Consider the following 72,089-nt stretch of genomic DNA (forward strand, 5'->3'; position numbering starts at 1 on the left):
GTGATTTCTTCAACAATTCTATTGATTTCTTCCCAATACCATCCATAACTTGTTGTAAATCATTAACCCAAAAAATCAACCAAGAAAATTGTGAAATTACAGAAGATTTATTTGGAATCTGAGAAGCAATATCGCCTGAAAAAAAGTATAGTTTAATGCCTAAAGGATGTGCGAGTATCCTCCAGAACAAAATAAATGAAATATTTATTTTAATATTTTTTTGTAATTTAAATTACGGAATGCTTATATTTCCAATACAAAATATTTTTGTGAGTTTAAAAAAATGTTTTTATTTTTGAACTCTTTGTGTTTGTATTTTTCAATAATAAAGCTTAAAATAAATACTAAAATAGAATTAGTTAAAAAAGCGTTAAGTTCGGTCGAGCCGACCTTTGGATACCGTCCACCATGGGATTCTGACAGGTACTTTAATAAAAATATATGGAACAAACCAAAAAGTGGACCTATACAGATAATATTACAAACCGATTTATGTAATCCATTATGTACGCCAAGTACAGGGGGATTTTCTTAAAATCTGAAAACCCCAAAACGTGGACTGATACTGATAACGCATTGTAGAATATAAAATCTTCAAACTACTGCAATTTAGATAGCAACGTTATATGAAGCTATGCCTAAAAGGGACCAATAGTGATCACATAATGTAGGAATTAGCGAATATTTGGGGTTGTCATTATATTAGGACTATGGCTAATTATTTTAGTTATGAACTAAATTAAAGACCCCATATACATACTAATTTGAAATTTATGAAAAAATTATGTCAAATATGTATAAGATTTATATATAAATTGACGTCTTTAATCAACTGTGGCATCCACCATTTGGTATGCTGCAACACAGTGCGCTATCCAAAATGAATCTCGACACAAAATCAAATACAGGTTATTCTAATTCATCCTAAGGGGATAAACTTTATTTATGTACCAAATGAATAAAGTTTTTATTTTAATGAAATCGGATGAAAATATATATGGGAGCTATATCTAAACCTGAAACGTCTTTAATCCAATACGCTATGCAATATTTCATGTAAAGCGAACGGATATAGGCTACTCCATTTGCACAAATTGCGTAAAATTGGACAAAAATATACGAGGGAGCTACAGTATACCACGGATATAAGAACATCTTATATAAGAAAAACACGGATATAAGACAATGTTTCACTCATAAATGAAAACAGTTTGTTATATAAAATAAATCCGTATAAGAAAAGTCCGCTTATAAGAACAAATTTCTCAATTTTTTTAGACGTTCCTTTATCCGTGGTCTACTGTATATCTACATCTGAGCCGATTTCAATATATATATATATATATATATATGGGAGGTATATCGAAATCTGAACCTGTAGTAATTTCATGACGGTATGCCAAATTATGTCTCAATCGGAAAATATTGACAGTATGGTTCTCCATTTACATAAAATCGGACGAAGCTATTTCTAAATCTGAACCGATTTCAACAAAACTTGACAAACGGACCAATATTGGCCAAAATTGGACGAAACTATATACAGTGGCTCCATCGCATAATCGGACAAAAGGAGTATTTACTAAAACCAGAAGATTTTTGGAAGCAGGTAATTTGATGATAGATCATCTTAAAATACATTTCTATTGATAGTTTTCATTATATTAAGGTTCTGTTTACTGACGAATGCAAATTTAACTTACACGGGTCAGAGGGAAAGATGTATATGTGGCGTAAGCCAAATATTGAATTTAATCATAAGAATACAAAAGCCACTGTTAAGCACGGAGGAGATTCTGTTATGGTTTGGGGCTGCATGTCGAGTGCGGGAGTAGGCAATTTGCATTTTATTGATGGTAAAATGGACGATTTTGTCTACCTCAACATTTTAAAACAAAATGTAAAGCAAAGTGCAGACAAATTGGGTATCGCGAACAACTTTGCCTTTTATAAAGACAACGATCCCAAGCACACATCAGGTGTTGCAAATCTTTGGTTGATCCATAACTGCCCAAAACTTATACAAACACCAGCACAGAGCCCAGACCTTAACGTAATTGAGCATCTTTGGGAAGAATTAGCTAGGAGAATGTATGGAAAAAAATTTAACTCCTTAGTACAGCTTAAGGTGGCTTTACTGGAATCGTGGAACTCCATAGAGCCGGAGGTATGCCAGAATTTGGTCAAATTAATACCGAAGCGTTTACAGGCCGTTCTGGACAACAAAGGATATGCAACTAAATATTAATTTCTCGATTTTTTCATTTTTTAACATTGACACTTTGCTTTGTCCGATTTTGCGTTGAACACAATAAATTGAGTTAATTTTATTTTTCTGACGAAATTTACTGTTATCACTCGAAAAGTTGTTGTTTTTTGTATTGTTCAGAAATCTAAGTAAGTAATGTGTAAATAAAAGCGAAAAAAACTACACATTTAGACAATTTTTCTGAAATGTATAGCACTATTATATCTGACAACCACTTGTCCGATTATTCGATGGAGCCACTGTATGAGAGTTATTTCTAAATCTTAACCGAGTTCAACAATACTTTGCACACATCAATCTAGACATAATTGAGTACACTGTACATAATTTTGTCTCAATCGGACCAATATTGGAAGTTTGTTGCTCCATTTACATAACATCGGAGGAAACTATATATGGGAGCTATATGGAAATCTGAACCAATTATCTCCAATTTCAATAGGGTTCGTCCTTGGGTCAAATAAGTGGCATGTGCCAAATTTCATCCAAAATGGATCACAAATGCTACCTGTACTTTGTTCACAAAAATACATGGACGGACAGACCGATATGCATAAATCGACTCAGAAAGTGATTCTATGCATATTCTCAAAAGGAACCGTGGCTCTATCTCGCGTCCTTTTGCCTGTTACAAACATATGCACAAAAACATAATACCCTGTACCACAGTGTGGTGAAGGGTATAAAAAGGCGATTATATGAGAGGGAGATTTATTACCATATACGACTTCAAAATACCAAATAACAGCGAACTCGGTTGATAAACGCGCCCAAGAACCCCAAAGTACCGAAAATTGGGGGTACCCTTATATGGAGCTATATTTATAATTTTTAGTGGCGAGCTTTGCTATCCAATAAGAACTCAAAGTACTAAATTTATGCCGATTCGGTCGAAAAATTCGATCAAAACTCTATATTTATAATTTTTCAGTTGAAATTTGGTACCGAATAAGACCCCAATGTACCAAATTTCGGTTGTCAAACGCGCCCAAAAACCCCAAAATATTGGAGGGGGAACCCTTATATGGGAGCTATGCTTTTCTTTAAATATTCTTTTCTTTCAGTCCGTCTACAAGGATTCCCTGTTCTATAAAACTTCCCTTCCTTATCTCGTCTAAAAAATCGTTACCTAATCTCGTCCTAGTAAAGACACACTCCACTCACATACTTAGTTTGAGTATCTCGTACTTCATGTCGTCCATAAAGACTCCATCGTTCAGCTTCTACTTTTTCATCCTTTCATATCTTAAATATTTTCAGCTTATCTTTACTTGAGCTTGTTTTTAAATGATTCCTCCTTTCACATCATCAAAAAATATTGAAACTCAATTTGTGTATGTCATTTCATCAATTAACTATTTATTTGTAATAATCATCATAATATTTATATGTTATGTTATTTTTGTTGTTGTATTTTAATTTATTTTTTTATTAGTTTCATTATTTCAGTTAATATTATATCGTATGTAATATGTATAGTTGTTTGTATATTTTTTTGCTTTGGTTTTTTAAATATATATGCTGTAATTTGTTCATAAATACTATGTATAACATATGCTTCTTCATCTTCATCTCTTCTTTGTTTCTTTTTTAAATAATCCTTTTGAAATAAATATTTTTTTATCAATTTTTTAATTATTTTCATCTTAAGATAATTTGCCAATAAACTTAGAACAGACATGTTGAATTTAATACAATTTATTTTAGAGTTTTAAGTTTTAAGGTTATGGGAGATTGAGAATTTTGAGTTAGTTTTATTTAAATTATTTTTTATTTATTTTAATATATTGTTGTTAGTGTTGCTTAACAATTTAGATATTTTACATTGAGTTATATTGATTCTAGAGCTGTTCGGTTATATTTTGTTTTAATGGAGTGGAGAAATAGTTCCTATGGGTTTTGAATCTATGGTTGTGGTAATGGCTAATGGATATATGTAATTTTTTAGTTTTTATAATGGAAACATGAATTATTAAGTTTTTTTTTTTTTGATTCTTTTTGTGTTTTAGGAAATAATTTTTAACGTTATACTTAAATTCGTTTTACAATATATAACATTTAAAATAAGACATAATTTCATAATATCATTGTTCTAATTTGCTTTTTGTTCATATTAATGTTTTCAACAAAGTTTGTTTTTGTTCTTAATTGAATTATTTTTATATTGTTCTTTGCTTTGTTTTTTTTTACTTATTTATTTTTGTTGTTGTTATGTTTTTGTATTCTAAATTCAATCAAAAATACATTCACATCAAATATTTGTAATTTGTTTTTATTTCATATTAAATACTGTTATTCCAATATTCTAGAGATTTTGTTTGAAAAAGGGTACAGACAGAGAGAAAGTTACAATGGAATGATAACGATTTGAAAGTATTTATGTTTGAATTTTTTTGAGAGTGAAAATAATATTTTCGTTTTGGATTGGTGTTGTTGGGACGTTGTGAAATATTGAGTAAAAGAAGGAACTTATTTGTGAATATATATGGACATTTTTAAAAAATTGGAAATACTCATAATACATTTGTTAGAGGATTTGGGGAATCTTTTTCAATATGAAAGGGAAAGGCTTTTTTCTTTGATAATTATTTGAGATTAATTTTTATTTGTAGTACATACAATTATTTATTTTATGTTTACATTTTTTGGTTTAGAATATTATTTTAATTGCTTCCATTACTCTTTTTATTTCATTACTATGAGTTTCATAATGACATCAAATAGACTACATATTTGATTATGGTGTTTGTATAATGCATGAAAATAAGTAGAATTTGATTTTACCAATCATATGTGTAGCGCCTAAAAGTATGCATTACTCACTGCATAAAGTTATACAAGTATTTAAAATAACTCTATTGATGAACACACCAGCTTTCTATAATAAATCCACAGCAAGTCGTCCTCAATTGGTACATTTTGTTGTAAGTAGTAAATTTTCCTGTTCTATGGATAATTTTATGTCTAATAATAATAATAATATAGAACTTAGTCAAATTGAAGTTTACGAAAGTAGATATCGGCATATTTTTATATGCCGCCATTTTTAATTATATTTTCATTAGTTTCATAATGACATCAAATAATCTACATATATGTTTGTGATTGTAGATGTAGTTTTAATGCATGAAAATAAGTAGAATACGTCTATAATAAGGTTGCGCAAAATAGTACTAAAATCGTTATTTAAAAGATAATCAAGTCCTTTCTTTATTTATGACCGCTACAAATTGCGAAGCAAGGAATTGCAGTCCAACATAGCCAACGCTCCACTGTCACCTGGCGAGATTTCTGTTTCAGTAACGCACAACGAGGACTCTTCTACATTGACGCCCAACGAGAGGCCTGTTTCAGTGACGCCCTACGACAGCTGTGTTACATTGGCACAAAATGTGGGCCTGCTTCATTGACATTCAAAGAGGACTCTTATTTAATGGCGCCCAACGTGGGGCCTGCTTCATTGGCATTCAAAGAGGACTCTTCTTTATTTGCGCCCAACGTGGGGCCAGTTTCAGTGACGCCCTACGAGAGATGTGTTCCATTGGCGCAAAACGTCAAGGAGGACTCTTCTTTAATTCATAATATTCAAAACATCTGTTTCCCATTTGGGAAACCTTTAACCCATTCTCCCCACCCATTGCCGGGGTCAAAATTTTTGTTGATATAATTCGAATCTACACTGATCAAAGAATGTCTCTACAAAATTTCAAGTGAAAATCTCAAGAACTGTTGAAGATATATCCGATTTATTGTGTCAGCATCAAGTGACGGCTGAAGGGCTTCTCAAAATTTAAACGCGTTTTTTTCTAAACATTTTTTGCGAATGGCGGGCACGATAACTCAAAAACTAATAACCCAAATTTTGCAACGTTTCTCTGGGAGTGTATAGCTCTCGTATGAACTAGGATAAAGCCAATCGGTGAAGATCTTCCTTATTTTTTTAACTAGGTTTTTGGTAAAAAAATCGGCGATTTTTCAAAAATATTTTTTGAAAGGTCCACCATTTTTACAAAAAACAACAACAAAACAATAACAAAATTTTTTTGTAAATTATTTTTCTTCTCTTCTAAATCGTCAATTATATATGTGCAAAGTTACAAACCTTAACAAACATTGGTATTGATTTACCAGCCCATTGAAAATCTTGAAAAATTGAGAATGGGGGGGTTCCCTTAAAATCGAGAATTGGTGGGGGAGGGGTTCCCTTAAAAGAACCTTAACATTTTACTGTTGTATATTTTCCTATTCTCAGACATTTTCCTTTCCATGAAATTGTAAAATATTTCTGAATACTTTGGACTCATCGCCTGTTTATCGTATACTAAAAGAACTTGCCAATTTCCTCCACTAAATATTAAGTAAATTGTCCAATATGTATGGACAACGCATCGGAGTTCCAAGTTCGCTTTTCCACACCGAACTTTTACTTTATAAAACTAGAAGTTGACATATTTTGAATTAGGTGTATAAATAATTTATTTTTTTTTTTAATTCCAAGATTTGAAACGACTTAGAAACTATTATAGTTTGGAATATGTGTTTATTTAATAGATATTTATCGGGATACATATGACTGTTTACTTACATCTAATGACTAGATTTGACTCATTATGTTTTTTATGTACACCATTTAATTATGTTTGTTTCTATAACAGTTATATGCGATATTTCTATAAAAATCGACAAATTATCCAGTAGAATGAAAATAATTGAAATATAAAGCCTAAAAGTATGCTTCAAGCATGCAATCATTTTGTATAACAGATGATATACAATTAAAGAAAAGACCGATTTTCATTTAAATATTAAAATGTTATTTTTTGATGGCAATATGACATTTTCACACCGAAATAGTTAAGCTTATGCAAAAGAACAAAACATTTGGTTGCCTAAAAGTATGCACCGCCCATCGGTGGTTTTGACATTACAATATACCATTATCAATTAAGCAGAAGCTACGCTGAAATATCTAAGTCTACACTTTTAGGGCGCAATAATCACAGTGATTACTGCATATCGACATGACACATGTCGGATAAATGTAGTGCTTCCCCGTTAACTTAAACGTACAACAGTAACTTGAAGACTGAGAATTAATTCTATGCTATCATACGAATCTTATTGGAACAAACTTTTCACAACCTAATACTTCAAAACAATCCTGTATAATTTTTAAAAATAGGACTTATTGGTCCACTCCTTCTAGTTTTTCTCCCAAATCATATGCATCGAATGGAAAACCAATGTCATCCAAAAATAGTTTATCGTAATATTTTATTAAACATGCAGTAGGTCAAATTATGGAACCCTTCGATCTACTCCTTCCCCCGTAAAATGTGTCAACATGTTTAAAATATGCAAATCCAATATCAAGCAGAATGCGAGACCAATACGATCCACTCATATCGTATTATTATTAGCAAACCTAGATCAAGTGCGAAGAAAGGACACATCGATCCACTCCTTCTCCCATTATCTCCGCAAAGGGTCATCATTTTACTTGAAACGAGTGGGATATCCGATTTAATCCAGTGGATGCTCATCAAAATATTTTTACCAAAACTATATTAAATCGAAAAGTGGGGTCTAAAGACCCCACTTTTCGTTTGATACCATGGTAAAAAAGATATACACATATACAGAGCCTGGTAGACAAACCTGTAGGCCTATCCTGTAACTTTTAACAACGTTCGATATTGTTTAATTTTCCTTTGTTATTGTAAAAACAACAAAACAAAGAAATTATATTGTTGTAAAATGAACAATGTCGAATATTGTTAAACAGTTACAGAATAGACCTACTGGCACTTCCCCACAATCCGTCATAATTTTTAAAAAATTTAAATTTAAAAAAATGATATTGTAAATCTCCACGTACAAAAATCAGAATAAATGCACAATGTAATGTTAATGGCACAAGGTATATCTTTCGTTGACCGACACCTCAACTTAGCCTAAATTCTAACACAGAAGTTCAATGTCCATAAATCCTGACATATTCTATATTTTTCAAATTTCTCGGGAAGTACCTCATGGTCTCGGATCCAACTGAGGTTATTTAATTTTGTAAATTCCAGTTGATCACAACTGATGACGATTGAAGACTTTGGGGTTTTGGACGTGGATGTTTCAATCAACCCAATGGAAGTATGATCGAGAAGAAATTCTGGATTAGACCAAAAGTGATTACAAGGCCGTCAGGCCGTCATAAGTTGTTGACAAAGAATTGTAGGGTCTATATGAGTTCCAATCCACCTGAAAAGCCCACATTTTTGGAAGGACAAATATGAGCAATTCCTTCCTCAATTTCTAGGCTGATAGTTTTCCCAATTCTCGTCAAGATCCTCGTGGATTATAATCCAACTGAGAAGTATAATTTTCAAATAATCTAAATTTACAAATTCCAGTTGGTCGTAACTGGTGAAGAATGAAGGCTTTAGGGTTATAACTTGGATAGTTTAATCACACGAATGCAAATACGCTCGAGAAGGAAGACTGAACTTGGCCAAAAGTGTTTACAATGGCGTCAGGTTTCATAAGTTCCTGCCAAAGAATTGTACATAGACCGTACAATTCTTTATTTCAATTGTTTCAATCGACCAGAAAAACTCACATTTCCTTCCTCAGACCATACTTCTAGTGACTTTTTATGGTGGTCATATTTAAACTGTAAATTTTGAATACCCTGAAATGCTCGTCGGGGACACCACAATAATATATAAATAATTTCTATCGATAGTTTACGATCGTAAACTATTTGCTACCAGAAGGTTTGGTTTTGAAACATGGTAGTTCACAACTATTCTGTGACTATTCTGTGGCCTCCATATTTATCTTGATTAGCCGGATCGATTTTGTTTTGTGTCAAAAGTTTTGTATCAAAGTACAGATCGCTGTTATGGTCTAATGTTCCGTACTGGCCAAAGTCGATAACTAAACTTTTTGAAAATGATCGGTTATTCATTGGATGAAATTGACCCATAACTTTATTTTTTTGTCTCTGTAGTGGTCACATTTATAACCTGAACTTCACGAAGAGTGAGATTTGGGCAACGAATAAACATGGCTCTTCGGACATATAAATTATATAATTTGTACTTCTTCAAGGAATAACCCTCAGGCGACCGAATACAACTCCCAGAAGTCAAAGGAAAATAAGACAATATAAAGTCTTTAAACGCTTTGAAAACGTGTCAGAAGGCAGACCATTAAAAGGTGTGGATTTTTTAAAGAATATGTTTCAATGAACATTACAAGGCGTGGACTTTAAAGATTATTTTTCAAGGACCATTACAAGGACCAACAAAAGGAAAGTCATTCATAGACAGTATTTTGAAGACTTTTCGCAAAGCAGTGGACAATACACAGAATAAATTTCAAAATGACTTCTATATACCAAATACAATTTCCAAATACTTTGTAGAAGTCAAAAGAAAAACATGCGATTTAAACCTTTTTGATAACATTAATATAAGTATATATTTTCTCTCTCTCTCAATAATTTCCAATATATGTGATGTGTGTTTGAATATGTATGTACGTTATGTGTAATTTATTTTGTAACAATTATTTATGAATGTATGTATTTCAACCTTTACTAAATGTATGTCATAAATATTCACTATTGCGTATTGTGACATACATAGGTATGTAAAATTTCTAAATAATGTTATTGTCCAACTAAGTAAGTATGTGTATGTTTTAGCTTATGTTTATGTATGTATATATGTATAGTATGTTTATAAATTGTTGTTTTTTTTTTATAAATATTATCTATAAGGATTGTGAACAGGGTTTTTTGTAATGAAACATAAAAATAAAATAGATGTATATATATATGATTTCCTATATGAGTGTATATGTGAACATATTTATTTTTATATATATAGATTTGTTTTTCTTTAGTAATAATAATTTATTCAGGAGAAAGTTTGTGGTTTATGGGTTATTATATATATTTTCATTTCTTTATTTATTTAGTTTTTAATTTTTGTTTAAACATTTAACAATTATTTTTTCTTTAATTATTTGTTTTTGTTTTTCTTCTTGGAACTTTAGTTTGTTTACTGTGGTTGTTGTTCTTGTTGTTTTTATTTGTTTAAACAATATTTAAGCTTAATTTATAAAGATCGTTATAGCAGTTGTATATTCCTTTTTTCCTTCCTTCCTAACTTCCTTCGATTTCTTATTTAGTATTTGTTTTTTTTAATAATGATTTATATTTATTTTTTGAATATGAGTATATATTTATGTATGTATGTTCTTTTGGTATGTATATAAATATCAGTGTTTTATTTTTTTGAGAATAGAGGAATTATTTTTTGTGGATCAAATTCACATAAAACACAATGCTGGGAATTGAATCGAATTTCAATTAGATTCAATACACAGAGTTGTGTTTTAAATTTATAAGACCCTTTTAATTTTATTTCTTAATTTTTCTTCCTAATAAATAACTTTTATTTGATAAGCAACAAAATACTGTGTATGTAGGTATTGTTTTATGTTTGTTTGTCATTGTGTTCCATTAAACTTGTCTACGTTTTCATGTTCAAATTCAACATTTCTAAATCTAATTTGAATCCGAATCTGAGTCACTTGGTGGCGGTACTGGTGATGCTGCTGGTTTTTCTGCCGGCTCCTCACGTATTGGCCTGGTGGCGGCCAAATAGGCATTTGTCGATTCACCATGGGTTGTTTCAATGCCAACTCTGTATTGAAAAAATATTTATTTGAAAAGTTTGTTTTAAAAATTGTTGAATTTAAACTTACTTGTATTCATGTCTGGCCAAATATCTCACATACTTCTCGGGTGGTTCATCCGATTCCGATTCTTGTACGCTTACCGAACGTATTGTTGTATGTGAGACTTGAGTTGCTGGCATTGTAAACTCCACAAAGGCATATGGAGCCAATTCACTGGGTATTTGATCATATGAGGTAAGGGCCATGCGGCACACCAATTGATGGGTGGTATAGGCACCTGAAAATAATAAAAACAAAAATAACAACAATAGTGGATTTTAAGAATAATATTTTTTCAAGGACCATTTCAAAGTGCGGAATTTTTAAGGAATATTATTCCAACGATCGTTAGCAGGCGTGGATTTTTTAAATAATATTTTTTCAAGGGAATATAATTGAATATTTTTTCAAAGACCACCAGAAGGAAAGAATATTTTTTCAAAGACCAACAGAAGATAATAACAGAAGGAAACAGAAGGACAGAAGAAAAGATTTTTTTCAATGACCAACAGAAGGAAAGAAAAATATTTTTTCGAGGGAATATAAGGGAATATTTTTTCAAGGACCAACAAAAGAGAAGAATATTTTTTCAAGGACCAACGGAAGAAGAGAATATTTTTTCAAGGACCAACAGAAGAAATGAACATTTCTTCAAGGACCAATATAAGGAAAGTATTTTTTTCAAAGACCAAAAGAAGGAAAGAACATTTTCCAAGGACCAACAGAAAAAAGAATTTTTCTTCAAGGACAGAAGGAAACAGAAGGACAGAAGGAAAGATTTTTTTCAATGACCAACAGAAGGAAAGAAAAATATTTTTTCGAGGGAATATAAGGGAATATTTTTTCAAGTACCAACAAAAGCGAAGAATATTTTTTTAAGGACCAACGGAAGAAGATAATAATTCTTCAAGGACCAACCGAAGAAATGAACATTTCATCAAGGACCAATATAAGGAAAGCATTTTTTTTTTTCAAAGACCAAAAGAAGGTAAGAATATTTTCCAAGGTCCAACAGAATGAAAGAATATTTTTGAGGACCATACAAATGTATTACATAGGCTGTAATACATATTCTATAAGCAAGAGGCATTTTCTATAACAAAAGGCATAAAAAGGCATTAATGAAGGTCTATAGCCCTGTGACCTCAAAGAAGGCCTTCTATAGCCAAAATTCCTTACAGAAGAACTTCTGTAGACGGAAGAACTTTCAGAAGGTATTTTATTGGCAGACGGCCTTTTAGACTGTCTGCTGTCTGAATTCTATAGACTGACTACTTTTTCAAACGGTTGTCTGTAGTCAGATGACCTTCAAGAAGTTATTATTTGGACAGGAAACTTTATAGAATAACTTCTGTAGACAGAAGGCTTTCAAAACATCCAACGGGAAATCTTTTAGACAAAAGGCCTTACGGAAAATTTCCTCAGGCAAAAAACCTTACAAAATCCTTCTACAGGAAGTATTTCAAAAGGCATTTTATAGACAGAAGACCTTTCGGAAGCTCTTTTTATTGGCAGAAATATTCCAGAGGACATTTTTTATAAGAACTAGAATTAAGACTTTAATAATTTGGAGGTCTTCTGAAATATTGTCAAACAAATTCTGACCACAAAAAGCATTCAATAGACAGGAAACCTTTAAGAAGATCTTCTAATGACAGAAGAAATTTTAATATGTCATTAATAATTTTCTGACATTATCATATACATGTTCCACGGATTTGCATTTATAAACATTATTGAAATTTAATAAAATTGTTTTCAACTCACCTTGTCCCTCCTTTGGCAAACGTGGGCAACGCCATACAATGGCTCTATGATGATGTTCATATTTTGCCTGGCCCGATGTCACCTCGATTAATGATTCCTGCAGTGTATCGACAGCACCCAATATTCGCTCAATACCTTTAATTTTACCCGTACGTCTGTGGGCAGATTTCACTGAACCATATCTACAATGGAGTAAATTTTATAAATGTACAAAACTATACAAAATAACTATAGAATATTTATAAAAAATACGAATTAATTAAAATGCAGGCAAATGTATTTTTTAATAATTTAAATATTTTGGGTTTCAATTTAAAATAAATTTTAGTGTTTTTTTTTAATATTAAGAAATTTTTGTTAAAAATAAACTACATTTAATAACTAATTTTAATACAATTTTATATATTATATACTTTCATTTACAAAATAAGTTAATTTATTTTCATATATTTGTTAGTATGAATTCATTTTCCATTTCGAACAAAAAAAAAAAAACATTTTATTTACATGTTAATGTCAATATTACTTGTTTTACAGATTGATAGGATAGAGATAGTGGAATAGAGAGTAGATTTCTTGTAATTTTATTAGTTCTTTGTTAAGTCTACCGTATTTAAGTGTTTCTATGTTTATGTTAGACAAAATTCAAAATTAGTATTTTATTTCATTAAGTTGTTATAAAAACCGTATGTAGTCAACTTAGGTTAAAAACACGTTTAATTCAACTTTTCTCGACCCTCGCTTGTTTTATTGAAAGGTTTATTTGCTGACATTAAATATGTACACACATTAAATATCTTCACGCATGGAAAATTATTAATTATTTGCTATGTGGAATCCCTAGAGATAATATAATATTCACTTTGTAGTTGACTCGCTGAAAGTTAGCTAAATATAAAACCCAGGGCAATAGAGTCGAAGTCAGACAGGTGAGATGTTTTTATAACCTATACAACTATACCCAAAAGTTTCTAACGCCGCGAAATTTTGATCCTAGATCCACCTTTTTCTATGTAGAATCGTCATATCTCGACTATCAGAGTTGATCTAAATATGTATGTTTGTCCACCAGACCGTCTATCTGTCAATCATAATTTGTAAACACAATACAGGCCACAGTTATGGACCAATCGTCCACTCATGCATGTTCTCTGGGTTCTGGCCTATTGTTTTTTGTCATGACCGGTTAATTAGACGTGGTAAAATGAAAGCCATCTTCAAACATGACCTATCTACAAACAGCAACCTGTATAAAATTATAGCATTCTATATCGATCCCACCGAAAATGTGGGTAATTACAAAAAAAATATGCCGGCGGGCATAGTTTAAATGCATTGGAAATTTCTTTTGATTAAGAATACGAAGGCTGCTATGTATATTTCTGACCTAATAATGAAAAAGGAAATATTCATCACCATGGTACAATTATAAAAGGTAACAGCAAATCCCAGCTGATTTGATTCCAACGTAATACTAGTGTCAATATGAATTTGACAAATTATGTTTTTAAAAATCACCCAACAGGAAAATTGGGAACGCATACAATTTGAAATTGTTCTTTATTAATGTGCTCCCGTATTCAATTTACTCAATCTGCCTGCTGGGAAAGTTTGAGGAAGCAAATCTTTCTTGAAGGAATTACTCGCTATTCCCAGCATTGTCATATGTGTTACACATATATATGGCAATGGCTCAATTAAAGGAAAGATGTGGAAGCGATAGAAATATAAATTTGATAGATTTTCATTCATGTTTTTCAATTTTTATTTTGAGGATTCGAAAATATTCAATTTTCAAAATAAAAATAATTTGATGATAATTTGTTTGTTAGTTTACATTCTTCTGTCAAATGAGTTGACACTAGTATAACTTACAACAACAAATTTCCATGTGGTTGTTGTATCGTTTTTTGTACAAGAACACTTGCTGTTACCTTCTATTATTATACCATGATTCATCACCTAAAATTCAAGAATGTTATCCAGTTCGACGTATTACATTTTTCATGCGCTCAAACCAATTGTCGGAACTATTTATATTTTTTGAACACAACGAAAATAAAGCTTTTTTGATATTCGGGAATAAAGATAAGTCTTGTGATGCCACCTCAGGGATGTACGGTGGATGAATTACACGGATTGCAAAGCAGCTCTTTCGAGTAAGATCAACAAATTTGTAAGCTGCAAAATGATTCGACTTCTGTTGTTCAATTTACAGATTTATGGTATTGAAAATGTAATATATCGGTCAAATTTTTGATAAAGCCTCCCCCCGGTACCCCACAACATTCGATATGTACACATTTTTCAATCGAATTGATTTTAATTTTGTATTTTGGTTTCTCGGTGGATATCAAATATTAGGTTAAGTTGAAAATAGGGGTGGTTTATGCCACCACATATCCAATAATATGATATGCACTTAAGCCACTGAAAGGCCTGTTGTACGCTTTAGAATTTGTAGAATTTAGATTTAAAGAGCGTTTCTAGATTGGACTTCTTATAGGTCTAGTATTTTCCACTCATACGTCTTAGGTGGGTTAGTTGGCGGATAGTGTCATTTTTGTCTAATTTACCTTGTAGACCTTATACAACCCTTTATGGCCCAAATTTTTTCCGTGGCTATGGAAATATTTTCTGTGCAAGGGTTTAATGAATCTATCCTAAATAGGATATGAACAAAATTTGACGTGGCTACATCCTTGCATTCGGGAGATATACTACCTTCTTTCTGAAAAATAAAAGTCCAATATCAAGAAAAGCAAATGCAATATCGACGAAACATCTTCTTTAATTATACATTAGGTTATTTTTTACAAGAATAAAAAATAATTTGGAGGGTACAACTCGTACATTTCGAATACGAAGCTATTTAAATAATTTGGTATGTATACACATGTTGTTACTGTACATATTTTTGCACTCAAATACATATTGAAAAGCACATAAATTCACCAAAAAATTGATTTTTATACCCTACACAACTATGCTGTCAGGGTATTATAGCTTTGTGCAGCCCCAAGAGTTTGTAACGCCGTGGGATCCTAGACCCACCTTTAGGTATACCGATCGTCATATCTCGACTAGCTGAGTCGATCTAGACATGTGTGTCCGTCCGTCTGTCCATTATTATTTGTAAGCACGACACAGGTCACAGTTATGGACCAATCTTCACGAAATTTTGCATGTAGGGTAGGTTCTGGCCTATTGTTTTTGGTAAAAATCGGTTAATATTTAGGGGATGAAATGGACCAAAAACTTTATTTTTGTCTGATTTTCCGTTGGCTCCAGAGGCCGCAATTATGGCTCAAACATCGTGAATTTTTACATAGAGAAGGAGATCGGGCCAAAGGATAAGCACGCCTGTTTTGATAAAGATCGGTCAATATTTAGCGGGTCAAATAGACCCTGACTTTTGTGTGAAAAATGATACCAATTATATTGTCGCATGTACTCGGATGTGGGAGTTACACGTAAATATTTATAGGTGTTTACGTGTTCACATATTATTTAGTAATTCATTACCACCCCCAAAAGGCGAAAATATAGCGCTGATCGCTTTGAAAATTTCCATGAGTATCCATGAGTATGGTCAAGGACAACGCCTATAATTTTCGGTGATGATCAGATAATAATATTGGGATGAAGTGGCCACAATTAAAAGCCGAACATCACAATAAAACCCACGGTGAAGGGAATCTGGAATATTTTTTGACCTCTAGTCGGTGAAGAGGAAAGTTAGATTTTCGTGGTATCAAATGGTCGGCCCCATCATTATTATTATTTTTTTATATATGTGTCCTCCATAATCAGATCATAACATGTGTAATGCAAAAAATATATTTATTCGCTGAGTTTCAAATTTAAGCTTTAAAACATTTTGTTTGCCAGTGGGCAAAATTGGGCCATACCTCTAGGTACCCCTAAATTTCGGTATTTTGGGCATATTGTTAAAGTTATCCACCATTAATAGACACCACAATTGTAGACATATAGGCCGAATATTTTCGATTATTATAGATCAATAGATCTGGGAATTATTCGATATATATTTCCAAATATTTCAAAAAATCTGAATTTAGTCCTGGCATTTCAATAACAGATTTATTGAACTTCGGCAAAATGAAGCATATATCAATTACCCGGACTTCGCATTATTGAGAACCCGAATAATTGAAACTAACTCGATGAATTCGGCCTCTTTCAATTAAGCGGATTTGACGAAAATGGATATTGTCAACATTTTCGCCGATTTCAATGGAATTAGGTTCGAGCATAATATAATATCTTATTTTCTGAAATTTTATTGAATTATTTCCTTAAGTAGCTTTCCAAAATTTGAAGCTACTTCGCGACACGTTGGGTATAGACAAAAAGTTTTTATACTCACACAGTTATGTTGTAACATCACCAATGATTGGTCCCAGATGCAAATTGTAATAAAAGCTCAGGCCATAATTAAGAATTGTGATTATGATATGAGAATTATGACACTACAAAATCTTACACCAGGAAAGACAATTAAGCGTGACTATTCTGAGGGTGATCAGTCGATATTTAGCAATACTCTAAAACTTTTGTGTGTAATTTATAACAATGCTATGGACTCGAGTGATCGTATATATTAATATTTTTACAGGTGGCTATCCACAAATAGCCACGGTATCTCCCCCTATTTGCCTGTAATTCAAAATCATCACAGTTTACAAACTTTGGGCTCATTATAATATTCTATGAGCCCACAGCAGTGAGTAGTACATTTGGTTCCTAATAGCTAGTCATTCAGAACTTCAGAACAATTTGTCGATTTCACGATTTAATTAAAGACATAATACCAAAAAAAACTTGAACAAATACATTTTGCCTTTATGGATGCCTGATACAATTCTGTGGATATCACTGTTGAGATCATATTATTTAAAATGGAGCTTTAAATCTTTGTATAGAGATTGCTATTACTCTTAGGGAATTTGGTAAGTGGCGTTTGGAGACTGGCATATATCGAAAATGAATATTAGCAATTTATGTTTCGGTCTAACCCCCATAAAAAGGCCTCGGCACATATAATTTAGTCACAATTTAATTTAGAATACCAGAATTTTTGTTGGCGATAAACATCTTTGAATATTTTAGTTCTGTTCACCTAACGAAGTGACTGCAATTTACCATTTCATGATATTCGATAAAAAGAATCATATTTGCAAAAAATGTTCGAAATAAAACCATGTTTTAACGAAGCCCCCATTTAATTTTTTAAGAGGTGACTGCAATTTTGTTCTCTGGTTCTTGGGGAGTGGAAGTGTTCGATATAGGATCATATTTTGGATTACCTCCACTAAAAAGTCACGCCTTAATTTCGGTATATTGAAATTCCTAGCCTAGTTTTACACCTGAGTGTCTGTAATTTGGAACATAACATTTTCATAGCTTGAACGACCTGCTAGCACACAATGTAATATCCCCCAAAAAAATTTCCAACCGATTTAAGGCATTTTAAATGCAGAGCACATGGTTGATGCTATAACAAGTTCGGCCTGGCCGAACATAAATACTGTTTGAACTTGTACCATATTACGTATATCTCTATTATACACATATATATGTATATATAAATCCAATTGTCTATTTCTTACGGTGCTTTTCTCTAACCACTTTAGGTAAGTGCAGACGAAAACAGGGTTGGGATAATTTTTTTGTAAATCTCTATAGATTAACAATGTTTTGGGGAGGGTTTAGGAAAAGGGTTTTATATAATATTCATATTATTACTCCATTAAATTATTCGCCGATATTTTTTTCAAATTAAATTTCATTATACAACAAAAACAAATTAATATCGGCCCCAATTAGTTAATACAAATTCTCAAAACCTAATTTTTATAAAAAATTAAATTAATTAGTACTTCCAATATTTGTTAGAATAGTGATTAACAATTAATTAAAAAAATTAGAACAGTCCTACTTTCTTTTCGTTTTCAGACTGCACGAGACAAAAAAACGAAACGTAGAAAAAAATTACCTTGGATTCATATTTGGCCATGATGATGTTGAAATACTAAGCAAAGGACGAGAAAAATTGAAGATATTTAAATTGATGGCATTTTCCCAGGTAAGGTTGTTATTGATATTGAATGGTGGTGTTGTTGTTTTCATTATTATTGTAAATTGTGGTTAACAAAATTGTTGTGTTAATGAGGAAAATGTGTTGTAAAAATTTGAAAATTGTGTTTCAAGTTTGTAAAGGGGAAAGGAAAATTAAAAAAAATAAATTAAGGAAAAAGAGTTTGTTTTTTGAGAGAGTGAAAAAAATGTGAAAATTTGAAAAGTTTGTTTAACACTGAACACCTAACACTTTTGCTTTCTTTACAAAAAATGTGCTGAAATATTTGAAAAAAACTGCACACAATTGTGCTTTGAATATTAGTAATGACCCCGCGGAACCCTTGAAAACTTACAAAAACCCCAAACTTCGAAAAAACTCTTGTGGAAGAACACCTCCACCAACTTACCTAAAATGTTTTTCTACACGGAATAAATATATCCAACATTCGGGTATGGGAAACCGAACCGATACATCTTCACAGGGGATTTGACCCAGTTTACGTGATGTAAAACCGGGCACCAGAATATCGGCTCGCAATTCCACCTTGTTGCCGGTAACAATCCATTGGGCCTTAAGTTGTAGAGGAAGTTCACGATTTTTAGGCGGTCTTACACGGAAGCGCAGCAATTCAATGTAATTTGCATCAGGGGGTTGGAATCTGTGGGAAGAGATTTTTTATAAATTAAAAAAATATTGAAGTCCAAACCAAATCGCAACATACCTTATAAGTCTAGATTTTTCATATTCTTCCTGATCGACGACACTATGGAACTCCACTGCCTCCAGTCGAATCCATTCCTCAGTGGCCACGGGTATGATGTCATGGCGACCCACCACTTCTTTGCCTTGACGCCACATATCATTGACACCCAACTCAATCATGGGCATGCCTTTAAAATAAGCGATATATAAATCTCTCGCCCTCTTCTAAATAAAACCAGTAAGGAAAGTAGTAAAGTCGGACGGGGCCGACTATATTATACCCTTCACCACTATGGGTTTATTAAACAGAACAATTAACATGAAATTGGATGAACTAAATTATGTGATATTTATCGAAATGTGAAAATCGGACGAAACTATATATGGGAGCTATATCTAAATCTGGACCGATTTTCACGGACCAAATTTCGTGCAAATCGAAAGATATTTAGGGACTTTGGTGGACCATTTACATAAAATCGGACGAAAATATATATGGGAGCTATATCTAAATCTGGACCGATTTTCACGAAACTTGGCAGACATCACTCTAAGCTCAATTCAGTACGTTGTGCCAAATTTCGTGCAAATCGAACGATATATAGGGACTTTGGTGCACCATTTACCTTAAATCGGACGAAAATATATATGGGAGTTATATCTAAATCTGAACCGATTTTTCACAATTTCAATAGGGTTCGTCCTTGGGCCAAATAAGTGACCTATGTCAAATTTCATCCAAATCGGATCATAAATGCGCCCTGTACTTTGTTCACAAAAATACATGGACGGACAGACAGACATGCGTAAATCAAAAATACATGGACGGACAGACGGACGGACAGACAGACGGACATACGTAAATCGACTCAGAAAGTAATTCTATGCATATTCTCAAAAGGAACTATGGGTCTATCTCGATTCCTTTTGCCTGTTACAAACATATGCACAAAGACATAATACCCTGTACCACAGTGTGGTGAAGGGTATTATAAAATTGTCCACCCTCCCCCTTACCTGTTAGGAAAGCCAAAAAGAACACACGAACTCGGGCAATTTGCTTGACAATTTTTCCATCAATGTCCTGTTCCACCACGATTTCATCGACCGCCGTCACCTGAACCTCCTCCATTTTATAAGTCAGGGCCCTTTCTCTTAGGGCTGGCAAACGAAATAAGGCCTCCTCAATGCATATGGAAAACTGCTTCATATCTTCATAGTTCATGGAACCGACCTTGAAGAGCTGTGATGATTGTGGTGCATGTTCAACGGGCAGACCCAATTTCTTGAGATCACTACCAAACTCCTTGACACCCTCGTAATCTCCCGCAATAGCATATTGTGCAAATTTCGTTAGCTTATTCGTAATCCTCTCCGCCTTGGTCACCTGACCCGGCCTTACACCAGGTCTCTCCTTATAGAATATATATTGCAATTTCATGGTGAAAATCTTACCAAACTGATCATACTGTTGGGCGCCAATTTCCGACACGGAATATGAGGGCTGTAACGGCAGCTCTTGGAATGGTTGCTTATCATTGGCGGTATTGAGCAGCTGAACAACGGGTACATCGTTTTGTATAACCAAACGCACAAAGATTTTCTTCCAAAATCGCTGACCCGTTATCTTTTTCTTATTTGGCTGACGCAATTGCATTTCCCAACCGGGTCCCACATAGTGTAGACGTGGGAAATCTTCTAGGGGTTGGGAAACGTCTTCATCGAAGAGTGGTGTCTGTGGTGTATCTTGGGAATCTGTGCGTTTGAGCGATGGATCTACTTCACCTGGAGCCGGGAAGCCGGAATCTTCGAAGGGATTAACAGCCGCTGAGGTGTCATCATATTGTCCTGCTGGGGCGGCACGTGTTGGCGGAGGTGGTGCCAATTGGGGAGCCACAGCACTGGCACCTTCGGTTTTGGGTCTTATAACCACATTGAAATCTTTTTCAACAGATTCCACCGAGTCGGAGCGTACTGGTGCTTTCATCGCATAGAATTCATCATCTTCAGCGCCGAAACCATCCGCAGAGTCACCAAAAGCATCGACACCAGATTTGGGTGTACCAAAAGCACTATCTCCCCATGCTGAAAATATTCAGATAAGATTTTGGTTTTTCTATTCTACTTTTTATGAGGATGATCGATAAAAAATTGAAAAAAAAATCTTGAAAAAAATGATACCGAATTTGGGATCTAAGGGGGGCTAGATCCCGGAATACAAAAGTGGACCACGATTAGTAATTTTTGATAGGAAGATTTGAAACCCAACAAGAAACCAATATCAAATTAGTACCAATTCAATTGAAAAACGTACTCACAATCCCCAAAATATGGATTTCGATTTTATGGGATTACCCCGAATATTGATAATTTTTTGGTAACCGCATGCAGCCACTTTTGTTGAACAGCGTGACCAAAGTTGCTGTAATGTAGCCGGTATACGACCTAACAATTCAGTGGAGATGAGTTCTTGTGTTTGGGGTGGCACTGGTCTGGGTGGAGGACCCTTGGACTTTGAGTCCTCCTCTTCGCCAAAAAAGCTCATTGCCGGGTCGAAGTCAGCCACTTGGGCGTCTGCTTCGACATAAAATATCCTAGGAATTATGGTAATGTGAATGACAAATGTCAAAGCTCTATATTAAATATTTCGAGATCTATCAAGATTTCAACAGACAGACATGCCTAAATTGTTACAGAATTTTATTCTGATGCAGAATATATGTAAATGCATTATGGGGTCTCAGGTGAGTAGTTCGAGGTGTTGCAAACGGAATTATAAATTTAATATGCTTCACTTCACAATTAAAAAGTTAAATTAATAAAAAAAATCGGAAAATACAAACAATCTTCATAAACATACTCACCATCAACGGTCGGTGTAACAGCTCCCGAACCTCCACTGACGCCACTACCACCACCGAAACCATCCAGAATACTAATGTTATCCTTTTTCACCGACTCAAATTTCGCAGCGAAGGCATCAAATTCATCGGGTTCAGCAAATATGTTCGTACCATATGCCGATTGAGCTGTGTCGACCTCTGGTTCTGGATCAGCAGAGAATATATTTATGGCAGCTGCGGGTACTGGCGCTGTATCAGCCATTGAAGTGAAAATATTCTCAGCAGCCGTAGTGGTCACGGTGTCCGCCATTGAGGTAAATATATTTGCAGCTGTGCTGTAGGCAATCGTTTCATCAGCCATTGAAGTGAAAATATTCTCAGCCGCTGTGGTATCTGCCATTGAGGTGAAAATATTCTCAGCCACCGCTGCTGTATCAGTCATTGAGGTGAATATATTCTCCGCTACACTAACGGTAGCTGTATCAGCCATTGAGGTGAAGATATTCTCAGCAGCCGATGTCGCAATCGTATCCGCCATAGTGGTGAAAATATTCTCAGCAACACCTGTATCATCGGCAGCAAATATATTTGTAACCATACCGGCTGACGGGAATGTTTCTTCTTCAGCATCGGGACTGGCAAAGGGATTGGCTGATGCTGTACCACTGGGTGGTGCAAAATCTAGTCCGGTATCCATATCTTCGATCATATTTTCATGACCGGTAATGTCACTGGCAGCAATGTCGGACATTGCACCCTCTACCGGAGAATCGCCACCAACATGGGATGCGGATTCCGTGGGAGGGCTTTGATCGGAATCACCACTCTTAGGTACTATGGATTTATCCTCATCTTCATCATCGGCAGGTGGAGTTGGTTCTGTTTCAATAACCAAAGCTGGTACTTCACGCAGTGGTTCTACTTTGGGTTGTGGCTCAGGCTCTGGTTCTGGTTCTTCGGTTGTTTGTTTTTCTTGAGCTGGAGGTTCCGGTTCTTCTTCATCATCGGATCGCGGTAAATCTTCAACAGTAGTTATTTCTATGTCGGGCGTGGGAGCCCTCTGTTTATTGCTTAGTTCTTGCGGAGCAATGCGATTATTTGCTCCATGTGGTGGATGAGCCGATTGAGGCTCTGATGTTATGTTGTGAGTACTTTCATCGGGCCGAGTCAGCACGGAATTGAAGATGGGATCATCTACGGTTTCATCACTTGGTTCTTGGGAGGCTGTTGGTTCTGGTTCAGCTGCCGTGGGATCTAAAACTAAATCATCACTCATAAGATCTGGTTTGGCTGCTGGCTGAGCTGCTGGTTTATCGAACAGACTCAAAATGTCTTCTTTAGTCTTGGGAGCTGGCGGTTTGGCAGGTGGCCCTGCATCAAACATAAAGAGATCATCTGGTTCCGATGTTGGTGCGGCATTATCATTTGTTTGAGCTAATACTGCTGGAGGTGTAGGTCGGGGTGGTGGACCTGGTTGGCCATGTTGACCCGGTACACTTGGTGGTGCTGGTCGTGGCGGAGCAGGTCTGGGTGGTGGAGGTCTGGGAGGTTGTTGTTTGGCAGGTGGGGCTTGTGGGGCTGCGCCTTGCAGGTTTCCAATGCCTGTGGGTATGCCAAAGGGATTGTCGACAAGGCCTGGATTTGTTCCCGCACCGATGAGATCAACATCAAAACCTTGTGTGTTGGCCGACGAACCACTGTCCGAACAATCAAGGAGGTCGGCTAAACCACTGTCTGGTGTGGGGCTAGGTGAGTGTAAGTCCCGCATTGAGACAGGACTGGGTGAACGTGTAGCCGGTATACGACCCAACAGTTCAGAGCTGGCCTCCTCCATTTGATGAGATACAGTGGTGATGAGTTCTTGTGTTTGGGGTGGCACTGGTCTGGGTGGAGGACCCTTGGGCTTTGAGTCCTCCTCATCGTCGGCTGTGGATTTAATGCTTAGAACATCATCTTCAGCTTCAATGGTGGTGCCAAAAAAGCTCATTGCCGGATCGATGTCGGCCACTTGGGCGTCTGCTTCGGCATCACCATCGTCGCCAAAGGCAAATGGATTGACGGCCGATTCGGAGCCAAAGGGGTTGTCATCGTTGGCGGTATCGGCACCGCCCGATTGTATGAGAAATGGATTGACGGTGGGGTCATCCATACCCCCCAAATCATCGTCCATTAAAAAGGGATTCGCCATGTTTGTTGGTTAAGTTTTACGCACGTGTATGTGTGTGTTGCTGACTATTTGTTTTTGTCTGTATGTGTTTCTTAATGCTCAATGAGCTCGTTTTCTAATAGTTTAATTTCAGTTTCTCCTGGTTGTAGATTTTCAGCAATTGAGGTATCGAAAGGATCAATATCCTCAGCTACCACGATATTTTTGTGCGGCAGTTGAGGTGTTAAAACCTTATCGCCCAAACCCAATTCTTGGGCGTCCGTTTGTGTATCGAGAACTCCTGTGGTTATTTCCGCCTCTCTCTGGGGTAGTAATTCACTTTCCAATAGTTTAAGTTCGGTTTGACCGGGTCTAATATCAGCTGCAATGGATGTATCGAATGGATCCACAAATTCCGCAGCCGAATCGTCTGGTAAATCTTTACTTTCCTGGGCCGGAGTCAAGACCTTTATGGCAATATCTTCCTTGACAGCCAACAAATCTTCAGCAGGTACTGGTGTGGGTGGTGCACGTGGATCAAAATCTGGATCGGAAATGCTATGCTTTAGTGTGGGATTCGATAACAAATCGTGTTCCAAATGTTTCAATTCAACCTCAGTTGGTTTGGCTTCGGGTACGTATGAGGTATCGAAAGGATCCTCTAACTGGCTGTCACTGAATCCTGCCTCACTGGGTGCGTAGTAAGGTGTTAGCGGTTTCTTGTTATTGCTAGCACCCTCTGCGGCACCCAATAGATCGGGATTTGGTACCAAGAAACCAACTGCTTTGTTCTTGAGGGTAAGACTCAGCGAAGACTTACGACGCACTGGATCGAATTCCTCTTCTGTCGAAGGCTGTACAACTGGTGGTGGCCTTGGGGGTGGTGCCTTGTTGGCTGCGGCTACAGGTGCTGGGGCTGGCTCTTCGTCCGCCCTGGGATCAAAATCGGGATCACTTAACGATTGCTTTAATGTGGTCTTAGAAGCTTGAATTATCACTCCCACAACAGAGGTATCAAATGGATCAACCTCTGCCTTTTCAGAGAGTATTTTAGTTATCACCGATGGCGGTGAGGGCCTCTCGGGTGGTGCAGCCTTTTCTTCGGCCCTTGGATCAAATTCGTCGTCTTCTTCAAGTACAGTGGTTTTCTTGATTACAACTTCGGCGTAATTGGTATTGAAGGGATCGTCGTCTTGGTTATCCTCCTCCTCGTCGTCACTAATGAAGACCACACCGGGTGGTAGATTTGGTGGTGGTGGTCGCTTGGGTTTACCTAAAAGAAAAGGGGGAGCCGATTATTGATTTGAAAGAATAAATTATGGGATAGTTAGTTACCACTCTCTTCCTCTTCGGGTAATTTTTCAAATTCAGCCCAATCGGCTGCAGCTAATTCGGTAAGGACCTCTGCCTGTGGCAGGGGTATTTCTTTGATAACCTTAACTTCTTCTTTTTTATTCAATGACTCGGCGGCTAATTCAGCAAACTCATCATCCTCTGGATCCTTGAGTGTGTCGAACTCCGATAAATCGGGTAGGGCTGGTTCTGGTTCTTCTTCTTCCTCCTCAGATGGTGGCTTCTTGGGTTGTATAAAATTCAAATGCAGCGAAACACTTAGATCAATGGGAGCATCTGGCACATCATTGACCAATTCATCTAATAGATTTATTTGTGGTTCTGGTGCAATGAGATCCTCTTCATCCGCATCGGCTAGATCAACTGAATCGCTGAGTAAAAGATTTTTGATGCCCTTGCGTAGTTTGCGCTTTGGTTTGGCTAGTTCAAGGGCTTTTTCACGTTCTACACGTCCCGAAAGGACCTCAACGGCAGCCCCAAGGCTTACCAATTTCTTGTTACCCTTGGCCTTATCAGCACCAACTATGACTTTCTCGGCGTAGGCAGTATCAAAGGGATCGGGACCGTCGTCAAAATCTAAAACTGGTGAATCGGGAACAACGGCTAGTTGGATTTCACCACTGGTTATGGCATCAACGTATTCGGTAACGAAAATATCATCAACTTCGGCGTCGTCTTCGTCCTCCGACTCGGATAGCTCTACTACAGCCTCAGCTAACTTATCACGCTGGGCTTCTAGTTCGGCTGCCTTACGTTTCTCCTCCTCTAAACGTTCAGCCTCACGTCGGGCTGCCTCCTCTTCTTCGAGTCGTTTCTTTTCAGCCGCCGAAGGCAGACGCTGATAGAAGGATTCCTTTTTGATGTGATCTAGCTCGTCTTGGGTCTTATGGAGTACAGTATCAACTTTCGAGGTGAGCGCTTTAAACTTCGCCCATTCGTCGTCCTCCGCTGTGCTGGTAGTTGTTGTTGCAGCCGCCTGAGAACCGTTTGATGACTCTTCGTTGTGACTGGCAGATTGAGCGTTCGCGTGCGCTAACTCAGAGGTCGAAGCAGTATTGGATGTTGTAGCTGTTGTTGCTAAACCTTCAACATCTGATGCTGCATCGGATTCACCGGCATCGGATTTAGCAGCAGCAGCCTCCTGCTTGGCCTTTAGTTGGCGTTTATACTCTGCTAGTTCTTCTTCGGTGAAAAGTTCTTGATCCTTTTTGGACTTCTTCTTTTTCTTTTTTAGACCTTTGGGTAACTTAAGCATTCTCTAATTGGGGAGACATCGAAAAACGGTCTAAACGGAGGATTAGAAGAATATAAATACATTTTAAAATTATTATTCAATGAATGAATATTTAAAATTTATGTGGGAGGAGTGGTGATGAAATTGATTTTTTTATCTACAGGGAACAAAATTATGTCAGGATTATGAAGGCTTCAAATAAAATACACACACATAGCCTTGGAGGACATTCTATGTACATGTAATGCGTAAGGAAGTTTTCAGGGTCTTTTTTGGATTTTCTGCTATTTTTAGACAACTCACCCATGCCAACATCTTCATCATCAGTGCCAATAAATACAAACCATAAATACGCTTATAAGGGGCATGCAAACCACTTTCCTCCCTTTCCCACACACACAGACAATTTCGTCTTCGTCTTTCGGAACTTCTAAGACAAGGGATTTTCATAGAAGATAATAGATTCACTGTAGAATTCACCACACATGATGGTGGAGGTTGGTTCGATGGTTGGCTGAATGGTCGTTGGTTTCCGCATTACTTCAAACATGTGTTTGACAGGCAACACGAACTACCACCACCACCACACCGTTACAAACTACTGTTATCTGCTGTTATTGTTCGTCGTTCGGCTCAGTTATTATGTGTGTCACAGAGAGCAAAAACAACGAGAACAACAAAAAATATAATCATAATAATACCGCTACTTCGAAAAGTAGAAACACAATAAAAAGCAATAAAGAATTACGAACGAATGAGCGTGAATGGAAGACTAGCAAATTACGAAAAAAGCACACTCACGCACTTCTTCTTCCTCTCTTTCTTTCCTCTTTTTGCTCTACAATGACGGCGACGAAGACTACAACAACGACGGCGATGAACGATACAGCAGATACAGGAAAATCTATATTCCTTTACTGAAACACACACACAGACACATATGAAAAAAAATCTTTTTTTTTTGGTTAAAGGGAAAAATCGATTTAATTCTAAAAGCAAAGAATTTTCAATTCAATTATTAACACTCAATACAGCATGAATTGAAATTACTAAGCAAATGCAAATTTTTCCCCATTGAATTACTTCCCAAAAAAGGGAAAATTTCTTTTCAAGGCAAAAAGAAAAAAAAATACAAATTCCTTGAAAAGTCCTTCTTTTTTTCTTCTTGGCAAAATTCCATTAAATTTTTTTATCTTCTCCTCAAAAATCAAATCCAAAACTTACGTCTCTCTTTTTTAGTTAATAATTAATTGAATTGAAATTTTCGTAATTAATTTATAATCATTAAATGATTGTTTTGTAATTTATTTTGCTCAGTTATATTTTAATTTTTTCACTTTTTTCTAATAATTTGCCACAGTTTTATTTCGCTTTTTGGTTACGTATCACCACGTATGAGTTATCGGAAAATTCTACACTGAATGATGAAAATTTCTTGCTCCCATAAAAGTTTTCATATTAGCAAAAGGGGTTCTGCAAAGCTTTTCAGTTACTTCGAAAAAGCTTTTGGGAGGCCTACACTCTCCGTATGGGGGGTGGTTATTCCATTTGACATTTACAAATTGTTGTTTTTTGTGGTGTTTTATTTTGTTCTGACATTTGTCCTTAAGGGTGGAAGTACCAAAAAACACCAAGAGCTAGTAAAACGACCTCAGGTGACATTTGACATTTATGTTTAAGGCGTTAGCAGTGCGCAGGCTTGAGTTCTAAGTTTGGAATTTCTGTGGAAAGCAATGAAGTGTGCTAAATGTCATCAATGAAGTTCAAGGAAGAATAGTTGTAAATGAATTGGATCCAATGCGCATGTCGGGATATTTTTTATAAATGACCGTTAAATTTGAAATAATAAAAATATACAATTTAAAAATAGAATAATTTAGACATGTGTGCAGAGTATAAAACTACAAAGGATATGGCTGATAATAAATAAGATAGTTAATTTAAATTTACAAAATTATTAATTATAAATTAAGTAGTAATTATTATTTACTAATTATTAATCATAATTTTTATTAATATTTATTTTTTAATTATTAATAATAATTTTTTAATTTTTATTATATTAACTTTCTATTATTATTTATTAGGTATTAATTATTAATTTGAATTAAGAATTAATGATTAATTATTAATCGTTAATTACATTATTTAAATTAATTAATTATATATAATAAATAGTAAAATAAATTAATATATATTAATTAATAATATAAATAATTATTAATATTTATTAATTTAAAAATTGTAATTATTAATAATTATTTATTAATTTATAATTTTTAATTATTCATAATCACTTATTAATAAGTAATTATTCATTTTTAATAATCACTTATTAATAATTATTAATTTTTAATTATTAATAATTAATTAATTACGGAAGTACAGGGAATCTTTATAGGTGAGTTGAAGGTTAGGCAGTCCTTATAGACGAACTGAAGGTCAGAGAGTCTTTGTAGACGAAGTGAAGGCATGGGAGTCTTTATAGCGAAGCTGAATTAAATAGTATTTTTAGACGTGATGAAGGTCAGGGAATCTTTATACACCAGGGGATCTTTAACGACGAGCTTGAGGTCAGGGAGTCTCTATGTGCGAGATGAAGACTACAGAGTTTTTATCAGGGATGGTCCGTATGACGAATTTTTAGGTTTTCGACTGTCAAAAAGGTGTAAACGTCGAAATCGTCATATACCTGTATAAAATGTAATAAATGTAGAAAACGTCATTTATTCGAATATTATTACCATATACCGTTATTTTCAAAAATACATATTATTTTTACATATATCAGTCTGTTCCTTACTGGAACTAATACAAGATTCTAAACTTTTTGGAAAAAAAAAATTTTGAAATTTTATATGGATTTCAGTAAAGCATACGTAATTTCCAAATTCATTAATGGAAATAGGTATTTTGTCAAAAACTTAATGTTTTTGGGTGGGTTTCCGACGTTTCTGACGTGTGTAATATACGTCGAAAATTTATGTCATTTACGTCACTGTTTCTGACGGACCATCTCTGGTTTTTATAAACTATAAGACCAGGCGAGCTGAATACCAAGGTATCTTTATAGAAGAGCCAGAACACCTTCATAGATGACCTGAAGGACAGTGAGCCTGTATAGATGATCAGATGGTTTTCATAGAATAGCTGAAAGTGTCCTATAGGCGAGCTGAAGGCTATAAAGCCTTCATAAGCGAACTGAAAGACAGGGATTCTTTATATACAATCTCAACACCAGAGAGCCTTTATAGACGAGCTGAAGACCTATATTTTTACATAGAATGTAACGCTTGGAAGTCTTTATAGACGAGCTGAAGACCACAGGTTCTTTATAGATGAGGAAAGGGCTAGGGATTCTTTATGGACAAGCAGAAGTATAGGTAGTCTTTATAGGTGAGTTGAAGGCTAGACAGTCTGTATAGAATAACATGGAGTCTTCATAGACGAATTGAAGGGAGTCAGAAGATCAGAGAGTATTTATAGGTGAGATCATTAGCCAGATCATTAGTTATATATTTATATACGAATCGAATGTTTTTAGACAAGTTGAGTGACCCTTTATAGACGAGCTAAAGCTCAGGGAGTCTTTATTGACTCCGTCAGATAGTCTTTATAGACCAGCTGAAGCTGGGTTAATCTGTATAGATATTCTAAAGACCAGAGTTTCTTTACATACGTGCTGAAGGCCAAGTAGTTTTTATACGCGAGTTGAAGGCTAGGGAGGCCAGGGAGTCTTTACAGGCGAGCTTACGGCCAGGTGGTCTTTATAGGCGAGCTGAAGCTCAAAAAGTCTTTATAGACAGGCTGGCCAGGAAGTTTTTATACGCGAGTTGAAACCAATGTAGTCTTTATAGATGAAGGCCAGGTAGCCTTTGCTCAGAAAGTCTTTATAGAACCTTTGGTAATTACAGAGGAGCTGAAGGCCTGTTAGTTAGTCTCTATATGTGTGCTGAGGCTAGGCAGTCTTTGTAGCGAAGACAGCGGACCCTTTAAAGATAAGCTGAATTATATAGTATTTTAGACGAGCTGAAGGCTATTGAGCCTTAATATACGTCCAGAAGCTCATGGTGAGTTTATAAACAAATTTGTAACAATGCCTTTGAAATATGGGAGGCTTTATAGCTGATTGAAGTCCATGCAGGCCAACTGAACCGAAGCAATCGGTGGTAATATACGGCTTAAACAGTGGGGTATCAAAATTTTTTTTTCGTAGTGGGTCTTCAGTGGTTCTCAGACAATATTTCAATATATGTAGCCTATATGAAGAGAGCCTTTTTTGAAGAGCTGAAAGTGGGCTTTATATATGAATTGCAGCAAGTATTATCTGTCACCTCAGTCCGTTGTGTAAAAGCCCTATTGCTTTTACACAACGGGCTGAGGTGATTTTTGATTAACTAAGAGTATGATTTATATACAAGTAGCAGCAAGTTTTATTTATTCTGATTCTCTTATTTAAAGAAAGTTTTTGTAGGCTATATGAAGGGAACATTTTTGATTAACTAAGAGTATGATTTATATACAAGTAGCAGCAAGTTTTATTTATTCTGCTTCTCCCTAACTTTGCAACACTTGCCACCACACACACATTTTACCCTCATTGGAAATCCAGACTGCCTACCTTACTTACCCTACAACATTTCAAATATTCAAATTAGAGTCATTACAACTCCAATCAAATAATTATTGCTGGTGGTAATAAAATTACATTGTTTTTTTGATTTGCTTATTTTTTTATTTCATAAAAAATAACAATTTTATATCACATAATTCACGTGTGACGATATAGAAAAAAACACGATTGCATGTGTTTTTAGTATAGGATTAATAAAATTACAAAAATATATTTATATAGTTTACAGGAAATTGTTCTAGTGTTAGTTAGAAAAGTTTATGCTTAAAACTAATAACTAAAATTATGACTATATTTTGTTTTTGTTATTTTTGTTTTAACTTAAAATTTAATACGTGACTTAAAGCGACAACTTCCTTTTAGCCACCACTTTTCAATGTCGCTATAACTTTGTGTCTTCAAATAGTATTGAGGTTGATGCAACCTCTGGCATAGTTCACAGAACGGCGCATAGAAACGTAGCTCATAGTGTTGACGCCACCAAAAGTAACGCATATATTCGATAGAATTTGCCGCTAAATACTGCAAATAATCAGCCAATTCGGCAGCGGTTGAGAAGTCTTCTACATTTATATAGGAATGTGGAGGTAAAAATTGATTATAATTAGCACCACCGTATACCACGGGTATTATATTGCGGTTCATTATTTTATAGAGTTTTTCTGTTATATAATCAGTGCATAGTGAGTTTTCAAAAGAAAAATAAAATTTATATTCTTCATCGAGCAGGCGATCACATTCAGGGGAACCATTTTTGCAGCTGGAAAGAAGAAGAAAATATTATATTGAATTTATATACAAAATGTGTAATGGTATTTTATAAATTACATTGATTGAGTTTCTATAGCCGATTTGAAGGGGGTTTCTATAGACGAGTCTTTATAGACGATCTAAAGACCAGGTTGTCAGAAAGTCTTAATAGACGACCTGAAACTATGGGAGACTTTACAGACAAGCTGAAGGCCACATAGTGTGTATAGGCAATATGAAGGCAAGGCAGTCTTTATAGACGAGTTGAAGGCCAGGGAGTCTTAATAGCCGATTTGAAGGCCACACCATTTTTATAGGCGAGATGAAGGCCTGGAAGTTTTCATAAACGAGCTGAAGGCCACAGAGGGTCAGGCAGTCTTCACGGACGAAGGGCTTGGGCTGAACGCCACAGACTATTTATAGGCGAGATGAAGTTGAAGGCCAATCAGTCTTTATAGACTAGTTGAGGGCCAGGGAGTCTTGATAATTTTTTTTTTTAATATTTTCTCAAGGACTATGAGAGTCGGAAGCGTGGATTTTTGTAAGGATATTTTCTCAAAGACTATGTGAGTCAGAAGCGTGGATTTTTTTAAAGAATATTTTTTCAAGGACTATTTGGCCCATAAGCGTGGATTTTTTGAAGAATATTTTTTTCAAGGACTATGTGGCCCATAAGCGTGGATTTTTTAAAGAATTTCAGAAGCGTGGATTTTTTAAAGAATATTTTTTTCCAAAAACTATGCGGTCCATAAGCTTGGATTTTTATTTTTTCAAAGATGATGTGGTCCATAAGAGTGGATTTTTAAAGAATATTTTTCCAATTAATATGTGGGACTATGTGAGCCAGAAGCATGGATTTTTTCAAGAATATTTTCTCAAGGTCTATGAGAGTCAGAAGCGTGGATTTGTTAAAGAATATTTTTTTTTTCAATTAATATGTGGTCAATAAGCTCGGATTTTTAAAAAATATTTTTCCAATTAATGAGTAGGCCATAAGTGCGGATTTTTTAAGAATATTTTCCCAATTAATATGTGGGCCATATGCGTGAATTTTTTAAAGAATATTTTTCTAATTAATATGTGGGCCATATGCGTGGATTTTTAAAGAAATTTTTTGAAATAAAATGTGTGCCATATTCATTAAAGAATATTCAATAAAGAATATGTTTTCCAAAGTTTTATTAAAAGAACTCTAATTCGTAATTTTGGGTTCTCAGAGCATAGTAAATCTCCTGGCAGAAAAATGTGAATATAGGTCCATGGCTTAACATTTGCACACATTTACAATCCACCTCCATCCTAGGCACTCCGAAAGATCTATAGGGGTCTGAAGAGATCTTTTTCAGACCCCTAGTTTCGACGAACTAAATCCATTTCAGATAGTTTTGAGATAAGGTAAGATGCCCATTAATCTGTCCAGAGACGTTCGAAGTTCTTCCTTAAATATCCACATGTCCTGATAGATACCTACATATCCACATGTCCTGATAGATACGTTTATATGAAGGCTAGGTCACTGCAAACTACCCTCTGAGAAAATGCGGATGGACATTCAACATACCGAAAGTGGTGCGGGCATTTATACGACAAATTTTCCTATGCATAGACAAATATAAGAAAATTATTTACTTAGTAATTTTTTACCCACCAAGAACCGAAAATTTTAAATTTTCGGTTGGAAAATTCAACTAGGACCTTGAAAAAAACCTAAAAATGGGTCTTGGCCTTTACCTGTATCCAAACATGAACCAGTATTAAAAATATTGTAGGAAGGAATTTTAACCCACTTGGGGTTGGCCAATTATATGAGGACTCTGTCAAAGCATAGCTCTATATAAAGAATTTTTGAAAAAAATAATGTCCAACTTCCAAGAACCCAGAATACATATTACTACCACTTCGAAAAAGCAAAAAAAGCCTAAACATGAACCTAATTTAAAAAAATTCTTCGATTAAATTTTGTAGCCACCAATAACCCGAATTTCATAAACAAAACTTAAAAAATTATTTACGAACAAATTATTCACCCACAAAGAACCCGAAATTCCAAATTACAGGTACTTCTGTTGGAAAATTCCTCTAGGACCATGAAAAGGCCTAAAATGGGTTATGACCTTTACCTATGTTCAACCATGAGACTGCATTGAAAATGTTGTAGGAATTAATTTTTACCCACGTGTGGTGGCAGACCTATCGAAAAATCAAAAATGCCAAAACATAAACCAATTTTGAAAAATTTTCTTAGAATACATTTTTTAGACACAAAAACCCCGAAATGTAAATTTTCAAAAATGGGGCGGTGTCACCTATAAGGGCCTATACCAACATATCTCGTTTTCAATAAAATTGTCATTCTAACAATCGGGTATCAATGGCAACAATCGATATGCTTAATTGCTCTTTCTAAATTATTTCGATTTCCGTCTTATAGGGGAGGATGTAAAAATGATTTCTTTAAGTTTACCTCATGGCGCAGGGTCAATTTTATCCGCGCAAATTTTGTAAGGTTCATTTCTTTTAATTTGTATATAAATTAAAAAAATCTTCCTTAGATATTCCCATCACAATTATTACCCACCCAACTCACCTCATCGGTCCACATTTTCCATAGATATCAACATCAATGTATTTCTGCAATTCTGCCGTTAACTCCTCACGCCGCGATAACGTCTCACAGTGAGACACAAACCAGGCAGCCATTTTTGTTTTATTTGGCCACAGCTCCCATATTGCCGTATCATTATAGATATTCGGAACAGGACGCCATTTTGGATACTCCGTGGGTAGAATGCGCATACCCGACTCTTTATCAACAAACCAATTATAGGCCCATATAATATCCGAATCCGTGCGATAAGTCATAGTTAAATTATAAAAATCCTTCTCGTCGGAGAGAATATGTTTCGTTTCACCCGGCGGTTCCATTAAAGCGAAGATATACAGCTGACGCGAGCTGCGTTTTGAAGGCACCGAATTTATCACAGGAAATGGTTGCGCCGTATGAAACAATATGGCATCGTACATTTCTATTTGAGGAAAAAGATCTCGTTTATTCGTGAGAATACAATTTGAGACAGGACATTGTAGCTTGTTGTGAAAATAGGCCGGATCAATTAAATCATCGGGCAAAGACCAACGTTCATCACCAAAGAAACTGTTCCACAGGAGGATTATGCGTGGTCGATCACTATCGCCACTGTTGTTACTCAGCGACGTCTCTTCAAAACTTTTCACCAAACGATATTGATTAAATTCCGGTACCGTATGATCGATATACAGCCATGTTAGAAATCCCGTAACACACAGACAGGTCAAGAGTATTAGCAAGGCTTTCGTTCTACACTTTCTTTTCAGCTGCATCTGTTCGTAGCGTTCAATTTGTATGGCATTCGCGCGAATATTATCGTTCTCGATTATGGCGGCACTGGTGTTTTTCCGTAACAGCGGTTCTCCTTGAGACGTGGCAAACATGTCCATTGAATACCTTCGACTGAATGATAAATGCCAGGCTAGGCATTAAGCAGTTTTTTTTTTTATTTTTTGTTAATTACGTGCCACCCTTGCTTTGGCACCCTTTATCGTCACCCAGGGTTGAGTGTATTAATGACCAACAGAATATCGAAACTAACTAGCGCGAACTAACCAACCAGCCAGCCCAGCCAATGAAATAGATTACACATTGTTGGTAATTTCTATTGTCGAAATTATCAGCAGCATGTTAAGTATTAGTTGTTGGTGTTGTTTTTGCTGTTGTCGTTCTTGTTGGAGAGTTCTTGTCTATTGGAAAATTCGTCACCCATTAAGTCGATTGCAGGTAATGTTTTATCAATCGGCATTTGGTAAACACATTCATCCACATATGTGTGTGTGCGTGCGTATGTTTGCTTACGACCATTGCTAGTTTTTGACGTCGTCGAATTAACTAATCATTTGTGCTGCAATTTGGGTTTAACCGATTCCAGTGTGTGTGTGGCTGTGTGATGTATGTCCCTGCCATAAATCCTTATCACCGTTGTCATCTGTTGATTGTGTGGTTGTTGTGGTGGTGATGATGGTGATGACAAAATTGCATGCCATAGTCATAGTTGGCGGAAGGCAACTGTTATCACTGGTCACGATCAATCCATTTGTATGCCGCGAGAAAAATATGTTCTGTAAATAGAGTAACACCGATTATTATCAAAAGTAACACATTTAATGGTTTATATTAAGCTACAGTTTTGATAAATAAATAACACACCTGTGGAGGGTTAGTCTATAGAGAATATATAAAAAAGGGGTATACTAATTGTTGCTTGTGTGTCCCACCCAAAAAAATAGAGATTAGATTGATATTGGTGTTAATTTTTTCAATTTTTATCATTTGGGCGAACTAATTAATTAGGCATATTGGTATGAATAATATTTGTTTTCTTTCTCCATAAACTGGAATATACTACGGAACAAATTAAAATAATTTATCGACTTAGTCATCCTCATTTTTTATAAAAAGCTTAGATTTTTAGGAATAATTTACAAGAGCAATAAACGAGGAATTGTTTTAAAAAAACCTATGTCCAATAAGCGAGAAATTTAAGAATAATTGTCCAAGAACAATTACAATGAATTCTTAGGGACATTTTTCAAAGGAACAACAACTTTAAAAGCATGGGCTTTAAAAAAAAATTTTCAAATCGATTTTTTCAGGTCGAAATGAGAAGGGTTTTTGGGAAGAGTCAGCAGTGCAATAAAGTTGCATTTTTATATTCCCAGCAAACACTTTGTTATGGATAAAATGTGTCGTATCGAAATATTGGTTTCTTTGGAACAAATCCGTTGCAGTTTGGAGAAATATCCCTCCTCTGTATCGAATGTAGTAACCGATTTTATCCAAATATTGCACATCGTAATATTTTACAAAACAGTATAAAGTAGAAATATTTTAATTGATTTCAAATATGTTTTAATTGCCAACAGATTAATAAGAGATTTTTAAACATTTTTAAGAACTATTGATTTCTAAGGACTAACATGGCTAAATCGACTATAAATAGAACTTTCAAATATATTATTATTATACTGGGCGTAAGAAACTGAAAATCGTATATAGCGTTTCACATTTTTAATATCGCACATATAATGAATATCATATTTTCTGTAGTTTTGTAATTTTGGGCAAGTTTTTCATTTTAAAATTTGATTCTTAATAGATAGAAAATCTCTCTATTGTACTATGAACCAGGAAAATGATTTTTTCAAAAAGTTTGTTTCAGGAAGAGCTTAAAAAAGCTATATATAACGACGGTCATTTAATCAGATGGAACTGCTGGTTATAATGAAAGTGAAAGTTATTTGTAATTTTCTGATATTCAATTTAGTATATAAATAAATTTTAAACCAGTGAGCGGAGCAGTATAGTCGGACGGGGCCGACCATGCGATACCCTACACAACTACCACGAACACTACCTTTCTGAGGATGTTTATTCCGAGTCTGAGTAATATTTCGTGATATTTGCCCCCTCTTGTCCGATTAGAGGTTAACAACACCTCTTCTTTACTTTTTCGAATATTCAGTACAGTCCTTCTAATTACTTGTCCAGATTACCTTCACGGTGGGTTGTGTTGTGATTTTCGGATTATAAATTGAAAACACACAAAAAATTATGTTTTCGGTCCATTTCATCCCAAAATTTTAATCTGATCATCACGGAAAATTGTAGGCGTTGTTCTTGACCATAACTGGAACTTCATGAAAAATTTCAAAGCCATCAGCGCGATATTTCTCCCACTAATGTGGTAATGGGTTATTAAATAATATCAGAATGCGTAAGCAACTGTAAATATTTGACTGTAACTCCCACATCTGAGTAGATACATCACTATATTTGGTATCAATTTAAAGGCCAACCACTCCTCTTGGATATGCTATCAACTCCTGGGGTCTACATCCTCCAGGAGTAAATATATATGCCATAGAATACAAATTTTGTCATTTTTCACACAAAAGTCAGGGTCCATTTGATATATATTTTGACCGATCTTTATCAAAACATGCGTGCTTATTCTCTGGCCCGATCCCCTTCTCCATGCAAAAATTCGCGGTGTTTTGGCCATAATTGCGGCCTCTGGAGCGACCAGAAAAACCGACAAAAATTTAGTATTTGGTCCATTTCATCCCCTAAATATTAACCAACTTTTTCCAAAAACAATAGGGGTCTTCATTTGCAGAAATCCTACATGCAAAATTTCGTGAAGATTGGTCCATAACTGTGGCCTGTATCGTGTTTACAAATTATAATGGACAGACGGACGGACGGACGGACGGACGGACACACATGTCTATATCGACTCAGCTACAAAATTTGACGATCGGTATACTTAAAGGTGGGTCTAGGACCAATATTTCGCGGCGTTACAAACATTTGGGGCTGCACAAAGCTATAATACCCTGACAACATAGTTGTGTAGGGTATAATAATTTTTTTATATATATGAACAAATTTCTGAACCTAGTGTCAAGCAGTCCCAGAGGATATCTTAATGGTTCTAGCACCAATCGACGTTTTGAAATGTTATCTGTTCATAGAATTAAGAGTTATTGCCGATAGTATAGAAAAAACCTTTAAAAATTACATATAAAAACCAGTAAGGAAAGTAGTAAAGTCGGACGGGGCCGACTATATGATACCCTTCACCACTTTGTGTATATTCAACAGATGAATCCTAACTGACGTCGTATTTTCAAAGGACCAGTAAAATGAAATTGGATCCATAAACATTTCATTCTGCAACCGATACTAAATTTTTCATTTGGTCAGATATAGAAGCTAAATCTAAATCTGAACCGATTTTCAGGAAACTTAACACACATCATTCTATACCTAATTCATTACGCTTTGCCAAATTTTGTGCAAATCGAAAGATATTAAGGGACTTTGGTACAACATTTTCCTTAAATCGGACGAAAATATATGTGGGAGCTATATCTAAATCTGAACCGATATTCAGGAAACTTAACACACATCATTCCAGACCTAATTCATTACCCTGTTCCAAATTTCGTGCAAATCGAAAGATATATAGGGACTTTGGTGCACCATTTACGTTAAATCGGTCGAAAATATATATGGGAGCTATATCTAAATCTTAACCGATTTTCAGGAAACTTAACACACATCATTGTAGACATAAATTATTAAGCTGTGCCAAATTTCGTGCAAACTGAAAGATATTAAGAGAATTTGGTACACCATTTACCTTAAATCGGACGAAAATATATATGGGAGCTATATATAAATCTGAACCGATTTTCAGGAAACTTAACACACATCATTATATACCTAATTCATTACGCTTTGCCAAATTTCGTGCAAATCGAAATATATACGGGGACTTTCACCACACTGTGGTACAGGATATTATGTATTTGTGCATATGTTTGTAACAGGCAAAAGTAATCAAGATAGACCCATGGTTCCTTTTGAGAATATGCATAGAATCGCTTTCTGAGTCGATTTACGCATGTCCGTCCGCCCTTCCTCCGTCCATATATTTTTGTTAACAAAGTACAGGTCGCATTTATGATTCGAGTTGAAATCGGCGCAGATTTAGATATAGCTCCCACATATATATTTTCGTCCGACTTTTTGTGAATGATGCACCAAATTCCCAATATTTGTCCGATTGAGACAACATTTTGAACAGAGTACTGAATTAGGTTCAGACTGATGTTTGTGAAGTTTTGTTAAAATCGGTTCAGATTAGGATATAGCTCACATATGTAGTTTCGTCCGATTTTTTGTGAATGATACACCACACTCACAATATTTGCCCGATTGGGACAAAATTTTGCACGGAATACTGAATTAGGTCCAGACTGATGTCTGCGAAGTTTTGTTAATATCGGTTCAGATTAAGATATAGCTCACATATATAGTTTCGTCCGATTTTTTGTGAATGATACACCAAACTCACAATATTTGCCCGATTGAGCAACATTTTGCATAGCGAAATTCCGAATTCCGTTGTTCCAGTGATGAGTTATCATGCCCGCCATCAAAAATAAGGACTTTTCTTTAATCACAGAAAACAACAACCACTAAATTTAGTAAATTATTTTTCTTATCTTTTAAATCTTGAAATATATGTGTAAAGTTACAAACCTTAAAATGCATTCACTTTACAGGTATTCATTTACCAGCCCAACGAAAATCTTGAAAATTTTAAATCGAGAATGGGGGAGGTCCCCTTAAATCGATTTATATAATTTTGGCCTAATGAAATGGAATTTTTGGTAGGTTGCCGAAGACATGTGTACGGATTGATTTAAGTCGGTTCACATATAAATGCAGACTCATATTTCCTTACTCGTTTAAAACAAAAATTTGTTTGGGTCAATTTTTAAACTGGTGCTAATTTCATGTCAACGGATTGTGTCTTTTGAAAAGGCGACGTCTTTTAGGATACATAGGTAGAATTTACCCAAAGTGGTATAGTCGACCCAGTCCGACTTTACTACTTTCTTTACTAGTTAAAAATATTGCTCCCTTATATATTTTCGACTGACTAAATGTTAATTATGCACCAAATAATGATCTGGTGTTCAATTGGTATTAAATTTTGCACAATTTGATCAAAGAGGACCCCTCCCCATTCTCGGTGTCAAAATATTTAATTTAGTTTTTTGATATAATTCCCTACAAAATTTGAAAATCTCAAGAACTCTTGAAAATATAACCGATTTATTGTGTCCACATCAAGTGCCGGCAAGAGTGATTCTCAAACTTTAAACGCATTTTCTCGATGCAGTGTTTTTGCGAATGGCGGGAACGACAGTTTAACAATTTTTAAACTGGTGCTAAGATTTATAATTGTGTATTTTTAACCATAGTATTTTTCGGAACACACTCATTCCATAAAAAAATATTTCTAATAAAAATGTTGTCGTCTTGTGTATGAAAGAAATCAACATGTGTAAATTCCTGACACTAGTCACACATAATTTTTATTACATTTTAAACATCATCATTATCATTATATATTTACCTTTCTTTCCGTGTGTACGAGTGTGTTCATGTGTGAAAATTTTGTGCCGTTTCATTCTCTTGACACTTTTCGAAAACATGTTGTTCATTTCTTGTTCGAGTTACACTCGAATCTGCGATAAGACCGGCAAACCAAACATCAGCCTCAACAATAGATAGATAAACACACTAACTCACACACCTACACACACATCAAATATCTATGGAGTGCACTTGATAGACGATAGTTTTGAAAATGTGAGTCAATATTGTGAAAATAACAACAAAACCATAGACCAGTAAAGGTTTTATCAAATTAAAGATAAATATCATTGTTGCGGCTAAAAGTGGGGGGTGGTGGGGAGTTGAGAGCGCGAAATGAATGGAAATCAATAACAGAAATACTGACAACAACAGCAACAATTTTCGTTGGTGTAATATTTAATTCGCAATTATTGGCGTTTTATTTGTTTTGCGAAGGTTGATGGGGTGAAGCCAATAGCTTGGTGTTGTTTACATCCACTTCCAACGTTGTTCTCTTGCCTGCAGTGTCAATGACGAGCAGATTGCCGTTGAGAATACTTCACAATATAGCCATTAAAACAAAATTCCCATAGAATATTTTTGTAGCTCGGTGAGAAAGAGTGAAGTCATTCGCCACAATGAATCACTTTTGTGTTTTGGCTCGCAGACTTAGTATTTTGTTTCGATTGTTTTTGTTTTGTTGTTTTATTTGACTCAATTCAACTTTGTTTTGCAGTTAGTTCCGTTTTATATTCGGCATTTACTTTAGTTGAGAGTATGACGAAATGTTTTGCTTTTTTTGGCCAATAATCACAACAACAAATCAAAACATTTAGTATAGGAATATATTAAGTAATTTTTTTAATAGGCCCATAAGGGTGATTTCTGATGGCACACCAATGTTAAGACTCCGTATTTCATCCACTAAGGCACAATTGGTAAATAATTGGGCCAAGTAATTAAAATCCGTGCAGCGGTCATCAAATGTCCTTCGTATTCCATTTGAACTTAACGTAACGCACTAACACCGGCACACATTTAATTGCGTGCAAATTAACCACGGCAACCAGTGTTATTTTCAGCAACAATTCTCTAATATTCTAATAAGAATAACAACAACAAACACAAACTTTAACAGAAAATCGTCAACAAAATTGAAACTAAAGTCCGAAAACGGAAACAAAACTGAAAAAAGCAAGGAGACTCCTTAATTGTGGTAGGCCCGTTAGTTAACTCTTCAACGTTAAAATGCTTACTAATCGGCATGCCACAACTGACTTGTGAGGTCCAAAACAGAACAGAACAGTCACAAACACATACACACACGACGCTCAGTGGCACACACACATTCTATATTCTAAATAGAATAAAACAAAATACAAACAAACACACATACATACATATATACATTACAAAACAAAAAACCTCGAAGTGAAAGTGAAGTGGGTAAATGAATAAGTGAATGAATGGATTGGATGGATGGATGTATGGCTTGCTGGCCTGTGTGACTGACTGCTGCTGAATTGCTTTGGCAGGCTAACTTTTATTTAGCTTATATGCACATTCTGCGGTAATTTTACGAGGGTCGGATGATTGGGTTGGGGGAAGATATGGAGATCATCAATGCATCTACATATATATTAAAGCTGCAAAGAAAGGACGAAAGTCGGGCGGGACCGACCGTAGCTTCACTCGAGATCCTTGCGATGCTCTTTGGCGTGATTTTGGACGAATTATATATGGGAGCTATATATATATATATATATATATATAAATCCTTTTCAAAATCCTTTTTGTCGTAAAAATTCGAGAGCTTTGAATATATATATATATATATATATATACTAAAACATTCCAGACCTTTTGAGAACAAAACTTCCAACACGTTTGTTTCGATTGGGCACGTCGATAAAACCATGTCCGTCTAAAGAGCTTTGAATTTTGCTATTGCCACTAGAAGTCTGGTATTTTGATGTAGCTACCACGGTAGTTTAAAGGTTTTCCCCCACAGGTACTACAATTTGGCATTCCAATTTCTTGAAGTATGAAAACCATTTTTACAGAAAATTTTCAATATAGGTCTTTGTTTTGACAAAGCACCCCATATAATTGTCCCGTCCGAATTTACGTATTTTAATGGTCCTCTAAGCATTTTCCAACCAATATTCTTGGAATTTGACCTTCCGGGATTTTGGTGGGTAAAATACTCCCTATCCGAGATATATTCTACAACCGATGTAACTGTAATTTCGCTTTCCGGGTTTTAAGTGGTAAGAACAAATTTTCAATGTAAGAGGTTCAAGTGGTAATGATGCCGCCCTATTTTTATACTCTACACAACTATGTTGTGAGATTATTTTGTCTGGCCCCAAGGGATTGTAATGCCGCGAAATATTGGTCCTAGGCCCACCTTTTAGTATACCGATCGACACATGTCGACTAGCTGAGTCGATCGATAGAAATGTGTGTCCGTAAACACGATACAGACCACAGTTATGGACCAATCATCAGGTAATTTTGCATATATGTCGTGTTCAGGTCTAAGAAGACACCTATTGTTTTTGTTAACATTAAGTTGGGGAAAAATAAATCCATTATTTTTATATGAACTATAGGACTTTATTTAACATGCTTCGGAATGTCCGATTTGGGCCAAATATGCACCGTTTAGTTATATGATTTCTTGCCATTTTAAAAGTAACTTTATTTGCAAAAAAACTAGTAATCGATTTTCACAATCCTCCCAATTTTTAATCATTAAAGAAATCTTGATATGCAAGAAAACATGATAATCGCTTGGTGCCAAGTCAGAATTGTATGCGGATCCAAACAAAGCTCCTGGAGTTTCTGGCGAATCACTGCATATATGTGTCCTGATGGAGCATGCCACCTCTCCTGTTGGCCAATTCTGGCCGTTTCTGGTCAATTGATATCTTCAAGAGGTCCAGTTGTTGACAGTAGAGATCAGAATTTAGCATTTGGCCATATAGAAGCAACTCATAATAAATAATCCCCTTCCAGCCCCACCAAATGCATAGCAAAATCTTCCTGACCATTAGTCCGGGTTTGGCCTCAAACGGTGGCCACTTCCTCGCTGTGGTGCTTCACCGCTCTTTGACCACGATCGTTTTCGCCCAGGGTTATCGTATGAGATCCATTTCTCATCTCCAGTCACCATCCGTTTAAAAAATGGGTCTATCTTATTCCGTTTGGCCAAGGTATCGCAGATGGATCCATCCTATTTCTTTCTGTTAATTGGTGTGGCATCCAAACATCGAGCTTCTTTTTGATTCCAGCTTTGTGTAAATGTTTTAAAACAGTTTTATGGTCGATTTTTAGCTCCTGGGGGAGGTTACGACTGCTAACATGCCGGTCAACTTCGATCATTTCTCCGATTTTATCGACATTTTCATAATGGATTTCTTTTCCCCAATCTATTTAAAGGCCTCTATGTGTTATGATGTATTGTTTAGTATTACTATCACCCCCACTAGAGGGCGAAAATGTCGCGCTTATCGCTTTGAAACTTTTCATGAAGTTCCGGTTATGATCAAGGCTCAATGATATTCCAAAATATAAAATTTCAGTTAATATGGTTGAAAAGTATTCCCAAAATCCCCTAAATAACCAAAATTTGGTGGGCCCGGACGAACTTAAGGGCCTTTTTACTTGTTTCAAAATTTGTTCGCACCAATAGGCATGATCCCTATTTTTGGAGGCTTCAAATGTCACACTGGCCATTTATACTCATACAATGATATAAGTTCATCATAAGTTATATGGCTATAGGATGATTCTTTATTGGTCAGGAATGCGTAGAGTAAACCTAACTTAGAAACCCTATATAGCAAGCGTCTGAGACATGTATACAGTCCACAACAAACACGTATTATCTTACCCTCGTATCGGGTATTGTATCATGTACTATAACTAGATTGAATCATCATAATTCATTTCATCATTTCTCCTAACTGTATACCCACCCATGTACTCATACAATCGGTGGATTCTTGTTTTGCCTACAGCTATTTCAGCGTTGCAAACTTTTCAAGATGCTCTAAGTTTTTTGTTTTTAAAATGTTTCCAACACCTATACCTTCCAACGCCTATATCTTGTATTTGCCATATTAACACTTATTAGAGATTTCCCCACCATTTCATAGCTACTCCTATATAATGAGAAATAACTGCGAGCAAAAACAAATACCATCTGAGTTTATTGAATTTTGTTTTTTTTTTATTTTTTTGTTATGATAATTAGCAATGTGAAGTGCGGACAAGTGCACTCAAACACTTCTAGAAGAAAACGAACAAACAAACATTGTTGCACATCAATAATTGACATACAATTCAAATTGAAGATAAGCAGTTCACAGTAGTTGTGCCACTATTATATATTTATGTTAATAAATAAAAATTAATTAAATATTTTGATGAAAGTTTTTAGTATAAGGTTTTTTACACTATACTAAATCTTATATTCTCCATATTAACACTGATTTGAGATTTTTCCAACATTTCTTAGCTATTTTTATATCATAAATACGAGGGAAAAAACAAATACCATCTGAGTTTATAGAATTTGTCTCTTCTTAATTTTTTTTTAATTATAATTCGCAAAGCCAAGTGCGTACAAGTGCACTCAAACACTTCTAGAAGAAAACGAGCAAACAAACATTGTTGCACACCAATTATTGACAGACTCAGTTATTAAAACAATTCAATTTAAAGATAAGCAGTTCACAGTAGTTGTGACACCATTATATATGATTATTAAATAAAAAGATTAATAAAATATAAACATGGAATTTTTAGAACGTGGTTTTAGGTGAGTGGGACTTTTAAAAATCTATATATAAATCAAATTTTGGTGAATAGGGAAGGCAAAAGCGTGGATTTTTATGAGGTCCATAAGGAATTTTTTAAAAAGTGATATTACCGTTAGTTTTGTAACATATTTCCTGAAGGAAGCAGTTTTTTCTCAATATTTTTTAAGGACCATAAATAAGGGTGGATTTTTATACCGTTCACCACACTGTGGTACAGGGTATTATGTCCTTGTGCATAGGCCACGAATTAGATGGAAAGACCAAGTAGAAAACAACATCTTCGAACGTGGGCTTCCAAATTGGTGGACTTGCGCACAAGACCGACGCGCTTGGAAATCTTTTTTAAGATCGGCTATAATAGTAAGCATATGTTTGTAACAGGTTCCTTCTGAGTCGATTTATGCATATCCGTCCATGTATTTTTGTGAACAAATGAAATTTGGCGCAGGTAATATATTTGACCCAAGGACAAACCCTATAGAAATGGGAAGAAATCGGTTCACATTCAGATATAGCTCCCATATATAGTTTCGTTCGATTTAATGTAAATATTGAACCATACTTCCAATATTGGTCCGATTGAGACAAAATTTAGCATAGCGTATTGAAATTATTAAACGTTATCGCCCCTGAAGTTTTATTGAAATTAAGATTTAGATATAGCTCCGATGTATAGTTTCGTCCGATTTCATGTAAATGGAGCACACTGCAAAAATTTGTCCGATGGAGACAACATTTTGCACAGACAACTCAGTTAGGTCCTGATTGATGTACGTAGTTCCTGATTGATGTATGGTGCAAATGGAACAGGATCTATGGTGCACCATTTAAGGGAACCCCACCCATTCTCGATTGTAATTTTTCAAGATTTCCAATGGGCTGGTAAATTAATACCAATGCTTGTTAAGGTTTGTAACTTTACACATATATATTTGAAGATTTAAAAGAGAAGAAAAATAATTTACAAAAAATGTTTGTTCTTGTTTTGTTGTTGTTTTTTGTAATTAAAGAAAAGTCCTTTTTTTGATGGCGGGCATGATAACTCCTCACTGCAACATCGGAATCCGAAAATTCCAACTGTGTTAGAAAGAGTACATGTGTGGCTCTCGTATGAACTAGGATTATTGACTTCGCTCTTAAATTAACAAAATGACGGACCTTTGAAAATATATTTTTGGAAAATCGCCGATTTTTGACCAAAAACCAAGTTAAAAAATAAGGAAGATCTTCACCGATTGGCTTTATCCTAGTTCATACGATAGCTATACACTCACGGAGAAACGTGTAAAAATTTGGAATCGATTAGATTATTCGTTTTTGAGTTATCGTGCCCGCCATTCGCAAAAGAGAAAAACGCGTTTAAAGTTTGAGAAGCCCTTTAGCCTCACTTGATGCTGACACAATAAATCGGCTATATTTTCAAGAGTTCTTGAGATTTTCACTTGAAATTTTGTAGGGACATTCTTGAATTAGTGTAGAATCGAATTAAATAAAAAAAAATGGCCCCGAGAATGGGGGGGTCCCCTTAAAGGATCATAAATAAGCATGGACTCTTTAAGAATAGTATTAAAACCAGTGAGCAGAACAGTATAGTCCCTGACATATTTTCCGAATTTTGATTTCCCGGAGTGATCATTTACGACATAAAAAGTTTTTTTTTTTTTTTAATTTTATACAGAACGATCTTTATCGAGACAGTCCATAAAAAATCGTGAACTTTTTAAAAATATTTTTAACGAGTCATAAATAAGCCTGGATATGTAAAATATTTTTAATAGACCATAAGAAGGGCTAGATTTTTTAAAAAATATTTTTAAATGGTCATAAATAAGCCTGGATTATTTAAAAATGTTTTTAAAGGATCATAAATAAGCATGGACTCTTTAAAAATAGTACTAAAACCAGTGAGCGGAACAGTATAGTCCCTGACATATTTTCCGAATTTTGATTTCCCCGCATGAGCATTTACGACATAACAAGTTTTTTTTAATTTTATACAGAATGATCTTTATCAAGACAGTCTAATAAGTTGACCAGATTCCCATTCCCAGATCCCCATGTAAAATTTGTGATGTTTGGCTACTAATCGTAGTGCATAGGACGACTAGAAACCAGAAGAAAATGAAGGTTTATTTCCATTTTAACCCCAAATATCATCTGATTACTAGCGAAAATTATATGGCTGACCTTTAGCCACTCCTCTATATATTGTCAACATCCCGGGACTATGTTCCCAAAAATCCATTTTATCCCCTAAGCTTCTTTGACCAGAACTCGTCCTACATGTAAATTTTCGTGACGATTGGTTCATGACTGCGGCCTGTATCGTGTTTACAAATTATAATGGACAGACATACGATCATGTCTAGATCAACTAAGCTAGTCGAGATATGACGATCGGTATTCTTAAAGGTGGGTCTAGGACCAATATTTCGCGGCGTTACAAACTCTTGCGGCTGCACAAAGCTACAATACTCTGACAACATAGTTGGTATAATGACCATAAAAAGGGTGTTATTCTTTAAATGTGGGTACTTCCGCAGTTACTTTCAGAGGCAAAATCAAACTTTAAATGTTAAATAAATCAAAAACGATTAATTTTTTTACAATTCTCTCTTAATACGTTTTTTGTATAACTTTAAGAGAACTATCAGTGTAAAAAATGGGGGCCTCCGGGTTTTATCTTTCGATATAAAAGACACAAAATAGCGGTCACTCATGCGACTTCAAATATACATGACTTTAGACACCATTTCTAATAATGGAAAACTTTGCGAATTGTGTGAATATTTTTAACATATTGTATTCTTTACATGAATACGAGATATCAAGCATTATTATTGCACTTTCAAAATTTCAACATTTGGCATATCCTTTATTTGCGAAGGATTTTTCTTGGTCATTTGACATTTTTGATTTTTCAGTTTTTATTTCTGCAGTGTCTGCATTTCTAGTCATTAAATTAGTATTTATGCTAAGAACAAGAACCAAAAATGACAAATGTGGTCTTTCTTTGTATTTTTTGCCGTTACTTCACGTATTTAAGCACAATTAAAGAAACAAATTCTTCGACAAATTCAAATCAATCAAATCAAAATTATCAATATATATGCCCATGCTTTGGGGTAGCCCAATATAACGGCACCCTCCATAATTCGGGACTTTGGAAGACCGATTTTTTTTGTAATTTCATATTTTTGGATCTCATCGGATTTTTTCTACAAAAATTGTCAGTACCATGTTATCTCCAGCACTATGTGACAAATCTTCCTCCCAAAAATTTTAATACTGGTCGATCCTTGCTAATAGCCCCTGTCCTTTATTATGTATTTTTTATGGCCCATTTGGCTTTTCCAGCCAAATTGACTCTATTTGAACATTATGAAGTGTTTTTTTACATTTATAGAATAATGTGATTTTTAACAACATTTATCAACATCTACTTGACTTGTCAAACCACCCCCATATATCTCACTGATTGAATGTATGATTGAGAATATTTAACTGAATGTACGTATGTATGTAAATATGTGACAAATAATAAAAACCAACGACAACAGCGACATATTGTCCATATTCAGCGGACACACTAATAATACAAATATAAATTCCCACGCACACTGTGAGGGACTCAAAAGGGGGTAACAAATTTGTCTATAAATTCATATTTTCAATATCGACTGTTTGTAATAATGAAATATGATATTTATATTTTAAAAACATTTCTTCAGATATAATTTTTTCAGAATATCAATTGGAGTGTCGCATCTTATTGCAAAACTCAATTTAGTTTAATTAAACAATGCTAAGTGATATTTATCGGAAGTATAATTGAATTGGAACATTTCCACTGGCATCCCCCAGTTTGTATCTCCCCTCCAATAAGTGTGTGCGTCCGTCCTTCTTATTTGGGAAATTGTTGACATTGATGATCTTCAATTAATTGTGTGAAACTGGGATGGTACAGAGAACAGCACAACGACGAATGTACGAAATGTATGTATGCATGTTTTTAACGTTCAGGCATACAGCAGTCATCTGTTGTTGTTGGCGTTAATTGAAATTTAACTAATTAAATGAAATCATCGATCGGATCTCAAATGAGCGGTACTGAGAGCTGCGAGAGCAGGAAATATAAAGTAATGCAGCTTAAAATGTAAATGTGCATTCATGTAGGTGCTATTGAGATTCTAAATTTTAAATAAAAGGTGACTTTTAATTAATGCATCAGATTAGGGTGACCTACAAATTTAGCTGTGTAGTTAAATGAGTGCAACTTGGAGTGCCATGGATTTCTACATGTTGTGCAAGTGTTAATTACTGTGTCAACAAATTTTAGCTGAGCTTAAGCCACGAAACGTGGATTGTCACTACAAGAATGCATTTGTGAACTTAAATCTTTATATGACGAAATTTTTTGCGGAAGAAACACTACGAAGCAACCGGTCGCCTGCTTCTTCCGCTTTAGCTTTGAGGTGTCTTAATCGAAGTGGGAAAAGTGTTTCGAAAATTGAGTTCACGAAAAAGTTTATAAAACAGGCTAAAGGATACTTTTTAGAACAATTAATGTTTTTTTATAAATATTTCCATTCTCATAACAAGTTTGAAAAATATAAATGAATTCTGGCGAAAATATTTGTGGGAGCCATGTCAGGATGTGAACGATTTAAACTAGAATAAGTAAAAAGAGTCAGTTGGTGTTGCCGACAGATATACACCCTCCGCCTATGGTTTGTGGAGATCTACGGAGTTAAACACAGGGGGAAGCACCAACGGATCGATAATACCCATCTTCGGACATTAGGTTTGGCAAAAATTCGATATGTAAAGTTTGGATCAATTCGGACATTTCAGAAGGAGTGGACCGATGACTTCCACCTACGAACTGAATCTATACTTATTACAAATATTATGACAAAATTTGTATGACATTTGGATATTCCGTTCCCATTAAATTAGATTTACAAATTTTCAAAATTTTGTCTTTTGTGGGGAGAGATACTAGAAGGAGTGGACCAAAGTCCATATCAGTATTATACATGTTTGAACGATTTGGGTGTGCAAAGTTTGGTTAAAATCTGATGCTCTGTTTTGCATGATATTAAAAAATTAATATTCAGCTCAATTTTGACCATTTTGTGGGGTAGTTACCAGCAGGATTGGTCCAATATTCGTCATCTTCGAAATTTTATTTTATTTTGAAAGAGAAATTTTGACATGCAGAGTTTGTATCAAATCGGACAATACAATATCTTTAATTGGCTTAACAAATTTTCAAATTTTTTAACACTTTATGGAGGATTGGAGTGGACCGATGGATTCCACCTTCGGACCTAAATCAAGGCAAGGTAAAATTATTGCTATGTGCAAAGTTTCGATGAATTTTAATATTCTGTTTGCTTTATGTCAGTTTACGACACTTTGTGGAGAGGTGCCAGAAGGCGTAGACCGATAAGTCCCACCTTCGAACAATATACAGGGTGCGTTCAAATATTAAACTCTGCAAATCGGTTTGATTCAAATCGAATAGTCAGTTCGCATGACATTATAAAATTGATTTTCAGCAAAGTTTTGACCATTTGCTGGGCAAAGGTACCAGAAGGAGTGGACCGATATTCCTCATTTTCAGCAAAGTTTTGACTATTTGCTGGGCGAAGGTACCAGAAGGAGTGGACCGATATTCCTCATCTTCGATCTTGATTTAAGATTGGAAGAAATATTACGATGTGCAACGTTTGGATAAAATCAGTTACTCCTTTCGAGAGTTCTCATGCTCACAAGCCAGACAGGCGCCCTGTCCGTCCGGCCAAAGAAACATTGAATCTAAAACCAATATTTCGATGAGGCACGTATTTTCCGTAGCAAAGTGTATATACCCTCATAAGCCAAAGGCTGAGAGTAAAATCATATCTATGTTCTGACGTACCTACCTTTATGTGTTATCATTATCATGGCCTATTAATAAGGTCACTCAAGAAGCAAAAAAACAGCAGTACTTTCTTAAGTTTTATGTCCAAAATTTGGACAGCATTTTGACAGCAAATGTAAGAAACAAGTGATCTTCCTGGGTGACCTTAATAATAGCCCTTGTTCAATATGGGTCCAAGTTTCGGGTAACTTTAATATAACGATACCCATATAAAGACCAATTTTCATTATATTTGAGGATTCCAAACACGTTTTTCAACCGAATTGGCTGTAACAAAAATCTTTCAAATGACAAATCTTTCTTACTAAAACTTATAACACACCTACACCCTAATTTTCGTTACTGTGTTGATGTTTTTCAGCCAAGCTGGTTCTATTTGATATTTCGATTTTATCATTTTTTTGTATACCATATAAACACTTCTTTAAAGGTAGCTTGTAGATTTTAGACACATTTTCAACGGAAGTGACTGAATTTTGGTATTATGAAGTGTCCACCCCATACAAGGTCACGCGTCAGTGCAAAATCATAGCCCAAGGTCATGTCTGTAGTTTGGTATTTCGTTTTATATTGGCAACAGTTCATCTTGGTATAACCTTTATTTAAAAGTCCCTATCGACTTTAATTACATTTAAATATACACCCTGGCGGTGGAGAGTATACAAAGTTCTCCTCTCGTAACACGAAACAAAAAACCCATCTAATAACCCCAAATCAAAGCAAAGCATTTATGTTTTATTTCCTCAACAAATACTAACATAATATACAACAATAATAATAACATTTATATAATTAACCATAGTTTATGTTTGCAAGAACATTAAGCTTACCTATGTGGGGTCTCTTTACGTTTTTTTTATGATTCCCGGCATACTAATAGTCAAGGCGTTTATGACATTACACACAAACAGTTATTCACACGATTTCAGCACGAGGGTCATGTTTTTTGTTGTTTTCTTTTGTTTTCAGTTCAGCTGTCTGGTGCTGTTGGACATGGCGCTTTTATGTCCACACAAAAGTTAAGCAAAGATATGTCGTTTTTCTCATAGCTAGCATTTGTTAAGCTTGTAGTGTCATTATGTCAATTTGGAATACAGACCGAATGAATGCTATCCCAGGTCAGATATTTAGGAACAATAACATAAGTAAATGGTGTTAGCTGCGACTGGACCTTTAAAATATCTCAAATGGGGCGGGACATTTAGATGGGGACTATGTAAAATCATGAACATATGTTGAACATTTTTTGAACATGTTTTTATGAACCAGAATGCGGAACTCCAAAGTAAGCAAATTCGTTCGGAAAATCCCTCTAGACTTGCAAGGTTGGCCAGGGGTCTTGTAAAAACGTGTACATTTTTCTGCGAGATTGCTTACCATCCTCTAAAAATATAGATCTGTTCTGATCAAAAATATATAGAATTTATGGTGTCTCCGAAGAAAATTTTGAGGAATGATGTGTTTAATATATAATCCACTTTTTGGGTGAATTGTATAAAAACAGAAGCACACTTTTAGGCGTCAGCTACTGTAGTATAATGGTATTATGTATTTGTGCATATGTTTATAACAGGCAAAAGGAATCGAAATAGACCCATGGTTCCTTTTGAGAATACGCATATAATCACTTTCTGAGTCGATTTATACATATCCGTCTGTCCGTCCGACCATGTATTTTTGTGAACAAAGTACAGGTCGCATTTATGATCCCATTTGAATGAAATTTGGCACATATCACTAATTTGGTCCAAGGACGAACCCTAATTAAATTGGGGAAAATCGGTTCAGATTTAGATATAGCTCCCATTATATATATATATATATATATATATATATTCGTCCGAATTAATGTAAATGGTGCAACAAAGTCGCTATTTATCTTTCAATTTGCGCGGAACTTGGCATAGCGCACTGAATTGAGTCTACAACGATATATGTTAAGTTTATTGAAAATCGGTTCAGATTTCGATATAACTCTCATATATGTTTTTGTCCGATTTTATGTAAATAGTGTACGAAAGCCCCTACATTTCCTTTGATTTGCACGAAATTTGGCATAGTGTACTTAATTAAGTCTGGAGCGATGTGTGTTAAGTTTCATGAAAATGGGTTCAGATTTAGATATAGCTCCCATATATATTTCCTTCCCATTTAATGTAAATGGTGCACCATAGCCCCTATAATTTTTTTCGGAATTTGGCATAGCGCACTGAATTGAGTCTACAATGATATGTGTTAAATTTCGTGAAAATCGGTTCAGATTTCGATATAGCTCCCATATACGTTTTCCTCCGATTTTATGTAAATAGTGTACAAAAACCCCTACAGTTCCTTCGATTCGCACGAAATTTGGCATAGTGTACTGAATTAAGTCTGTAGTGATGTGTGTTAAGTTTCATGAAAATCGGTTTAGATTTAGATATATCTCCCATATATATTTTCTTCCCATTTAATGTAAATGGTGCACCAAATCCCCTATATATTTTCCGATTGGCACGAAATTTGGCAACACGTTATGAATTAAAACCAGAATGATGTTTGTTAAGTTTTGGAAAATCGATACAGGTGTAGATATAGCTCCAATATATATTTTCGTCAGATTTTATGTTAATGGTGCACCAAGGCCCCTATATTTCCTTCGAAATTCCCATGTCCACTAAATATGATATGTCTTTTCTATCTACAGGATATTGTATATATTAGCGCCTCTTTTATGTACCCATAGTGATGAAGGGTATCATATAGTCGGCCCCGTCCGACTTGTGAACTTTCCTTACTGGTTGAAGTTTATCAAAATGATTTTCCAAACTACTAGAAAAATAATTGAACCTTCTTTTTAAACACATTTCAACAATTTTCACATATTTCATATATGTAAAGTTCGCAGTGTACAAAGTGTGTGTATGGGATGCAACTACCCAGTAGAAAATACTCTCTTGCGTGACAATTTCGTTAACGAATCGTTGACGAAATTTATGGAACTGTCATGCATGACTAAAAACATGATATGTCGTCGAAAATGTCATTCTTCTCGAAATATGAAAACAAAACAAAAATAGTCTGAAGCGAGTGTACTATGAAATATTGACAGAAACAAATAGAAAATTCTTTCTGAAAATATATATAAGAAATTTGAGATAAAGAAGACGTGCTATCTTGGTTAAAATAGGTAAGTTTAAAAGAATATATAACTATTTATATCATTATTTAAATGCATTGTTTTACTTTTAGGATGGGGCAAATAAATGGCAATTGGTGAAATATTGTAAGTAATATCTGAAAGATGTTTCATATTCCAATGCATTTTAATTTTGTTGTTTCTTTACAGATGCTGTTAAAATGGAGATAATCATTACGCCAACTTCTCATTACATGGAGTATGTGAGTATGACGACAATATTGGTGACAATAGGTATACAGTCATCAACTAATGTATAAACGACAGGAAGTGAATCTGTCGTTAACGAAAAGTAGGGAGATTAGTCGCCGAAGTTGTCGTCAACGACGACTTCGCTTACCCTGTCGCCCAAGTTGTCGTGCATAAATACTGCGACACTTGTGTGAAAATTTCGCCAACGATTTCACATTGTTGTCTGCAAAGTGTCTTCAAGGAATTGCCATTGTCTTACACGATATATAACTTTTCCATCTCTATCAGTTCAACCAAATTTAAATTTGATCAAATTTAGTACAATTTAGTACATATAATTACGACTTTTCAAGATTACCTCAATGTCTCAATCCTACACTTCTGTCAGTAATTTTAATTCAAAATTTTAGGATTGCCGCTCAGTCCGTTCTCACAAACCAAAATGTACCATATTTAGTACCATCTAGTGTTTTAGTATCTTTAAGTACGAAATTCCTTAATCCATACCTTAATCCTGTAATTTTAATTCCAAATTTAGGTTTTCCATGTCTATCCTTTCACTCAAATCGAAACCATTTAGTTCTGTTCGTTCTTAACTACCTCAATCATGTTCTCTAAGAGTAAACTTAATTGAAATTTCAGTTTTCCATTTCTATCCGGTTTCCATTTCTATTAAATCGAAATTGTACCAAGTTTAGTACCTTTTGGTACACATACATTCCAACAGTATTTGTAAACCCAAATTGCAGAATTCCAGCCCCATCTGTTCACACAAAAACAAATGATAAAATATTTAGTACCATTTAGTACGTTTTGTTCCCATAAGTACGAATTTCCTAAACCAAATCAATCCTACACTCCAACAGTAATTTTAATTCCAAAATTCTGAAGTCCAGCCTATCCGTTTGCACAAAATCAAGTTGTACCAAATATAGTACCATTTAGCACACATAAGTACTTTACTTTCATATCTCAATTCTACACTTCAACAATAACTATTATCCAAATTTTAGGTTTCCAGATCTCTCCGTTCACTCAAACCCAAATTGTACCAAATCTAGTTCCATTTAGTACTATTCGTACACATAAATATGAATTCCCAAAGCTGTCTTTATAGTACAATCCTCAACAGTAATTTTAATTCCAAATTTCAGGTTTTCAGCTCTATCCGTTCACCCAAAATCCAAATTGTACTAAATTTAGTAACATTTAGTACTTTCGTACGCATAAGTACGAATTTCCTAAACTCATCAATCCTACAATCCAACTTTCATTTTAATTCCCAATTTCAAGACTCCAGCTCTATTTGTTCACCTAAATCCAACTTGAACCAAATTTTGTACTTTTAGTCCTCTACTCCAAAACTAATCCTAATTCCTCTTTTCAGGACTCCATCTCTATACTCTCAAATAAATGCAAATAGTATCAAATTTAGTACTTATCATACACATAAGTACTCAAAATTTCATACTTCTAGCTTCAGCCGTTTCGTCTGGGCGATGATCTCACAGTCACTCACTTATCACTAAGCTCCTTTATATATTAAGGTTATATACGGCATTCTCGAATTAATTTATTACCGAGCAATGACCCTTAAACCGGGGTCAATGACCTTTAATCCGGATTAAGCCTTAATCCCCTCAATGACCCTTAATCCTGAGTCAATGACCTTTAATCCGGGGTTAATAACCCTTAATCCCCTCAGTGACCCTTAATCCGGATTAAGCCTTAATCCCCCTCAATGACCTTTAATCCGGGGTCAATTACCCTTAATCCGGATTAAGCCTTAATCCCCTCAGTGACCCTTAATCCGGGGTCAATGACCCTTAATCCCCTCAATGACCCTTAATCCGGGGTCAATGACCCTTAATCCCCTCAATGACCCTTAATCCGGGGTCAATTACTCTTAATCCGGATTAAGCCTTAATCCCCTCAGTCACCCTTAATCCGGGGTCAATGACCTTTAATCCCGGGTCAATGACCCTTAATCCCTTCAGCGACCCTTAATCCCCTCAATGACCCTTAATCCGCGGTCAACGACCTTTAATCCGGATTAAGCCTTAATCCCCTCAATGACCCTTAATCCGGGGTCAATGACCTTTAATCCGGGGTTAATAACCCTTAATCCCCTCAGTGACCCTTAATCCGGATTAAGCCTTAATCCCCCTCAATGACCTTTAATCCGGATTAAGCCTTTATCCCCCTCAATGGCCTTTAATCCGGGGTCAATGACCTTAATCCGGGGTCAATTACCCTTCATCCGGTTTAAGCCTTAATCCCCTCAATGACCCTTAATCCGGGGTCAATGACCCTTAATCCGGGGTCAATGACCCTTAATCCCCTCAATGACCCTTAATCCGGGGTCAATTACCCTTAATCCGGATTAAGCCTTAATCCCCTCAGTCACCCTTAATCCGGGGTCAATGACCTTTAATCCGGGGTCAATGACCCTTAATCCCTACATTGACCCTTAATCCCCTCAATGACCCTTAATCCCCTCAGTGACCCTTAATCCGCGGTCAACGACCTTTAATCCGGATTAAGCCTTAATCCCCTCAGTGTCCCTTAATCCGGGGTCAATGACCTTTAATCACCTTAGTGACCCTTAATCCGGATTAAGCCTTAATCCCGTCAGTGTCCGGGGTCAATGACCCTTAATCCGGGGTCAATTACCCTTAATCCGGATTAAGCCTTAATCCCCTCAGTCACCCTTAATCCGCGGTCAACGACCTTTAATCCGGATTAAGCCTCAATCCCCTCAGTGTCCCTTAATCCGGGGTCAATGACCCTTAATCCCCTTAGCGACCCTTAATCCGGATTAAGCCTTAATCCCCTCAATGAACTTAATCCGGGGTCAATGACCCCTAATCCGGATTAAGGGTCACTAAGGGGATTAAGGATCATTGACCCCGGATTAAAGGTCATTGACCCCGGATTAGGGGCACTGAGGAGATTAAGGTTTAATCCGGATTAAAGGTCATTGACCCCGGATTAAAGGTCACTGAGGGGATTAAGTTTTAATCCGGATTAAAGGTCATTGACCCCGGATTAAGGGTTATTGAGGTGATTAAGGCTTAATCCGGATTAAGGGTCATTGACCCATGATTAAGGGTCACTGAGGGGATTAAGGGTCATTGAGGGGATTAAGGTTCATTGACCCCGGATTAAAGGTCATTGACCCCGGATTAAGGGTCATTGACCCCGGATTAGGGGTCACTGAGGAGATTAAAGCTTAATCCGGATTAAGGGTCATTGACCCCGGATTAAGGTCATTGAGGGGATTAAGGCTTAAGCGGGATTAAGGGTCACTGAGGGGATTAAGGGTTATTAACCCCGGATTAAAGGTCATTGACTCAGGATTAAGGGCAATTGAGGGGATTAAGGATTAAACGTCATAGACCCCGGATTAAGGGTCATTGAGGGGATTAAGGGTCATTGCTTGTTAATAAATTAAATCGAGAGAGATTAACCTTAATATATAAAGGAGCTTAGTGATAAGCGAGTGAGTGACTGTGAGATCATCGCCCAGACGAAACGGCTGAAGCTAGAAGCATAAATTTTGAGTACTTATGTGTATGATAAGTACTAAATTTGGTACTATTTACATTTATTTAAGCGTATAGAGATGGAGTCCTGAAAATATGAATTAGGATTACTTTTGGAGTAGAGGACTAAAAGTACAAAATTTGATACAAGTTGGATTTAGGTGTACAGATAGAACTGGAGTCTTGAAATTGGGAATTAAAATGACTGTTGAAGTGTAGGATTGAGGAGTTCAGGAAATTCGTACTTATGGGTACGAAACTACTAAATGGTAATAAATTTAGTACAATTTGGATTTTGGGTGAACGGATAGAGCTGAAAACCTGAAATTAGGAATTAAAATTACTGTTGAGGATTGAGCTGTAGGGACAGACCCAGTAGAAAATACTCTCTTGCGTGACAATTTCATTGACGAAACGTTGACGAAATTTATGGAATTGTCATTCATGACTAAACACATGATATGTCGTCGAAAATGTTGTTCTTCTCGAAATATGAAAACAAAACAAAAATAGTCTGAATCGAGTGTACCATAAAATATTGACAGAAACGAAGAGAAAAATGTTTCTGAAAAAATATATAAGAAATTAAGGTTAAATTTAAATATATAAGAATTAAGAATCTCGGTTAAAATAGGTAAGCTTAACTGAATATATAATTATTTGTATCATTTCTTAAATGCATTGTTTTACTTTTAGGATGGGGCAAATAAATGACAATTGGTGAAATGTTGTAAGTAATATCTGAAAGATGTTTCATATTCATAAACGTAAATGCAATGTATAATTCTTGCTACATAATAAATTACATGCTATAAAAATATGAATTGAAAATGTATGTGTATATTTTTATTTGAATTTTTAATGGTGTATGATTGATGACAATGGGTATTCAGTCGTCAACGACTATGTAAACGACATAGTCGATGATAGTCGTCAACGAAAAGTAGGGAGCTTTGTCGCCGAAGTTGTCGTCAACGACAACTTCGCTTACTTTGTCACCCAAGTTGTCTTGCATGAATACTGCGACACTTGTGTGAACATTTCGTCAAGGATCTCACATTGTTGTCTGCAAAGTGTCTTCAAGGAATTGCCATTGTCTTGCACGATTCGTTAATGTTGTATGCAAGACACTTTCTACTGGGTAAATACGAATGGAAGTAAAGCAAAACCAAAGATAATGAAAAGACAAACATCATATTTTGTTATCACAGATTGTAATGTGTTTTTTTTCTTTTTTACTGACACTTTGTTTTAATAATACCCAGGCCAAGGTAAATAAGAGAAAAATGATTTGATATTGAATGACAAGAAACCATGACAGGGACAGCGAAAAGGGTTGATAAAGAAGATCTATAAACTAACTGACTGTCATTTACCCGCAATTGTTGATTTGTGATATTGACTGAGGATAGTAATCGTGAATAGTAATTTGAATACATATCAACAATATTGATGGTCTATGTTCGATGTGACGTACATACAACACACCTGAAGAAATTATGCAGTTGCAAATACGAGTTACATAGATTTCGATGTGAAGTTAATTGAAAAATCTTCAAACTAGTAAGCGAAACATATTTTTTGAAGAATTTGTATAACTAAAAATCATATGTATATGAGTGGAGACCTTCAATTGGCATTTTATTGCTCTAGTAATATAGATAGAATTTCTTACTAAAAATACATTACATTTTTCCAAATCAAGGAGATACATTTTCTAATAGAGTATTTTTCATAATACAAAAGAAAAACGACATAAAATCTAATAAATAAAGTTTTCCATCGGTGTATTGAACTTTATCGCTTCCCTTTGTGCTTAATTGAAACACCCTTCAAAAAGAAAATGCCACCGACCACAAAAGAAATGACCAAACAGAAACAACACTTCCTTACATACCTACGTACATAGAAACCAAAAGCTCAGAAGGTCAAATACACGATTTCGAACAATTTGTGTCACGTTCTACACACCGGTCAACTTGTTCGTCGCACATGTAGACAAACATACAATGTGATTTATGTCTATAAAAAAAAACTCATGTCATTAGCGCCCCGTTGTACGGAGACATCCTGACATTTCTGTCTCATGGGAGAACGGTAATATTTTCATTTAAATGTTGTTTTATTTCATTTTACTATTTACAGTAATCATCGTTAGCTTTGACTATATACTTAGTGGTCATTAGCATTAAAGAAACATGTTGAAAATGGAATAGTACTTAAGGAAATTATTGTCATTTGAATTAATATGCTTTAATCTATGCAGTATTGTATAGAATCCTTAGAAAAAAATAATTAGTCCTGTTTTTTAGGAATTTGTAGCTTGTTGTTAGTGAGTGGTGTCTAATTCTCAACTCCCTCACCTACAATCTACAAAATGAGGCAATTGAAATTAAATTACAAATGTAAATCAGGGCTAAAAATCACACACAATAATGAAAGGCGAACTTTTCAGTCAAAATGACCCATTGGAAAATGTTTTGATGAAATGCGGAAAACAATGACAAATTCCCGCCGACAACAATATGGAAATGTTCACAATATTATTTGAGGACAATGTGGGCGAGGTAACAGAATCTGTAAATAAAACCGCAAAAAAGTTTAACTTGATACTTTTTACTACATATTATGTGTTGTTAGTGATAATAGAAATAAAGAAATCAATACAAGTCTTTTTATAAAGAACAGAGTTGTATTTTTCTTATTCATCCCAAATAACCGTACCTAATATTATTGTGCCATAATATAATTAATTTTTTAGCTAGGTTTTTTTATTTTGGAATTTCACATAAGTCACTTCTAAAGAAAAATAACCGAAGATATATTGCCTGTCAAATTGCATGATGAAAGTGCATTTGCATATCTATTAATGTAGTTGTACATTAGAAAATTACATTTCTAGCAATCACAGAAAACGATGAAGCTATCTTTGAATTAATTAAGTTAAAATGTGCATTAGCTTAATGTGTTATTAATAGCAATAACGTTATTAGAAATATTTTCTTAATGTTAAATGATATTTCATAATACATTTTTAAAAAGGTCTTTCGTCTATTTTGGAAAGGGTTTATTCGATTCGATCAAATCATAGCTCTGCATAATATTTATACCATACTTGGATTTACAATAAAAGTTGATGGTCAAATTTTTAAAGTTATAAATTTCATATAATGCTAAATTTAATCCAAATTGTATCAAAACATTTTTATTATTTTTACCAACGATTTTATCAAACTAAAGTATCCCAATTTAATATAAATGGACACATCAGTCCAACCCATTCCATCCAATCTTTAAAATCATAAAACACGCCCTTGCAAAGAAACGAAGGCCATTTCTATATGTCAATTACAATATCATTCCGTGTATATTAAATTTGCCACTTAGCCGAGCTTAAAAAAGATTTCCAGGCGCGTCGGTTTTGCGAGCAGCTCTTCCATGTTCCGAAATGTTCTCTTCCACTTGAACTTTCCATCCAATTCGTGGCCTTCGCCTTCTGTGTGAGCCATCAGTAATCTCGATTTTATATGCTTTTTGTCTGGGGCATCCTCATCTATTCTCACAACGTAGTCACTGCAGCTCGATACGTCTGACAACACATGGTTCATTCGACGGCGATATTCACCGTCAACGCAGATCGGACCATAGATCTTTCGGAGAAATTTTCTCTAAAACACTCCAAGAGCTGCCTCATTTGCTTGCGTAAGTACCCATGTTTCAGATCCATATAACAGCAAGGGTAGTATCAGCGTATTGTAGAGTGTGAGTTTGGTCTGCCGGGAGGTGGCCTTGTTTTTGAATTGCTTGGACGAATTTAAAAACTGATGTCATTAGTATTATTTATGGTGAGTAACATGTGTTGTTTGTTCACCTTTGCCTCTCGTACACCCTCTTTATAGTAGGATGTTTATCACACGACAAACTGTCACCTTGTCTGAAGCCTCGTTCGGTATTAAAGGGCTCCAATAGGTCCTTTCCGACTTTAACTGAACGGATTGGATTTGTAGCCGACGAATAAGTGGAATGTGTCGATGTGTTGTTCGTCGGTTTTTTTCAGGATTTGGTGCAGAGTAAAAATCTGGTCAATGGTGGATTTGCCGGATCCAATCATTGGGCATGCATTCTTCTAGCCAAATTGTACTAATTAGTTGGTGTATGCTCCTGACCAGCATCTGACCACCAGTCTTGAATAGTTCGGCTGCAGCAGGGGCCGCACTATGTCGCGAGTTCATATAAACATCGGCCAAAAATAGAAGGAGTTATCGTAAGTTAATGAAATTTGGTACATGTGCTTATTATTGGCCTAAAGAGCAACTGACAAAAAATTTGATAGATCGGACCAAGATTTCGTATACCTCCCATACAATGGGTCTTGAGAATGTCACCCTTTTTGGCCTATAAAATCTTTAACATTCAAACAAATTCAATGAAAATTAGCAATTTACATTTAATTAGGCCTCTAAAGCAACTGACCAAAAACTGGGTAGATCGGACCAAGATTTGATATACCTCCCATACAAAGGGTCTTGAAAATTTTACTATTTTGGGCTATATAATCTTTAATATTCAACCAAATTCAATGAAAATAGGCAATTTACATTTACTTATGCCTATAAAGCAACGGACCAAAAACTGGGTAGATTGGGCCAAGATTTGATATACCTCCCATACGAAGGGTCTTGAAAAATCCGCTTTTTGGACCTATAAATTTTTTATATTCATCCAAATTGCTGGAAAATTTTCATGTCTTCTTCCAAATTACATCAAGTAATAGGTGCTGTAATTTAGTTGTTGGCCCATATTTCAGGTACCTACCATACCAAAAGTCCCTAAAAATGTAACTTTCTGTACTATAAAATCGTTATATGCAGCTAAATTAAGTATAGTAGTTTTATTTTTGTTATTTTTAATATAATAAAATATTTGATATACTTTAGTTACTAATAAATTACTTTTTTATCATTCACAAAATTTTCAAAACACACATCAGAGATATATATAAAATATTGTCTTCCCAAATGTACGATTTAGTATTATCCACGTTATAATCTCGGGCCTTTACTTTATGGCTGTTTAAGGATATTACAAGGTCGGATTGTAATATAAAATTCTAAATATCCTTATTTAACTCGGCTTTAACAAAAGTTTGGGCTGCTACTAATTATTTGTTGACATGACTTGTTAGCATCTTGTGAAAGTCGCTCAAAAGGTATTGTACTGCACTTTGCATATCCCATGCCATGAACTAATATTTTTCTGTATGAACTTTCCACAAATGTAATTCATGTGCGACATCTAAATTTAGATTATAAGATTATGTCTCAAATGATCTGATAAATAAGTATAATCTTCAAACTGACTGAAAATTTATTTAAAAGCTATATTTTAAAACCAATTCTCCCATATCTTCGCTTCGAATAACGTTTTTACCACTTAATTGCAAATTTTATGTAAAATATTGTATTATTTCTATGTTCTGAATACATATTCTCCTTCCTATTTGACCCTCAATAACTTATTTAATTGTATACATAACATATTTGACCATTCGCTTCTAACCATTTCATGAATATACCGTATTTTTTAATAAGGTTGTCACCAAAAAAGTTAAATAACTCTTAGGACCGCAGGACTCCGCAGCTAATTTTTTTTTATTCCTTAAATAACACACTTTTTACCACTCAAATAAAAAAAATTAGAGCTAACCTTTTTTAAACTTTTTTTTCTGCTTCAATAATTTAAAAATTTGTTTTAAAAATTTGATGAACTAAGTACTACAAGTGTGGACGACTGTATACACCATATGATATCTATATACATACAAACTAAAGCGAATCCTAGTTTTTACATCCACAGCAACCAAAATAAACACTTTTATAATAATCGTTAATTTGAATATTCAAATATTTGAGCATCAGAAAAACATACCCATTTTTCGAAAATATGGTAAAAAATCAGTTTATAAATAATTATCAGATTTGAACCTTTGTAGAGACAAAACTACTTAACATATCGATATAAAATTTCATATTTATTCTAATTGGAGTGATTTCTATCAATCCTCATCAAAAAATTTGTTCTCCGTGGTACTTGGTTTTGACCATTTTTGGCCGCGGTCGTGACACTGTGCGCCATAGGTCAGGATTTTGAGTTATGATGAATTTGTTGCTAGTATCTCTAAAAAACCCAAAGAAAAATCTTTAAATTTTTATTTGGGGCTATTTGAGTTTATTTTTGGGATGACATGCCTTCAGTCAAATCGAATAAGAAATAAAATATATCGCCCTTCTATCTCAAGTCCTTGTGAAACTTTTTCGTCCATATTTTATTAAACCGTAAAATAAATACAACAAGATCCAAATTTAAATCTCCAACAATTCTACCATAATGTCGTTCCAAAAACTTTATATAGGGTCCCTAAAGTCAAGAAATCGATATTTACGCGTTTTCATCGTCCTTTTTCAAGTTTACCCGATCCGAACCTTATATTATGAACAATCAGAAATTTCGAATAATTTGGTGATTATTAAAATTGCAAGACTTCATACAAAATCTTAAACATTTATGTTTTATTCCAATTATTTTTCAAATGTTAACGTTTCATCAATTTACAAAATTTTAATATTTGGTAACTACAGGCATTATCAGTGTTGTATTGGGGTTATATGTTGTCACAAATTTGCATTAGATGTCGCCATTGTTCTCAAAAGACTATAGGTTCGTTCCCGTACTTTTTGATAGTAAAGCTAGTAAAAGAGCGTACTATCAAAAATTACTCTCACATACAAGATTTGCGCAAAAAGTAAAAGAACGAAAAATAGTTAAAACATGAAGAAACGTCAAAATCAAAAATTTCATTTGTTAAGGACAAAAAAGACAACAGAAACCTAATGCACACAAAAAAAACAAAAACAAATAGTTAAACGGCATCCATTGCATGATTTTGATAATATTAATATTTATTGTTTATTTTTTATTTGTATAATTTAGATGAACACATTATCGGATATTTGGAAGTGGAGTTTCCGACGACTCCAAGTCCGGAAAGGTTTACATGGCTGGACGCTCCCATAATGTTAATGTTTAGGGGCTCCACTCGGGTCATTTTTAAATGATTACCGTAAGTAGCCCTCCTTGTGCTGACTACAGTGATATACATTTCATGTGGGGAAATACATACTTCCCGAGACATTGGCCTTGAACTTTCGGAACATATTTTGTTTAAAACAACTCTTTTTCAGTTGCCACCAAGGCAATATGGGTATCATTATAAAGGTTATATCTGGTACTTTTTAAGATAACTTGCTGGAAATAGTCAAACTGCTGATTACAACAAGATACTCTCCGAACTTTCAAGGTCCATATCTCGGGAAGTATGCATTTTTCCCCTTAAAATATATATCACTGTAATCAGTTCACCGAGGACTACTTACAGCCTGTTTTTGTAAATGTAAAATGTCCATTCGTTCGTCGAAAAAACGAACGATTACTCATTTTGGTTTTCGCAAACAAATTACTGGTTGTAGTGAGTGAGAAATAGGAAAGAGCTTTTGGTATTCGTATTTTTTTGGTTTTTGTTATACAAAACGGTGCGTTATTTACGAACAAAAATGTCAAAAACAAACGAAGAGAAAATACCATTCGTTTAAAAAATAATAATAAAGAAAACTATTTGTTCATTACAATTTGTGTGTTGTTAGTGAAAAGAACGTAACAAATATGGAAAATTCTGATGAAATATATAAGAAGAAATGGTTTGTAAAAAATTATATATCCCTATGAAATGGAAAAAATTATATTGAATTGTTTGAACCCCAAGCAACAAAAGGACAACGATTGCCCAATTCCAAAAATTGGTTGATCTCATGGAACTTTACCCACAATTAGCAACTGGCCGTCCTGTTTTCGGATCCAATAAATTTGAAGTGGATAACAAGTGGAATAATGTTGCTGTATCATTAAATGCCATAGGTATTCTCCTTTGGGGAATATTTTGCTTTTCTTTATAATTAAAATTAATTGCAATCGTACCAAACATTTTGAATTTTCTATTTTGACACTTTTTATGTAAAAAAAAACTGTTTGTAAACAATAAACAGAGTTACCCTCATTTTGCAATAATTCTATTGGAAAATTTGCAACAAGATACCAAAAGAAACACTTTGGCACTAATGGTTAAAAACGAATGAAAAAGCTCAATCGTTTCTAGACGAAAGCTTTTACAATTATTACAAAAACCAAATTTTCGACGTATACGTTTTAATACGAACGATACGTGTGACTGCCGGAACAAATTACAAAAACAGGCTGTTACAGCCTGTTTTTGTAAATGTAAAACGTCCATTCGTTCGTCGAAAAAACGAACGATTACTCATTTTGGTTTTCGCAAACAAATTACCGGTTGTAGTGAGTGAGAAATAGGAAAGAGCTTTTGGTATTCGTATTTTTTTGGTTTTTGTTATACAAAACGGTGCGTTATTTACGAACAAAAATGTCAAAAACAAACGAAGAGAAAATACCATTCGTTTAAAAAAAATAATAAAGAAAACTATTTGTTCATTACAATTTGTGTGTTGTTAGTGAAAAGAACGCAACAAATATGGAAAATACTGATGAAATATATAAGAAGAAATGGTTTGTAAAAAATTATATATCCCTATGAAATGTAAAAAATTATATTGAATTATTTGAACCCCTAGCAACAAAAGGACAACGATTACCCAATTCCAAAAATTGGTTGATCTCATGGAACTTTACCCACAATTAGGAACTGGCCGTCCTGTTTTCGGATCCAATAAATTTGAAGTGGATAACAAGTGGAATAATGTAGCTGTATCATTAAATGCCATAGGTATTCTCCTTTGGGGAATATTTTGCTTTTCTTTATAATTAAAATTAATTGCAATCGTACCAAACATTTTGAATTTTCTATTTTGACACTTTTTATGTAAAAAAAAACTGTTTGTAAACAATAAACAGAGTTACCCTCATTTTGCAATAATTCTATTGGAAAATTTGCAACAAGATACCAAAAGAAACACTTTGGCACTAATGGTTAAAAACGAATGAAAAAGCTCAATCGTTTCTAAACGAAAGCTTTTACAATTATTACAAAAACCAAATTTTCGACGTATACGTTTTAATACGAACGATACGTGTGACTGCCGGAACAAATTACAAAAACAGGCTGTTACAGCCTGTTTTTGTAAATGTAAAACGTCCATTCGTTCGTCGAAAAAACGAACGATTACTCATTTTGGTTTTCGCAAACAAATTACCGGTTGTAGTGAGTGAGAAATAGGAAAGAGCTTTTGGTATTCGTATTTTTTTGGTTTTTGTTATACAAAACGGTGCGTTATTTACGAACAAAAATGTCAAAAACAAACGAAGAGAAAATACCATTCGTTTAAAAAAAATAATAAAGAAAACTATTTGTTCATTACAATTTGTGTGTTGTTAGTGAAAAGAACGCAACAAATATGGAAAATACTGATGAAATATATAAGAAGAAATGGTTTGTAAAAAATTATATATCCCTATGAAATGTAAAAAATTATATTGAATTATTTGAACCCCTAGCAACAAAAGGACAACGATTGCCCAATTCCAAAAATTGGTTGATCTCATGGAACTTTACCCACAATTAGGAACTGGCCGTCCTGTTTTCGGATCCAATAAATTTGAAGTGGATAACAAGTGGAATAATGTAGCTGTATCATTAAATGCCATAGGTATTCTCCTTTGGGGAATATTTTGCTTTTCTTTATAATTAAAATTAATTGCAATCGTACCAAACATTTTGAATTTTCTATTTTGACACTTTTTATGTAAAAAAAACTGTTTGTAAACAATAAACAGAGTTACCCTCATTTTGCAATAATTCTATTGGAAAATTTGCAACAAGATACCAAAAGAAACACTTTGGCACTAATGGTTAAAAACGAATGAAAAAGATCAATCGTTTCTAGACGAAAGCTTTTACAATTATTACAAAAACCAAATTTTCGACGTATACGTTTTAATACGAACGATACGTGTGACTGCCGGAACAAATTACAAAAACAGGCTGTTACTGTAAAAATGTCAAAGCGATCCAAGTGGATCCCATAAACTTGACTTAAGCCCAAGATATTTTGGGCCAATGTGCACACATTGGTTAGTACCAATAGAACTTGATGATGCATGTTCCCAACCCAGGTCTTCTTTCTATAGTATCTTCATCTGAATCTTCTGCCAGCCATTCATCTTCGCTATCCTCCAAAAGAGGATAAAAAATCTGTTTGTCCATTGTTTAATTTCTTATTTGGTTTTTTTTTCAAGCAAATGTGTGTGCGTCTGTGCGTGTGTCCCTTTTGTTGAAGCGATAACTTTCATGTGCTTTATTTCGGACTGTATATCTCTGGAAATCAAATGTCAAATTCATAATTTACTACATTTACTATTTCGTGCTGGGCCAAATTGGTCTTGCAGAAAGTAGGAGAAGAGAACGCCATTTTGGTTTTAACTCTCTTAAATTTAACTTCAAATTTTCCTACTTTTCGGCGTAAGGGAACGCTTTTCTAGCAAAAATTGCAAAACTAGTACAATATAGTACTATATTGCAGGTTTGGGAACACAGCTTATATCTATTCACTTCGATTAACAATCAATATATTCCAAAAACTACAGAAATATAAACATTGTTAAAATAGTTCATTTGTTCTTCTATAAATTCGTTCCTATAATTTAGCACTTTTTTGGCAGATTTTTGATCTGTTTCCGTACTGCAAGAATCTACTATTTTTTACTTCGACAACGAATTTTCCTTTGTGGTATCGATGGAAATAGTAAAATCTTGTGTTTTTGAATCTCACTATTGCTCTGTTTCAGAATATACAGAAAATAGAATTTATTTGCTGTTTTTCATTTATAAAGTTTTAACACTTTTATGTGAACAAATCGAATATTAGACAAAAATTAAAAAGTAATAAAAAACATATTGGCTCTGTTTCAGAACATGCAAAAATGTTGGCTAATCGTAATTATTTTCCATTTCCTCACTATAAATTTCGATTTACTCACTTTATTTTATCATAATAATATACAAGATTTTGTCAATGCATCCTTTAATTATTTTCAGAATACTGAATGAATTGAATACATGAGTGCAATTTCATAGTAAATAAATACACGAACTAAAATAAGTTCCGATAGTTCATTTCAGAGAATTCCTTAGTTGAACCAGTACTTGTCGAAACAACACCATCTCTAGCAGCAGTCAGTTGTTGACATTTTCGCTTGCATTTAATATCGAGATTTTCGTATCGAAGAAGTTTTTTTCACAATAGCCATCCAAACAATACAACAACAAAAGTATATAGTATAACAACAATAAATAACACCAAACAAGGAACGAAGGAAATAAAAATATTATTTATTACATTATAATAAATAGGTAATAACAACAATAAAAAGAAAACTTCATGGTGTATATAAAAAACTAGATATCGAAATTTGCAACAGCAATTCCCTCCCATTCGTCGGGTTCAACACCACAACTAACCAACAACAACACCAATAATAACAATGACGACCAACAACAATCCCTCACAACCAACGCAATATAATTTTAAGGTGGTACTGCTCGGCGAAGGGTGTGTGGGCAAGACATCGATTGTGCTGCGCTATGTCGAAGACAAATTCAATCCACAACACATTAGCACTTTACAGGCCTCCTTTCTAACGAAAAAAGTCAACCTTGACAATGGCAACAAAGTGCAATTGAATATATGGGACACAGCCGGACAGGAGCGTTTTCATGCATTGGGTCCCATCTATTATCGTGGCTCACATGGTGCTATCTTAGTGTATGACATCACCGATCAAGACTCATTCCAAAAGGTGAAAAATTGGGTAAAGGAATTGAAACGTATGTTGGGTTCGGAAATCATTCTAACTATTGCTGGCAATAAAATCGATTTGGAAGAGCAACGTACGGTGCAGGAAGACGATGCAGTGGCCTATGCTGAAAGTGTGGGCGCCCATTACTTTGAGACATCGGCTAAGACAAATGAAAATGTCGATGAGCTGTTTATGGAATTGACAAGACTTATGGTGCAACATGCCCAACAAAATAATCTGAAGCAAAGGGCTAGCGCCCAGCAACAATTTGGCCAAAGACGTTTAATAGTTGAAGATTCACAGGATGGTATGGACGATGGTGGTATGAGTTCACAAGTGCCTGATGGTAGTCGTTCATGCTGTGGTTAGAGCGCGCTGCGACGATTGCCGCTGATCATGCTGCTAATTTAAAACAAACAAAAATATAGTAAGATTTTTAATATTAAGTTAAAACCAAAACCCAAAGGAGACAATATCCCAAAGTGTAGTAATGTAAGAGAATGGAAAAGGATTTGAAAAAGGTAATTTATTATCTAAGATTATATTATAATTTTAAAATTATCTATAAAGGAGGATTGAATCATAGCTTGAGGTGCCAATGAATGTTAGAATAGGGTTTGTAATTTATTATTTAATGAAATATTGCGTTTTGTTAAAAAGTTTCCAAATTATTTCAGAATATTGTCAAATGGCCCAAAGGCAGATTATGGATTGAGAAGTTAAAAATAATCGGAAGATAAAGATAGCTATACAGATATTCAGTGGTTTTTCGTATAAAATATGTACTATCGAAGTGAGTCAAAAACCTAGGAATGCTGAAAATTTCAGAACAAGCCGTAAAGAACTAAAATCGTTTAATCAGTGTTGGAACACTATATCACAAAAAGAAGGAAACATAATAGACTCCTCAAAAACGGAATAGGACACACAATTCCTGCAATTATTTTCTAAACTATTGCAATG

General features: G+C 34.8%; 4 protein-coding genes across 4 annotated transcripts; 1 reads left to right on the plus strand and 3 right to left on the minus strand.

The window, feature by feature from the left end:
• Positions 1-10,836: 10,836 nt before the first annotated feature.
• Positions 10,837-24,617, minus strand: LOC133322664 (protein stoned-B). Its single transcript, XM_061531629.1, has 8 exons — positions 22,948-24,617; positions 22,451-22,680; positions 20,604-21,671; positions 19,606-19,774; positions 19,291-19,542; positions 12,782-12,963; positions 11,042-11,252; positions 10,837-10,980 (listed from the first exon to the last, which is right to left on the minus strand). Exons 1-8 carry the CDS (start codon positions 24,615-24,617, stop codon positions 10,842-10,844), a joined length of 3,921 nt encoding a protein of 1,306 aa, XP_061387613.1. The 3' UTR covers positions 10,837-10,841.
• A 71-nt stretch (positions 24,618-24,688) lies between these two features.
• Positions 24,689-27,248, minus strand: LOC133322662 (protein stoned-A). Its single transcript, XM_061531627.1, has 2 exons — positions 25,911-27,248; positions 24,689-25,848 (listed from the first exon to the last, which is right to left on the minus strand). The coding sequence occupies exons 1-2, from the start codon at positions 27,181-27,183 to the stop codon at positions 24,689-24,691; spliced, it is 2,433 nt and encodes an 810-aa protein (XP_061387611.1). The 5' UTR covers positions 27,184-27,248.
• A 4,868-nt stretch (positions 27,249-32,116) lies between these two features.
• On the minus strand, positions 32,117-36,038 carry LOC133322660 (alpha-(1,3)-fucosyltransferase C). The gene is made up of 2 exons (XM_061531623.1): positions 35,133-36,038; positions 32,117-32,555 (listed from the first exon to the last, which is right to left on the minus strand). Exons 1-2 carry the CDS (start codon positions 36,020-36,022, stop codon positions 32,117-32,119), a joined length of 1,329 nt encoding a protein of 442 aa, XP_061387607.1. The 5' UTR covers positions 36,023-36,038.
• Positions 36,039-70,804: 34,766 nt separating this feature from the next.
• Positions 70,805-71,495, plus strand: LOC133322667 (ras-related protein Rab-21). The gene has a single exon (XM_061531632.1). The coding sequence runs from the start codon at positions 70,812-70,814 to the stop codon at positions 71,493-71,495; it is 684 nt and encodes a 227-aa protein (XP_061387616.1). The 5' UTR covers positions 70,805-70,811.
• Positions 71,496-72,089: the final 594 nt, after the last annotated feature.

The sequence above is a fragment of the Musca vetustissima genome, unplaced genomic scaffold, assembly GCF_032173495.1.
Source record: "Musca vetustissima isolate MV318-11 ecotype Yass unplaced genomic scaffold, APGP_CSIRO_Mvet_v1 utg34209, whole genome shotgun sequence".
NCBI lineage: Eukaryota > Metazoa > Arthropoda > Insecta > Diptera > Muscidae > Musca > Musca vetustissima.

What these genes read in the sequence shown, in the direction of transcription:
- LOC133322662 (XM_061531627.1), bottom strand. Translation starts at nt 27,183, where the DNA reads ATGCTTAAGTTACCCAAAGGTCTAAAAAAGAAAAAGAAGAAGTCCAAA. An exon ending in ACCCGAAGAGGAAGAGAGTG is followed by an intron (nt 25,849 to 25,910) that starts GTAACTAACTAT and finishes CTTTTCTTTTAG; the next exon opens with GTAAACCCAAGCGACCACCA.
- LOC133322667 (XM_061531632.1), top strand. Translation starts at nt 70,812, where the DNA reads ATGACGACCAACAACAATCCCTCACAACCAACGCAATATAATTTTAAG.
- LOC133322664 (XM_061531629.1), bottom strand. Translation starts at nt 24,617, where the DNA reads ATGGCGAATCCCTTTTTAATGGACGATGATTTGGGGGGTATGGATGAC. An exon ending in GAAAAATCTAGACTTATAAG is followed by an intron (nt 19,543 to 19,605) that starts GTATGTTGCGAT and finishes CTCTTCCCACAG; the next exon opens with ATTCCAACCCCCTGATGCAA. An exon ending in TTGGCCAGACATGAATACAA is followed by an intron (nt 10,981 to 11,041) that starts GTAAGTTTAAAT and finishes TTTTCAATACAG; the next exon opens with AGTTGGCATTGAAACAACCC.
- LOC133322660 (XM_061531623.1), bottom strand. Translation starts at nt 36,022, where the DNA reads ATGGACATGTTTGCCACGTCTCAAGGAGAACCGCTGTTACGGAAAAAC. An exon ending in GGAAAATGTGGACCGATGAG is followed by an intron (nt 32,556 to 35,132) that starts GTGAGTTGGGTG and finishes TCTTCTTTCCAG; the next exon opens with CTGCAAAAATGGTTCCCCTG.